The 60996-nt window shown below is 42.6% G+C and overlaps 1 protein-coding gene across 1 annotated transcript; it reads left to right on the forward strand.

The window, feature by feature from the left end:
• The first annotated feature begins 9242 nt into the window (after positions 1-9242).
• Positions 9243-59568, forward strand: EYA2 (EYA transcriptional coactivator and phosphatase 2). The gene is made up of 15 exons (XM_041419262.1): positions 9243-9358; positions 13007-13055; positions 13659-13801; positions 16815-16931; positions 29362-29429; positions 31341-31518; positions 33143-33270; positions 33739-33822; positions 46025-46114; positions 51737-51795; positions 52585-52745; positions 53742-53856; positions 54466-54587; positions 55387-55487; positions 58977-59568. The coding sequence occupies exons 1-15, from the start codon at positions 9250-9252 to the stop codon at positions 59055-59057; spliced, it is 1605 nt and encodes a 534-aa protein (XP_041275196.1). The 5' UTR covers positions 9243-9249; the 3' UTR covers positions 59058-59568.
• The last annotated feature ends 1428 nt before the right edge of the window (positions 59569-60996 follow it).

The raw sequence follows: 60996 nt of genomic DNA on the forward strand, positions 1-60996 counted from the left end.
ACTAGACGAAGTTGCTCACACTCTGAGGCTCGGGGCAGCTTCGTGAATGCTGCATCACCACCTTTTGAATGAGGAGCTTTTGTTAGGATGTGGGTGGTATAAATGTTCTAAATTTTCTGGAAAATGTTTTCCCTTGGCACTTGTTCAGGTAATAGCCAACTTTCACTGCATTAAACTGTGCAGGGATAGAATTCCTGCTGCCCTGCAGCTCCGCTGTGTGAGGTGCTTTCCCTTCCAAGCCCTCTGAAACTTGGGATGATTTGTCTTGTCCTGTTGCATTAAATAGAGTTTCAGGGCAGTTATTACTTGCCTCATTGAATAGTTAGTTTTACAAAAATGATTGCCTAAAAATAGTTTCTCTCATGCCACTGGGCAGGTGTGCCCAAGGCTTCACAGGCAAGCAAGGAAAGCTCTGTTCTCTTATTTGTGATTTTCCACTACTTTTTGAAGCAGATGTTTTTTTCTGTGATGTTCAGTGCTTTATTGTCTCTGCTTCATCCTGGTATGGTAGAGGTGAACTAGTTTCTGGATATTTATTTTTGTTTATGTAATTGCTGTATGTTACAGTATTGATGATGCAAATGTTTTACAAAATGAGGCCCTGCAAACACACACCTGTGATGAGGTTTTTCTTCGTAAGATCAGAGTTTCATGTTCCATCATAGATGCTGCTCTTTACTCACCATGATGTGAGGAGAAAGCAGAAATCTGAGAGGAATAAACTCTATAATTTCATATATATATATATACATATTTGTGTCTTTAGCCCTTATGATTCTGAGGAGGAGTAAAAAATGTAGTTCTTCAAAGTGGAAAGAGGTGCCTGAATAGTGACAATTGTCATGAGCTGGACTCTGCAGCCCTTGGTTTGGGAAGCTCTGACTCTGGAAGCAGTTATTGTGCAGTTATTTATGAAGGGCCTTAATTCTGCAGCTGGAGCTGCTGGAGTGGTTTTCTGCAGTCAGTGCAGCCCTGGCATGCCTGGGGGATCTGAATAGGAAGAGGTGTGATGAAATTAAAAAGCTTGTGAATGTCAAATAGGAATGTGGAAGCTGTAGGAGATTATTTACGTACTTTTCTATGTATGCATGTACATACAATTTTACATTTCAAATTACTGTAGGCTGTAAGCTCATAGTCTTTCTTCATCAGTGTATCCTGTTCTGTGTGGTACTTGCTTGTTCACAGTAAGAAAGCTGAGTAATTTTATGCTTTGGAAAATAATACCTTTGCAAGGGTTGCTCCACTTAGCAAATAGATCCAAGAGACCAAAAAAAAAGGCATAGTGAAAAATTCTACTTTCTCATTTTGACTTAGAATAAGCGAAATACTGTTGTGGAAATTAATTTTAAAAGACCCAGTGACTGCAGCCAATACCATGATGTGTTTCTGGTCAGGCTGCCAGGTTGGAGCTCTGTGGTGTGAATCCCACCATGAGCTCACTCGAATTTTCAGGCTGCCTCTCAGAGTGTGCATCCAGAGTGAACGGTGAAGGTGCTGTGTCCTGGGTGGTTCTATGGGCACTGAATCCCCTTTTCTGTGGGCTGCTCAGCCAGAAAATGCTGCTGCTCCCCCTGCTCTGTCTTCCTTCAGTCTCTCCCATTTTAATTGCAGGAACGGCAGGGGAATCCCAGCCCAGCTCCTGCCCCTTTTCCATCTCAATCTGCTGTGTCTGCAGGGGGCATCAGGAAAACAGCACATGGAGAAGGCAGTAGTGAAGCCCTGCTAGCAGGAGGAAGAACATTTATTTATATGAAGACACCCTAGGTTTTTTTTTCCTGGTTTATTTTTTGTGGTGGGGTTTTTTTGGTTGGTTTTTTTTGGTTGTTTTTGTTTTTGGTTTTTTTTGTTTTGTTTTGTTTTTTTTTTGTTTGGTTTGGTTTGTTTGTTAGTTTGTTTTCTTTTTTAATTAACAGGTCTGAGCCAAAAAAGAAATAGTGTATTTAAAGAAAAAAAGAAAATATATTTAAAGAAAAATCAATGAAAAGCAGACTGGAATAGCAGGTGATGAAGCCTGGTGAAGCAAGTCAATGCTTCTGGAAGTTCAGGACTTCCAGGGAAACAAGGCATGCAATTATTTGTGCCGGTTCCAAGCACTGAAAAATCTTAAGGCTGACTTTCCTTCCAAAAAAGAAAAGAAAAAAAAAAAGTTAATGTGGCTCAAAAAATTCATGAGGCAGGAATTTTCATCTGTTTTTTACTGTCTGGTCTATGGGTTAGAGCAAGACAGAAAACTACCAGTGAAAGTAAAATTTTGATAAAAAAGACTGTCTCATTTAAAGAAAAAAAAAAAAAGACAAAACACAGAAACCATGTGGGGAAAGATTTTAAAGCTGATGGAATACTTTGGTTGTTTTTAAACAATAGTGGTTTCAGAAGTGTGAAAGAATTGGTCTATTTTGTTATTTTTTCTCAGTTATTTTTCTTAAACTTGTTTAGAATTAACACTTTTTTTTTTTTTTAAGAGGAATTTGAAAATCTCAGTGTTAACCCAAGCTATTTTTTTTTCCTTACCTATTACATAACTTTTATCCGGTTTTCTTGGTTTCATCCTCAGCCGGAGGTGACGCGTGCTGGAGGCTCTGTACCCCAGAGTGAGGAGTCCTCTTTCTTTTGTGTCTGAAACAGCCTGGGCAATGATAAATCCAGACAAGTGCTGCTGCTTTTACTGTGCAGTTACATGGGCAAAAAGCAGCTCTCAGGAATACAAACAGCCCAAGGCATCTGCCCTGCAGGTCACCTTGAAAGGAAATCTTGTCACCGAGGCTGTGCTTGGACACCAGCGCTGATGCCAGCCCGGGTTTAACTCCGTGCCTGTTCAGGCTTTTCCTGCCTGCATCCATCTGATGTACTCGTGGGTGAGCTAAGACTCGTGATAAAAGAGAAAATAGGGTCGTGGCTTTCACCTGCTGAAGCATTTCTGAGTTTTGAAATGGAACAAAGAAGCTATTATAGGTGGAGAGAAGAACGGCCAAACAGTGTGGGGAGGAATGTACTGACAGAGGAAATGAAATTACTTTCCTCTGCTTTTGAAATGTGTGGATAAAAGTAGCCAAAGTCTTCAGTGTGGGAGATTCCCTATGATTATACCATGTGGAAGGTGGCTGCAAGACAATACTGTTTTCTTTGCTTATGAATGATTCCTTTATTTTTGTACAGGAGCAAAGTAAAATTGGGAGCAGAATTTTGCTACCAAAAGTCCTGGCAACGCTGCCTAAGCTACTATGCTTCCCATGGAGTTAAAACAGTAGAAGTTTTAATTCCCAATGAAAATTAATGAGGCGTAGCAGGTGCTTTTGAAAATTTTATCCATATGGGGGAAAAAATTAATCTTGTATTTCCTAGAATGAATTAAACCCAAACTTTAGGACTGGGATGGGGTTTGTTTGTTTTCTCTTAATCCGAGAGTGAGAAAGCCACCTTCAGATTTTTCTGCATGTGATTCATTCTGAAATAAAGTGGGGAATCAGACTGTCATCTTTTTAATGATGAGTACCACTGAAATAATTAAGTATTTCTCAGCAATCTGCACCATTTTTTAGGAGGGTTGAAAGATGAAAGTGGTTGATCAACTAATTAAAACCAGATAAAATCACAGAAGCAAGACAAAAATGTTACTCTTGCAATTCTGCTGCAATCTCTGTCTCTACTCCTCCCCTTCCCAGCAGAGCTAAAAGCAGAGGACTTGGCTTGTACCGCTGCTGCCTAGGGCTCTGTGCTGGCATATGCATATGTTTAGGAAGATCTAGTGGTTTAAGCTTGTATTTGGCCTCCATCCAGATACAAGTAAAAATTCTTGAGAAGATCATTGCATGGGATTGTTGCAGGGAGCATAATTTCTGAGAAACTTTGCAATTTCTCACTCCCTTGAAGTACTTGTCCTTTCCACTGTAAGCTCTGGCAGGTTTTTTTGTCTTTTTCACCTGCAGGGCTCCCACCTCTTCAGTTCCTTCACTGGTGGCAGATGCAGAGTTTATTCTCCTTTTTCCCACACCCATGCCAGCTTTCCCCCCTTAGTGTCTTTTACTCCTGACTGTCCTTTCTGTTGCTCAGATGCCCTCCTGCAGACTGCTGTTGTTTTGGGGAAAATGCCCTGCTCTTCCTTGCACATACTCCCTCTGATCCCTCAATCACTCGGCCATTGAGTTTACCCTGGTACCTCATACTACCCAGGTGTCTCGTTTGCTGAAAATGCCCTGGAAGCTCTCCTTTGAACATTTTTTTTTACCGTTTGGGTACATTTTGAAGCCAGAATTCTGTCTTCTCACCCCAGAAATGGAGTAGAGATGAGTAAAAAGTGCAGATTCCCACTGGTTCCACTGGGAGGATGGAAGTGCCCTGAGCTGCCTTTAGTGTGTTGAGGGGAGGATGTTAATAACAAGTGGGAGCAGGCTGAGAGAGGATTGAGGTTCTGCCCGAGCAGCAGAGCTCCAAGCTTTGGAAGGAGACTCCTTGATCTGCTGCTGGTGCCTTCTGGCTTGCCAGCTGTGCTGGGCAAGGTTCCATCTGCCCACAATGCCCTGGTGGTTTCCTCTTCCACCCTCCCAAAAGATGATCCATGGATTTCTCATCACCTTGCACAGCTGATGCCTTGAGAGGCTACCTAGAACAGAGGCTAGGCAGTGTTAAAGGAATAAAGTAGGGATTTATTAAAAGGCCTTCAAAGGATACTCCTTGGGCAGTACAAGAGCCTGGCCATAGCTACAGCCAAGGGGGAAAATGGGTCATGAGTTTTCACACTTTCATAAGTTTTGGTCCATTTCCTTATTGGGGTTAATTGTCCAATTACAGCTGCAGGTAAGAGCCTGGCCATGGCTACAGCCAAGGGGGAAAAATGGGTCATGAGTTTTCACACTTTCATAAGTTTTGGTCCATTTCCTTATTGGGGTTAATTGTCCAATTACAGCTGCAGGTTATGAAGTCCCATCCTCCTCAACTGCTCTCCTCAGTTTGCTGTTGTTTGCACTTTTTGGGCCTGAAGCTGTAATAGTGTCCTTAGTCCTCAGACTGAAAAAGGATTGTTTTGTGTGACTGAGCTGTGAGGAGACCTTGCTAACACTCTGAGTGAAGTTCAGAGTTATGTACTAATGCAGTACAGAATCTGGAAAATCTGAAAGCTCAAAATCAAGGCATCACACCGGTCCCTCCATGGCATTGGACACCCATTTTTGAGCACTTTGCTGGAGAGAGATTAGATCACTCAGGAGTTCTATCTTCAGCACACATTTGGCTGCCTTGACTTGGGGTCTGGAATCACTGCCTTCAAAACATCACAGTAAAAGAACAGGGGGTTTTCCAGTTGCCCCAACACCTCAGTCAAAAATCTGAAACCTTAAATTGTTTAATCTGGCATTCCTAGCTTCATAATGACTGAAAAGGAAGGAAAAAAAAAAAAAAAAAACCAAAAAAAACCAAACAAACAAACAAAAACCCCTTATATTTCTATTTTTTTCATTCCTAAACATTTGAAAAAAGAAAAAGTTTCTGGTTTTGGCAGAGATTTTGTGGGCTAACTTTCAGGGCAAAATACTGGGGTTTGAGTAGGGGATTCTAATGGAAAAGCTGAGCAACAAATTCACACAAGGTTCTTCTTAATTATAGAAGCCAAAAGCTCTTCCAGATGTCTGTCAGCCTGTCAGCCCTGCATGTTAGATGCTGCCATCACTGGTTTTAATAAAAGCTCATATTCAGCAAACTTTATTACTGATTTACTGTACACTGCTAAAGCCAGAAAATGTTTTTTCTCTAAAAAGAAAACAAAGACCTGATATTTTCATCAGTTGCACTCCAGCATGTCATTTACTGTGTTAAATACCAGCCCTGTTCCATTATTTGACTGTTTTCTGTAGCTTGCCGTCATTAAAACTGGAATTTCAGAAACTCTTGTCAAGAAGTCCATAGGCAAGAAATGCACATGAATAAATCAGTAAATGGTGCGTGCAAAACAGGCAAAGCCACTAACAGCACTCATACGTGACATGCACAGCCAGCCAGGCAGTTCTGTGAAAAGTTACCTGTTTGTACATGCAACTAATACAGACTCTAAACTAAAATGAGAGCTGAAAAAGCAGGAAAATACGATGTGACTCGGTGAATACAAAAGTGAACAGAGCAAAACCAGTAGAAAAACCATCAGGCAGAGAGTAGCTAATGAAATCTCTGAACAATGATGTAATTAAAGTGCATTAATCACTATAAAAGATCATTTCCCTTTAAACATCTGCTCCTGTTCACTTGGCAACAGCCTGGGCAGTGTCATGAATGATGGGGGTTTGGATTATGCCGAAGGGCTTGTGTTATCTGAGAAACAAGGTGGAACAGCCCCAGCCTGACAGGATCTGGGGCAGCAGTGCTTTCCCTCAGCTCAGGGATAGCGCTAAGGAAGCAGAGGGAAAAGAAACGAGATGGTGCTCAGAGTGGAAAGGAAAAGCTTGTATAAAATGGAACCCCACTTTCTCAGCCATGCAGGCAAAATTTAATTGGGTGCTAGTGGATTTGAATAAACTAATTCCTTAAATGCTCTGGGAGAGAGCCCCTGCCCACCCTGCTGTTTTCCAGAGAGCCTTAGGAGCCACAGCTCGTACCTTGTTCCGCCCCACTGAGAAGCACCACAAAATTCCCCCTGAGCCCTTTCTCTGTGGCAGCCTGGCTGTGCCAGCAGGAGAGTGCTGGAGAAGCAGCTCTGGCACAAGTTCAGTGTGCAGAAGAGGGGTTGTGACCATCCCTTAGTGCCCTGCAGGCTGTGCTTCGGTACCAGCTGGAGCAGAACTTCCCGCGGTGCTGAGTGACGCCTCTCCTGAGCTGTGCTCTGAGCTGAGTGAGGACTCGTGGATTGCTGTTTCAGCTCTGGGCTGTGTCCCTTGGTAGGGTTTTTTACACCTGCGGACTACTTTTTCGTATCTTTGCACACATCTGCCTCTTTGTTGCGTTTCCACGCCGTTGGTGGCGTGGGCACTGGCACAATTGGTGGCCCTGTGCTTCTGCATTTTCAGTGTGGCTGTATCTAAGGCAGGGAGAGGAGCCAGCTGTGCTCCTCTTACAAGGACACATCTGAAGGTGGAACCCTTTGAGACCCACTGGCAACAAAGGTGCAGCTGCAGAGCAAGGCTGATTTTTATGCTGTTCTGGTTTCCTTAGCAGATCTGTAGCAGGTGGCACTTTGGGACAAAGGGATGACACAAGTGTTGGATCCAGAGCATTTCTACCACACTGGTCATTCATAAGGTTCCCTTCATGGCACGTGCTTGGGAAGCCTTTACCAGCCTCTGGAATTGAGGCTGTGTTGGTGATGAAATACCCACAGCATTTCCAAGGGAGGCAGATCCCACCTGGAGAGAGGAGGATTGGGGTAGTGGACATGGTTATGCCTCTTCATTTCAGCCTGGTTTTGGTAGTTCTGTGAATTCACAGAGGGTTCGTGTTTTTTCTGTCTGGGCAGCTGTCAGGTGAGAAAGTGAAAATGAATTTAGCTTTGGTTTTGCTGTTTAGCTACAGATGAAATGATCTGGTTTGTGCTTGTTCTTAACAATACTTGCCCTCCCTCACAGGGACTCAAAGGCTTTATAAAAGGGATTGGGGAGGTTCAGATAAAAAGTATGTGCTTTTCTGTTTCTCGAAGCTGGTAAAGCCATAGAGGGGTATTTAAACAGAAAATGAAAACAAACCTTGGCTTTTCCCAGAAGCACATAGATTGGTATTGCAGAAGCCTGATGATTTCAGCTCCATGTGCTGCTCTCTTTAACTTTGGGATGTTTTAGATGTGGATTGTTACCAGCCAGGTGCTGCCTGCCTGGTCCAGCTCGGGGAGGTGCCAGCCTGGGAGCAGGGATGTGCCAGCTGCCTTGGCAGCCACATTCAGAGAGGAGAGAAGGGGAGCCTGAACAAGCTGCAGCCAGGATCCACTCAGCACCAGATTCCCTCTCTCCCATCAGCTCCTGCTCAGGTCCTGCTCTGTCCAAGAGCACAGTTATGCTTTCCCCTAATAGCCCTAATTCCACCCAGTGACTTCCAGGGAACTGAACTAAGGTTGTGCTCTGTGTGGCCATGGGAAGCAAAGAATGGCACAGAATCTTTGAGTTCTCTGTTCATCATCTGTTCTGGGCTTGAACCAAAAGCTGCAAGTTTAGTCTTGGAAAATCCAAATAGGTTTCCATTGTGTTGTGTGTATTTAAAAATAAATAAAGACAATTAATTGAGAAATTCAGCTCCAGCTTTCCCTTGCCCTGAAGTGGGTTCTTCAGTTCTAGATGTAGGCAATGGTTGCCCAGGGAGCAAGGGGACAACATGATGGGAGTAAAGGTGTCAAGGAAACCTGCCTTGCAGAGAAGGAATTGTGCAGGTATCAAATGCACCAGACCTTATTGTACTCACCCCATTGTCTTCACCAAAACTTGCAAACCTAGGTATGTAAATCTGTGCACTTAATGACATTTTGTACCCATCCAAAACACCCAACACTTCCAAGGGAAGCAAGCAGGTGAACAGGTGTGTAGCTGCAGGCAGGCACAGGAATTGAAAATGGTGGAACAGGAACAGACCTATTGATTTTATACGTAAGGTCTGGAATAAGGATTCAGTCCTTGTTTCTGGACTGTTTATGTAATGCAGAGGTTGTAAGCTTTCATGGTGGTGTAGGTCATGTGCACACATGAAGAATTGTGTTTTTCTTCAGAGATTAAGGCCTAGATGTCCTAAATTTGAAGTTTTTGGTTGCATCAGAGAAGGTGGCTCATGTCAAAGGGACGGTCCTTGTGTCACTGCCACCTAATGGCCAGGACACTGTAGTGGGGTGCCTGGTTTGGGTGTCCCCTGGAAAACTGATCCTGTCACCAGTACTAACTTTATTACCTTGTAAGACTCCATAATGATCTTAACTGCCCTCAGCTTCATTTTCAGCCTGTTACAGTCTGTTCTGCAGCCTCACTGGACACTGGTGGGTGTATTCTTGCTTTGATGGCATATGAGAGATCTGGAATTTTGTTTTTGTGTGGCAAAATCCTGGAAGAAAGGGAAATCATTAATCAGATGGGTGTAATCTCCAAGGAAGCAAGTACTGCATTTTAATTCAGCATTTCCCTTTGATGAAAACTTTAGTGAATGTTATTATGTGGAATTTATATGAAGCCTGGGTTTAGGTAATCAGCTTTAATATTTATACTCTTAGGGAAAAAAAAAATTGAATCATTAGTAAGCATGCATAATTAATGAATAAATTGTATTTTTCCTTTGTTTTCCTTCAGGTATAAGGAAATGCTAGATCTAGTGATATCACCCAGTCTGACTGTAAATAGAGAGTGCCCTGACAGACTGAAGCTTAACCTTTCTCACATTTATGCCACGGCTCCAGATGACATAGAAGGTAGGCTGCTCTTCTGCTTGCTGTTTGCTGCTTTAACATAAAATATGTGAATATATGTAACCAAAGGGAGCTGGCCACTGCAAGGCCTCTGCTTCTGGCAATTAGTTCTACAGTGTAGAGAGCAACTGAGATTTTTTGAGGGGTTTTTTGTTTGTATACTCGCCAGTTGTGGTTGAATCCTTTAGTTCCACAATGGCTTGAATGCAAATGGAATAGAAATATTTCATATGTAAATATATATCTCTGTATAGTTGGTGCCTGCATTTACACACACGCATGTGTAGATTTTTGCTCCACTGGAAGAACTGCAGGTGTAAACTGTATTTTGTGTAGACCTGGTAGTTTTTGTTGGAGCCCCAGTGGTGATGTGAACGTGAACCCTGGGCTTTGGTGGCTCTGCTGCTGCTGCTGAGGTGGGGCTGTGGGGGCTCCCAGGCCCAGGAATGTATTGAGCAGTCTGAAAACCTCCTGCCAAAGCAGCTCTGTGCCCCAGTTTGCATCGCTCTGAGACCACTGCTGCCATCCCCAAATGGTTAGCCCTGCCGGCCTCTGCTCTGCAGTTTCACATTTGGCAGGTACCAGGCACAAATTCCTTCAGTGGCTGAGGCTCTGATGGAAATTTATCTCCTCCTTCTCCCCCCTGCCCCATCGTACTGTTCAAGTGAAGGAAACAGAAGAATGTTAAATCTGCTAAAAAAATTATTGGCAAGTGATGCAGCTGAACTAGTTCTTGCTAGTACAATCCCAGCTATTGTTTGCTGCGGTCAGGATCTGTCAGCCTTCCTGTTAGAGGGGAGGTAGGAAAAGGCACTGGCTATTATGTTTTAGTAGTATGTTTAACCCTTCATTTATAGGCTCTTGGAAGGCCAGGAGATGTTTTGTTTGCCTGTTTGCTCAGGCATTAGGAATTGCGTGGTTAAATCACGCCCATCGTGGCTGCCTATTTACAAGAGCAGTAGAAGGAATAACAGCCTAAAGGAAACATCCTTTTAAATGGTCCTGTTTGCAGAAAAGATTAGAGCTAGAAATGATTTTTAGGTACATTATTTTGTAGAAGTCTTGGTGCAGGAACTGCTTTTTGTTGTGTGGTATAAATAAGAGCCAACACAGGAGCTACTGTTGGACACCACTTGGCCAGAGACAGCTCACGTTGATTTGTTTCTTATAGAAATATTATGGTGTTTTTTCTACAGAATGATCCCCTGTGCTACCAAGATTGTGCTATTTCCCTTGAAAATACTTGTGGTTAATTTGAAGAACAGGAAAATACTTGTGTGTTTGACAATTCTCAGACTGACAGAGCTCTTAATGTAATAAATGCACACAAATTTATGCTCTGTATTACACATAAAGTATTAAATTTAGCAAGTCTAGTCATGGTACTTACTCATTTAGATGTCCGTGTCGCTGTCTGGTCTGTTGTTTTCATGGGTGCTTGTCATGAGATGTGCAGTTATATCAATATAATTTTCAATATAATTGAAATATTATATATATAATGTATAATTTGCACATTTTGCCTGATCAACTTTGCCTTTTCTTGTCAGTGACAGTGGCATATTCCATATTCACACAGTAAATTCCTACTTGGCATTCTTGGCAAACTTACTTACTCTGTGCCAAAATAAAAATTTGATGCTGTGGTGTTTTTCAAAGAGAAGAGAAATGAAGCTTGTGCTCAAACTGTTCTGCTGGCTTTTTGATGTAAAAGCCATTAAGAATTAAAGAAATGAATTGTAAAATGTCTGTTTCTTAAGTGCAGTTCTCTTTGGTAATGAGAGACAGACAGAAATGGTGTAGTTCTTGTTTTCACAGTCTGAAAATCTGATTTTCTAAACTGTTCTCTTTCAGGTAAGTCAAAGCAAATTTTTCATAGTGAGTTTGAAGGTGACTCAGGTAAGCCCAGTTTTGGTTTTAAACTCAGTCTTTTTTCTGTGGGTGTGTAAGTCAATAGATACGTGTGTATAACATTATCCTTTGTCAATAATACGTGGATTTTTGTAACACTGTCCTTTGTCAGTATTTTAAACTAAACCTCTCTGCCTTTTGCTTGGGAAATAGGTTACTGTACCACATTTTATAGGCACAGAAAGCAAGGTAGGGTTGCAGGTGGGTTTTACTTTTCTAAGGTGTGGGAGTGTTGCAGGGGTGTGAAGAGTCTTTCTGGTTTTGTTTCTGTCAGTGATTAGGGTGATCCTGTTAATGATGATGCATGTAGAGGTTTCACCATTAATTACATAAATTAACGTTCTAAAAAAAGAATGATACCTAGTAATTAATATTTTTAGTAAGGACTCATGATGATGCAATTTTTATTGAAATTTAGTCTAAAAAGTTACCAGATGAAATGGCAGTGTTTTTAAAAATAGTTTCATGTAATCTCCGTGTTACAGCATAAAATGATCAAGCCATGTAAAATGTTGTGAAAAAGGGATGTGTGTGAAAGAACAATTTCAAGAGAGATCTAAATCAGGAAGAGCAAACATTTCAGATGTGAGCATGTTGGATCTTTGTGGTCATTCTGTCCATGTTGACAGCACAAGTTACCCAAACCCATAGAACTGTTTGCATGCATTTAGACTTTATATGCACTTGCATATTTCATTAAATGAAAAATGGTTTAAACGTTTAATTTGCCAGCTGACCAATGTCTGAACAAAGGAAGCTGTGCTGCTTTGGTCACTGGGGGTGGTGGAGAAGCCATGTGCAGGGAGTCTGCTGTGTGCACTGATGCAGCCAGGAGACACAGAGCCTGGCTCAGTTGTGGCTTGTCATTATTGATGATTGTGAGAGTGTTCTGGCATTTGTAGTGCTGAATTAATGACAGCTCCAGCCAGGAACTGAGGAGCAAAGTTTGGATGGCACTGTGGAGGCAACCTGAAAAATGTACATGGTGTTATTTTGGTATGACATTTTTCAGTACAACTTGCAGGTTTTAATTTAGCTTTTTTTGGTTGGTTGGTTTTGGTTTTTTAGTTTTTAATCTGGTAAGTATAAATTTATCTCTAAATAAAGCTGGTAGCACATTTTTCTTTGGTAGTGTTACAGCACACAGTTGTTTGGTCCACTACAAGGCATCTTGCACATATAACTTGTATGATAGGTTTTCTACTGATGTAATTTTTTAATTGCTGGTAGTTCAATAGGGTATGCTATAGTTAACTCAAAAAATTCAAATTAAGGAGATTTATGATGTTGTATTTTTAATATTTACTATTATTTGATATATTTTAATGGACATTAAAGAAAATTAGTCATGGTCTAGGAGAGCACCAAAAAAAGCAAAATATCAAAATGTGCAGTGAGCTTAAATCACTTCAGCAATCATAGTATTGGCTTTTATAGCCTTTAGCATATGAGTCATTGCTTCAAAGCCCAGCTTCATGACTGATATCAGTCCCATGAGAAGAAGAAACTGGTAGTTCAATCAACTGGTATCACTTTCAATTAAAAACTAAATCTATATTTGTTGTTAAGCAGAGAACATATTTCTTACCTACCTCAGTTTGGGAATATTAACTAAAAAATAAAAAGTCTTTTGATTCCTGTATATTTTTCTCAAACCAGCAGTGGTAAAAACAATTGTATCAGCTTGGCCACAGAACTGAACACAATAAAAATCTAAGACCCTTTAATTTTGTTTTCCAGGCAGCAGCAAAGCAGCACCGCAGTGTCCTCTCCATCTGTACACCACAAAGTGAGTGCTCGTGCCAAGTGCTGTAATTTAAAATCCCTGTTCTGCTGAACAGCCATTTTGTGCAGACTCCTGACACCTTAAAAAACATCTGCCCTAAGCCCATCCACCTGTTCCCCCACACGTCTCTGGCACAGGGAAGTAGCTGGTTCTTAATCTTCTTGGATATGGAGTGAAATAAGGTTTGAGGTACTGTGAGCTGTGTTTTTGTACCTCTGTGTATCCAAACCTTATCAGTTTGAATATTGTTGTGTTTATGAGTAACCACAGAGGGGATGTGTAGAAATGTCTGAGGTTTCCCATCTCACTCACTCGTTCGGCAAACTCAAAATGAAACATGAAAAATCAGTGTTGATTTTATTTTATTTTTTTAACTTGCATGTATTTTGCACTGTCTTAAAGTCGCCATGCATTTAGGTGGCTTAATCTGATAGTTCATAAAACAAACTTCTGCTTCAGTTCTCTCAATGCCAAGTTCCCAAAATATTCAGCATCCTGTGTTGAACGTTATTTTAGCGAGGTGTCTAGAACTGTTCTGCTTGTGCTCTCGAAGATCATGTGCAGTAACTATTGCCTTAAACCCTTCTGTTTTCTTGTTCTGAATAGACATTATCCCCATTTAGTGACGGTCCCGTCCTTCCCCACCATGGCAGCCTATGGACAGGCTCAGTACAGCACGGGAATCCAGCAGGCTGCTGCCTACACTGCCTATCCCCCCCCGGGGCAGCCCTACGGAATCCCCTCCTACAGTGAGTACCCCACAGTCCTGGTGCCTGGGAGGACATCATCCTCCTGCTGCTGGCAAAATTGATTGGGAGTCTTTTAAGTTTTACACTGAAGTGTCATTTGAGTCTCAGCAACGTTGTCTTCTTAGGCTTAGAGGAAAGTCTGACTTCAAATGTTGAGTTTCCTTTGAACTATATGAGCTTTACACCTATCAGCTCATCATATCACGGGTTATGTTTCTGCAAACTAGGTAAGTTTGGAGCCAGTCAGTAGTAGACTATGAGAAATTCAGCTTCAGTAGGATGTGCCACTTCTGAGTAATAGCTCGTGAGTGTTCCCACGATCCACTGTCAAGACAAAGTACAGTAAATATGATAATTATGAAAAGTACACTTTGCCATCCTTGATTCTTCATGAAGTCTCAATAACACAAGCTACTTTGAGAAAATTTCTGTGTATATTATTACAGAAGAACCAAAATGCAGAGCAGAATAAGGGTGAGATGTTACAGATTACCTTGGTTTTGGAAGACAGTTTGTGTTTAAATGGGCATTTATTGGCTATATGTTCAGTCAACATTTCTAACCCCAGTCAGCTTTATTCCCTGCTTTTCTGCACAACCTTACCAACAGCTGTGGGGAGACAGTGCTGGGCAGGAGCAGCTGGGGGATTCTCACAGGGAGCTAAATAAACCAGCACTCCTGACAGAGGAATGCCTGCTAAACCAAGCCTTAAGTGTCCTCAAGCTCTGCGTGGGGATACTGAGCTCTTGAGGAAGCTGAAAGTTCTTTCCACTCCTAAAGACCAAAGAGATGTTGCTCTCATTTAGGTACAGCTCTTCAACAGAAAACTTTGAGCTTCCTCCTTCTGGCTGCTCCCATGAGGGATGAGTCTTGCACCATTAAAATGGCTTCGTAGTTTTGTTTCCACTCCTGTTGTCTCTTGTGCTCCTTAACACGTTTGTTTACTTGGCAATTGCAGTATCTCTTCCCAACAAGAAGTTTTTATACAGACAAAGCTTTTACTGAAGGGAAATGTAGTGCAGCCCTCTAGAAGGCTGGGGAAGTGGCCTTGACAGAGCCAAAGCTCTACCAGGATGATGAGAGGAATGTTTTGAGACCCTTTCCTGGAGCTGTTTGTGTGTTTGCATCAGCTGGCTGACTTCCAAGGAAAACTCTGAGCAGTTGTCCTGCCAGAGCAGGTGAAAGCAGAGCCATTTGCTACTGCCTAGAGGCTTTAGGGCATACATGTGTCAGGCCCATATGCTGCTTATAAATCCTGTGGGTGACCTCTTAGCATCCTTGAGCAGTGGTTTCCCTCCCCCAGCCTGTACACCCTCTCTAAGATACTCATCACAGCATATGAAAAACTCCACCTGGCTGACAACCAAGAACAATGAAGCAGTATTGTTTTTAGGCACAAAAAATAAAACTCGGCCAGCTCCTAGACAAAACAGAACATTATGTGGAAATTAATTTGGTGCTAAAGTATTTTGCTGTCTGACAACAATTTTTAGGCTTCCAAAGAGGCCCATTTGCTGAAGATTAATTGTAACTGGGGTGGGCAGGTTGAATGCTGGCCTGTGGAGTGGTGATGGAATAGAAAAGCACAGGATGTGGAAGAGGGGCTTCTCTGCACACTCCTCTCTTCCCCAGCAGTGATGAAGCCCCACACTTGCGTCAGAATTTGTCCCCTCACTGTCCAAATCAACTTCTTGCCTTTCACAGTCATCTCGTTAGGAGCTTGTGCTCAAACTGCATCGCAGTTCTTCTCACCTAAAGCTGTAATAAGTGATTTTTATTAGAAAAACATTATCCGGGAGAGCTTACTCCAAACCTGAGCAAGCACAAACTTGCTGCTTCTAGTTAAGCTAGAAATGAGCATGTTTGGGGTAAGGCACCTGAATTCAACTTGTCTACAAGTGCTAAAAGATGAGAACAGCATGGAAAGTGTGTAAATCCAATGCCCAAACATCAGCAGGATCTTTTTTTAATCCCAGCGCCCAGGGAGTGTCCATTGGCCATCTTTTGTTGTGCAAATAGGATGCAAAGGAGGGAAGGATCACGCCCAAAGGGTTCATAATATGTTGCACCTTTGAGCTGTTTATTTTAATAATACAGCTGTACAATCTCAGCAGCATCTCAGAATAAAATATCAACTCCTTTCATTACCAGCAAGGGTTTCATCTTGCAATGTTTAATTCAACTATCGCTGTTCCTCCTGTAAATTGTCAGTTTAATTGCCTGGTTTTAGAAATGAAAAGATCTTTGTGGCTTCAGGGCTTACCTATTGTTCCTGAACTGCATGTTATATCCAACTGAGTAGATGATAACCCTCCTGTAGGACTTGCCAATAAATGTTTTGATACCAAAGCTGAAAATACAATGCAAGTAAAAAGTAACTCTTTTGAGAACAGAAATCTTGAGCTTATTTTGCTGAAGGTCCTGTTCCATTGTTAATCACTGCTTGCATCTGATAACTCTTCAGGAAGTTTATGTGTCAGTGAGTTTCTTCAATTCTACAGCAAAACTATATGTTCAGAAATTGTTTTTGAAAGCAGTATTATTCAGGTTGTTTACCCATCTTAGCAAAAGTTCATTTGGTTGTGGATACAGGATGTAGCTGACTCAAATAAACTAATAAATCACAAATAAATTTGGGATGAATTTGTTTGGCTGTTAGGAGACCTGTTTGGGTAATGCAAATAATGAAACACACACACACACATCTATATCCATGTCTATATCTGTATCTATGTCTATATCATCTGTATCTATATCTATATAATCTGTATCTATATCTATGTGTGTGTGTGTGTGTGTTTATTATATTTTTATATATATCTATATCACATATACATATTAGAGAGATAGAGAGAGAGAGCGAGAGATCTCTAATATATATGTGTGTGTGAAAGAAAGTGTAAAAAAATAGAGCTTATTAGGTTAAAATCCAGCTGAAAAATCGTTAATTCCTACACTTGCTTTTCGTCCATCTTTACATGCAAGCACTCATGTTTTCTCTTGGCTCCCAAAGGCATTAAGACAGAGGACAGCCTGAGCCACTCCCCAGGGCAGAGCGGCTTTCTCAGCTACGGCTCCGGCTTCGGCGCGCCCGCGGCGGGACAGGCACCCTACACCTACCAGATGCACGGTGAGTGGTCAGGGCTGGGCACTCACAGGGTCACCAGGGCACTCACAGGGTCACCTGGGCACTCACAGGGTCACCTGGGCACTCAGGGGGTCACCTGGGGCACTCACAGGGTCACCTGGGGCACTGCCAGCCCCACAGCCCCATTCTGGACCCATTCTCCTCCTGCAAGTGCTGTGGAAAGCTTCTAGGTGCAGGCGGTGGGAAGGAGGTAAAGTCCCTGCTTGATCTGTTTTGCTCATCAAGGCATTGATTTCTGGCTGAGGGACTGGATTTAACAGTGTTATGCCCTAGCAGAATTTCATCTATGATCAATATGAGCTTTGTCTTTCTGCAGAAACCGTGTTTTCTTTCTCGTAATTAGTTCTATGACTGCATACCTGGGATTGTTGTGTTAGTGTGAGTTCCTGCATTCTGATGGAAGCAAAACAAAGGTGGTTTTACACTTCATGCAAACAGTCCTGTCAGTATTATGCTTCTTTCTGCCTTATGCTGACCTGAACAAACTGCTCTGTGCTTAAACTGCTGCGTATTCTCCCTACTAGTATTTATTTAACAGCCTGATACTTTGATTCTAAGAAAAATGAGAGTGACTCTGCTTGAGGGGAGACAAATGCACACCAGGATAAAGGTCTGCCTTGGCTTTGTTTATCCCTCTGAGATTTTCCAAGGGTTGGAAAACCAAAGAGGAGTTGCATGGCATTCTCAAACTCTTACAGAAGCTGTGGAAGTGGAGAGAGATCATTTTGCTTTTTGATATTGTTAGGGGGTTTATGCAAAAGGCCCTTTTGTGACATTATATTTAGCTGTTCCCATTGCAAAACTATCTTTTAATTCTTTTAATTCTTCTCAAGTCTGAAAGTGAAAGGTGAGCATACACAACCACTTTTATTTTAAGTCTGAGACCAACTAAAATCCTAAACAGTTATGAAAACAGAGAAAGGTTTTATTCCAGATATTACCTAAGAAAGCTGAAGACTTAAGAGTTGACCCTTGGCTGAGACTTCTTGTTATTTTAGAGCACGTTATCTCTAACACTGAGGTGGTTTTTGGGGCTTGAATACCTCATAGTACATGCTGAAGACACATGTGTTGGATGTGGCACAAAAAAAAAAAAAAAAAAGGAAGTCTGTGGGATTGGGGTTTTTGGTCACCTGGACTCCCTAGAGGTTTCACCTGTCCTACTTCCACTTATGCTTTTTTGAGAGGGCAGACTCTTAACTTTATTAGGATTGAGGTTTTTAAGGTGTCCCCGTTGTCGAGAGGTTTAGACAAGCAAATTTTGTGCATCAGCACTTGAAAATACTACACTTGCCAGCAGCAGTGACACAGCCATGAGCTGTACCAAGACAGGCTGAGGAGAGCTGTGTGTGTGAGCATGAACGTGCCCTAGGGCCATGCTGTGCTGTTAGGTAAAATCACTTCTTTTCACATATTTATTCCAAGGAGATCCTTCCAGCCAGCTCAGTAAGCCTTTGACACAAAAGAAAACAGTTTCTGCAAGTGGCAGGTGCTTTCTCCAAGGCACAGGGAGCAGGAGTAAATGTGTCTTCCTGTAAACAAATATTTCCACCCTTCCTCTGCTGGCTTGTGAGAGGAGCAGCCTGAAGCTCCCTGACTGTATGGTTTATTTACCTTGCTGAATGCTAGTGAAAGGTTTGAGTGAGGAGCCAGGAGCCTTCCTGTGCTGAGTGCTACTGAGGAATGTGGGCTCAGGGCTTTCCCACGCCAAGGCACTTGGGGGTGGGGAGGTGATGGCTGCCTGTGCCACCCCGCTCCAGGGCCACTGGCCTTTGCTGGTGATGGGCTAAACCAGCTGAAAAGGGCAAACTTTTACCGATATGTTTTTATTAAAAAGTTCAGGGGGGCTTTAAGAGTCAAGTTTCTAACTCCCAGTTTAAGGACAAAATGTTTTTTTGCGTCATGGGGGAAGAGAGATCGTGAAGAGGGTGATGGTCAGGGGCTCAGCAAGAAAAGGTACATCCAACTGCTGCTCAGTTTTCTATTATCAAGTACAAGGAAAAGAAAAATTAAGATATTCTCTGCAAATATTGTAAAGAGTTAATAGCTGAGGTACATAAGTGAAGTAAGTTTGTATTGTTTGCCTCCACTGAGGACCAGCTCCCAGAACAACATAATGATCTCATCTGTGGGTGAGGGTGGGTGGTCAGATTGCTCAGCCCTTGTGGTCCCTCCTCACTGTCCCTTCAGATATGGGTTACAGCAGCAAATAAGTGCCCATTGTAGGTGTTACACCACTCACCAAGGAATGGACAACCTCTTGGGTGATAAATTTGTGTCTCACAGTCTCTAGGACAAGTGCTGTCCTTCAGTAAGTGCCAGCATGGCTGGTGCTGGTTTGTTCCCTCTGGTGTTTGTTTGGCAGCAGCACTGGCAGCCCGGGGTGCCTGTGAGCAGGAAATGGTACCTCTGAAGCCAGATTCTGCTCCCTGTTCAGGTCTGTTTGTTTGCAGTACAAACACAGGTGATGCAGGTGTAAAGGGGCAGCATTCAGCTTTTCATCCTGAGCTCCAGGTGTCAGTTGTATCCTGGTCCTTGAGCGAGGACAGGATCCACTAAAGAGCAAGAATGAAGATATAACATCCTTTTGGTCAGTAAATAGTAAAGAAAAAGAGCTATTTTACAACCAGCCAGAAGGGGAAATCTATTTTCATGCTTCCCTAGCATGAAACTAAATTGATTGTGGAAGAGTTTGTTAGCCAAACAGCTAATGCAATGTGTCACACATACATACAAATATAGAAAATGAGATTAGCAAGTTCCATAGCTCATAAAAATGACAAAAAAACCCCATATTGCAAAGGTGCTGTCGATTAAAATAAAGATTTTAATTGCCAAGTAACAGTGGATATCATCAGGTTTCAAGTAACATTCAGACTGAAATCGAGTATTCATATATTTGCTCTGAAGGAGTGACTTTTTTCCTCTCTTCTTTTTCTTTTTAACCTGTGCTGTGTACAGAGTTGTTCCATGTCATTACTACATTTAGAAAATTATTTGTTTTGTAATGAAGAGATCTGAAATATGGATGTGGCCAGTCTAGGGATGGCACTCACTTTTAGAGTCATTAATCTGGAGAGGAGGTAACAGCTTGCATTAGGCTTTTGCCTTTAAAGTGGTAAATTTGTCATGCTGGGAAAGAAATGTTTCTTCAAAGTCCATTTCATTTCTTAATCAATCCTCATGTAAGTGTTCAGTTACAGCACCAAATCACCAAACACCCTGGGCTTGATGTTAGAAATAAATTTTTGCTTTTTTTACACATTTTTCTAAGTTTACATTTTCTGAAAATTTAGCCATTCGATGATTTGCTCAGACTTCTAGTAAAATTATTGTTCAATTATAGAAATTGAACATGAGACACAAAGATTATGTTCTAGTTCTGCCCCCCAAAATTTACTGTCTTAACTGGCAGCTGAGGAAGCTGCTTGTTGCTGAGGGTGGGGGAGAAATCTTTGGAATATAAGGAACTTAGCATTTAGTGAGCTATGTAAAACACAAAGAGAAAATTGTGCCAGCACATTAGCTAGCCCAGAAACCCATCAGCTCTGCAGAGAGTGCAATAACAGCCAGCCTATAGAGCATTTCCTGTGGTTGCAAGAGCATGTGCTACCCCTTGATTGCACATTAGGCCATCTCTTCTCAGCTTGTCATTAATTCCTAGACAATGCCTTGCTCTTCAGCTATAATTGCTGAAATGACAGCTGGCATGAAACTATGAAGTTGCACAACAGTTAAAACTGTGGCCAAAGACCACTGTGGATGCTGTTGTTGGGCAGGAAAAGATTTGACTGCTTTTTTGGGGTTTTTTAATATCCAAATCTATCTACCCACAAAATACTTTTTACATTACAAAGGAAAAATCAGTTATGTAACTGGGATAACTTTCCTTTGCCAAGGAATTGCAGAACAGTGTTGAGCTCGGGACAGACATAAATTTGGGACCAAAGACCTATGCAGTGAAATTCTTTGCTACTGCTGAACATTTATTTCCTTTGCAGAGCCCTTCTGATGAGCTGTGAACTAGTGAATGAATAGAAATCAGCATTTCTTTTGTGCAACACTGATTTAAAATGGATTAATTATATATATATAGCTTATGTTTGTGGAATGAATTGGTTATGAATTGTTCTCCTGGCCTGTGAACAAGTAAAATCTGCATAATTAATCAATTAAAATGTTTTCTTATGCTGAAAACATTTTTATCCTTGTTGATGTCTGGATAATCTAGAATTTTTTTTTTCCAAGAGATGCTAGAACTTCTTGCAACTGTGTGCCAGTTTGTGTGTTAAAAAATTCAATAGGAGGTCATAAATACCAATTTTGTGTGAACAGTTACCTCTGCCTGCATGAATTTTGCAAAGGAAGTCCATGTGTAGTTTTAAACTTGATTCTTGAAGTACTTGGTGATGAAAATAGTGATGAAATTTCAATCTACACCTGAGAAATGTGGATCACACTTTGGCATCCAGATCGTGAACCCATGTGAAGTCCCAAAAATAAAGGAAAGTGAGAGCATGTTCTCAGCAGACTGTCACTCAGATGCCTTAGATTGATAAAATTAAAACCTCAGTAGAAAAGGAGCAGCCTCTTTCAAAAGCTTCTGCTTGGCAGCTGGTTTGCATTAATTGCAGTCTCAAAGCGTGGCAGTGAAGTTGTGCTCCACTCCGTGGTGGGTTCAGCAGGGAGAGGCCTCTCTTCAGGAGGGGTCAGACCTCACTTTTTGCAGTGTAAATACAAGGCTCCTCAGAATAACAGCACAGTCTCCCTTTCAAAGATTTTTAAACACCAGGGGCTGACTGTGCTCCATTTACTTTGTTTTAAAAGGAGCTGATTTCTAGGAGAGGGGAAGTCCGTGGGAGAGGCAGAGGTGTTGACAGTGATGCACTGTAGGCTGCAAGGACCTGTGCTACTGCTGCCATGGGGAAAGCTCTGCTCTACCTCTTGCCATTCAGTGGAAATTAAATATTAGCTGGTACAGTCAAAACAGGAATCTTCTCTGAGGCAGAGCTTTTGTTTTGGAGGTGTCTTGTGTCTCCTTGAGAGTTTTGTGTGACTTTGTCATCAAGCTTGCAGGGGTGGCACTGGGGAGATGGGAGCAGCTGTGACAGAGAGAAGCAGTAAGGTAGGGGCAGTAGTAAAGGGAAAATAAGGAAAATACAGAGAAAAGTTTGTGTGGTGAGAAAGGGGGAATCTACAGAGAAGAAAGAAGTGACATTTCCTTAACATGCTGATTGACTGTCTTGGGAGCATTGGTGGAAGTCAGATAGAAATCTCAAAATGTGGATTAATGAGCAAAATCAACACAGAAAACAGTCAGAGATGTTTGGATGTCATAGAGACTTCTCTGTGGATTTTATTTTCATTGCTTCTGTAGGATATAAAAAAATCCAAAAACATAGGATAGTAACAGCTTGGGAAATCATGAACTTGGCCTTGATTATTCAGCTTACAGTGCAATTGGCAAAGAATATGCTAAAATGTTATGGAAGCTTTGCTGAATAATTGATTCAGTTTACCTAATGATTTTGAAAATGTCTAGAAGGCAATAGAAGAACTAGTGTAAAATTACATATAAAAATCTGTATCAAGAAACATCATACCTGCATAGTCAAGCATTTGAAAGTTAGGAAACATCAGATTCATGATGCTGTGCAGTACTGGTACTGCTTTTGTTGTATCTTATCTCCAAGCACTGTGTGAGGTAATGCTGTGGTGGAAAAAACAGAATTCAGTCACTGGATGAGAGACTGGGATGATGTTTGTGGACAAGTTCAGCCTGACCCTGCTTGAGCCAGCACAGGCTGTGCAGCTCAGGAGCTTCTGAACTGCTCTGCTGGCAGTGGATAACACTCTTTCATGGACCTTTTTATATGTAGTTTGGATGCCCCTTCTGTTTATATTGGCAGGATTTAAACACTATTTCTGCACTGCAGCACTGTGACCTCTAGAACTGTGAGAATACCTGCACTGTCTGAAAAGGAGCCCACTGAGTTAGCACAAAAGAGGAGGATGAAAATTTGACTTAGAAGGTCTGTAACTGGCAGATTTATTGATGCTGAGAAGTCATTACCAGGACAAGGATCACTCTCCTGTTGTCAAGTTTCTTCCATTTTTCTCTGTTGTGGTTCTCCTGGAGCCTCTGCAGTAGTGAAGCAGTGCATGGAGGCTGGAAAAGCCTCAGGACTCAGTCGAGACTTATAGGGATCCTAAGTAATGGGTCAGAGTGGAGATGTGCTGGCCAGCTGCCTCTTCTCCACTGGTATTTGAAGATTTACTTTGCTCAAGAGGAAGAGAATTGCTAAATGACACTGTGCTGACAGGGCAAGTTTCTGTCCCCAATGGCATGACAGTAGATGTGACAAGGCTGCTTAGATTTAAATGCTGACTTGGGAACTGGAGGTTCATGGCCACTAATTAGCCTAGGAGGTGGCAAATCCAGATTTCCTTTATCATGTCTTATTATCCATCAGTGAAGGATTGTGTCCAGGATGAAACTACAGCTGGAGGAATCTTTATTCTTTGGTGTCCGTGGAGTCACCCAAATAAAGTCCATTTTGTGGGTTTTTTTCAACAAGGCATTGCATAGAAACAGTCTACATCCTTGCTGTAAGGATGTTCCCTTTTTGGCCCAAAACATTCCCTTGTGATTTGTTTTTGAAGACAGTCCAGTGTGATTTCCTTCTGTAGCTGTAGCATTGTTAGATAGAAGTGGTTAAAAACGCTTTCTCAGAGTACAATAAAATCTAACTGCTTTCCCATGGTTCAAATCCTGAGAGTAACTGTAAACCATCCCAGCACTTTCAACACCATTGTTGATCTGGATTGAGCTATACAGATGACCAAACTCAAAAGGATGGTAAAAGCCAGGCTTTTAAAGCTGCTTTGGTCATCACTTACTAAAGCTCTTTGAGGCTCTGTGGGTTGAGTGCTCCCAGGAGCAGGGGAAGAGCTTTGACTCAGAAAAGCTGAGCTGTGAAATGTGCTTTATATCATTGAGTGCCCTCAAACACCTGGTCAGGCTGACAGGACTGCATGGGATTATGATGGGAGACAAATGGACTTATTTAGAATGGGTTTTGTATCTGAGAGTATCATCTGCAGGAGGTATTCAAATGCTTTTGGGAGCAATGTCCTTTACCAGACACTGCTGATGTCAAGTGGTGTAACATTGTAGAATAATACTTTTCATCTAGGTTAATGCAGTATGCTCTTCCCTGCACTGTCTGAGCCCTTCCAGACAGAAATACAAGACTTTTTGGGGAAGGGTTCATTACACCTAATGGCAAACAGTTGAGCAATCTGCTGCAAAGTACATATGGGTTGAGTTTTTCTTCTTCTTTAACAGGTTGGATAGTCTTGAAATGCCTCCACAGCTGACAAGCATGCAAGGTTTTATGAGTCTTCTTGCCCAGTAAATGCAGGCAGATGTTGTAGGATTTGGAACCTTACAAGGCACTAGAGTATAGCTGGTGGGAGGTAATTTTGATGAGTGCTTAACCTCTCACTAAAAGTGTAGCAGCTTGGAGAAGGCAGTATTTACTGCAGGAAACATTAGCTTGTCAGACAGCTAAAGCACTGCAAAGAACCTCTCTGAATGACCATGGAAGTCTTCAGGCAGATGTTGTTCACAGCACAGAGCAAACCACACTGTGCAGGGAGGAGGACTGGGGCCTTTGCCTTCATCACCCACAGCCAGCAGTGTTTTCTGCAGGAAAACAGCCTGATGATGTCAGAGTGCACAGGCCATTGTGTGCAGGCTTGTAAAATACCATGCAATTCAGCTGACCCCTGCAGGCATTTATTTTATTAGTCCTAAATGGTCCTAAATCCTTTGAGAGAGCTCTCTGTGGAACCATTGTGCGTTTCATCTAAGAGTTAGAGGAAATGCTTAGGTCAGAGCTTCCTCATTCTGCTTTTTGGGATTTAAATCATGACCCAAACATACTCAGAAATGCCTGTGGTAGCCACGCTCAGTGCTGCATCTTTTCAGTGTTCCTGGGCTCACAGTTGGCTGCCCAGAGAGCTGTGATAAACACTGAGGCTGTCCCGCTGTGTTAGACCTGGCCATCTCCTCCTCTGACTCTTGGCTATTTCATTGAATGTTGGAAGTGCAAACCATCTGTTCTTCTAAATATAGCAGTTGATTCTCTTTTGAGCAGTACAGGAGGCTTGGAGAACACCTCCCTGTTGCCAGGGCCCCTCTGGCGTGTGAAAGACAGGGACACAAACCTGATTTTCAAAGCTTGCTGTGGTTTTGATCTGAGCTACACCACAGGCCCATCCTGTCTTCATAATCACCACTCCCTAAGACACCAGTATTCCTGTATCATTCTGTGCATTCATGAGCTGAAAAAAAGAATTTTTTTTTAGCAATGCCAGCGCTTAGTTCTGAATACACTGAAAATAACCATGAATATTCCTTTCTTTTCTTTACTTGCTCATACCTGGCAAGGAGGGGAAGAAATGCAGCCTGTACTGTAGTGACTGAAAGACAGATGTAGAGGGTGAGAAGCTGGTATGAAAGTTTTTGCAGGCCAGATCACGCACCATTGAAATGGTCATTGACCATGGCACAGGCTTTTTGGGAATGCTTGAATCAAAATGGGAATGAAGGGAAAACAGCAAATGAAATCCATCTGTTTGAGAGCAGGAATAGAACATTAATCAGCTCACAAAGAGTTTTTCTGTACATGTTGCCCTTGGACACTCACATAGAGAAGGGCCACATCTACTTATCAAGGGAAAATCGTGGCACTGGCTCTGCCTGGCATGTGGATGCCTTTCATGCAGTGTCTTTCCATGAGAGTGTGTTTGTGATAGAAATACTTCACAGGAGCACTTACAGTGCCACACATCTGAAGAGCTGTTCTGCTTCAGAGTTCAGATTGTTTTATTATGAGCTAAATGTTCTTTAAGCTACCTGTGAATGAGGGCATTGTGACATTTAGCAACTGGCTTGATTGAACACAGATGTGAGCCATATTCCATATGGAGAAGATCCAAAGGGGGAGATCCTGGGCTTGTTTCTGATTTGCAGGGAGTTTGGATGCAATTACTTGGCATTGAGCTACCAAGATAGATGGAAACAAATCGCTTGCTCCCACCTCTACAGTATTGTAAATGTAAAACCAGCCTCAGTTTGAGAGTGTGTGTTGTCTTCAGAGGTCCGTGGAAAAAAGCCAATATGTGTGAAAGCAAAAGTCCTGTAGAAACAGGCAGAAGAGAGAGGGGACCAGGCATTCATGTACATTGCTTACCAAGGGACTTCCTAGAAGTGCCCCCTTCCACACAGCACCACTTTCAAACTTCATTCCAGTCTTTCTCTGAATATTACAAGAAGTGCTATTACTTGGGAAAGTGTTTGAGGGGAAAAATGGTTACATGGGAAATAGGGCTAATTTGCAATATCTGTTGATAATTTTCCAGTTTCTTGAGTGTAAAATTTACTGATGCAAAACTGAAATTGCACCTGGCAGAATTAATTTTGTTGTGGAAGTGTTTATTTCCTACCAACAGCTTACTGAGGAAAAGCAAACATTTGGGGCTGGTTCTGGTATGTGTTCTGAACTGCTGAACTCTACAAGGCTGCTCAGAGAAATTGTGACCTGCAGGCCTCATTCTCTGTTTATGGAGAGAGAGGGTTTATCTCTGGCTCCATTGCCTGTGGCACTTGTTTGTTTTCCTGCCATTTGAGCTGAGGGTGCATCATTGAAAACGTGGTCTCTCCAGTCTGCCCTGTGAAGTGGAACAGGGTCTGAGCTGTAATAGTTCCCAAGACAAATACTGCTGAATCTGAATCTTTAAGAACTTTCTTTTCCATGCAGATAATTTTTTTTTTTCCTCCTAGCTTTTCATCCTTGTTCAGCTGGGAAGAAATTCCAAGTATTTACTGACTTGGGTCTCTCCAGTGTCCTTGTCTGTAATTATTCTGCTGTAACACTGAGCTGCCAAGACATCCTGAGCTTAGCAGCTCTCAAGGTGTGCTGTGGGGAGGGCATTCAAATCTCTGAATGCACTGCTGGAGGGCAAGGAAAAAGGTTGTGTTTGATCTCAGTTTAGACAAACAATGCTGAGATGGTAGTGCTCCTTGGTCAGGATACAATGACAGGAGCCAGAAGAAGAGAAAAACCTGAGGTGACATGTTGAACTTCAGTTTATAGGGAATAGCAGTCTTCAGCACTTCCACAAATATTTAAGTATGTGGGCAAAAAATCTGTCCTTCCTTTGGAAAATCCCCTGTGCAGAGGGAGCCAGCCTGCACTGACCTCTAGGGACACCTGAACTTGGGTAGCCATAGTGTCAAAAAAAAAATTTACAAAATCCCAGTGTAAAATTCACCCCACCGGGTCCAGTCACAGTGCACTGTGGGAAGCTGTGGAGTCATTCCCCATCCTCTCATCCCCACATTCCTGCCCTCTTCTCCCTGCTCACTTACCTGTGTGTGCATGGACACGCTCACTCCTCACAGCTGGTACAGAGTTCTGAGTAAGTTCTTTAATCCAGCTGTGTGAATCCCTCCTTTCCTCACTCTCTCTGACAGTTTGGAAACCAGGAAGCTGAAGTATCATGTGCAGGTAGCACAGCAATAAACATGTTCTCATCACAATTTACACACAAAGCGTGAGTCCCTCGAGGTAACTCATCCCCCTCTTGACAGCTTTAATAAAGGATGATGGATTGTTTCTAAATGACAGTTTAGGAAAATCAAAAATTCCCCCCTGTATTGTTTCGAGCTCTGGTGTACAAGAGCTGTTTTGTCTTCTGTGGAAGTTGTTTTTGCCTGTAAGCACTGGGGCTCTATTACTCTCCTTCAGAGTGGCGAGAAATGCTGCTGCCACAGGAATATATTGCTACTGCTGCATCCCTGGGACTTTTGGCAAGCCTGCAGAAGCCTGTCACGGGTGGGAAGTGGGGAAATGCCAGGAGCTGGATGTGTTGCTGTCTCTGGGATGCTGCTCTGGGCAGTCTCCCCATGTGGGTTGTTGGAAGCAGGAGGGATTGGACACTGATCCACCCAGAGCTGCCTCCAAGGCAGGAATGCCAGGAGAAGGCATCTCCAAGCCCACCTGCACTGGCTCAGCTCCCACAGCACATTCTGGGCCTGGGGGAGACCCAGGCCTCCAGGTACCTGGCAGTCACCTGCACTCTGTTTTCTTCCTCTCTGCTATTTTCTTTTTAAAGCCACATGTGGCAACAAATTAGTTCAGGAGGGCAGAGTCCTCTCGTTTCTTTTTGGCTTGAGGTTTATTTCTCAGTGCATGTGCTTTGTATCTGTACTTGGCAGAGTGGAGTTTGTTCAGCTGTCCATTCCCCAGCTAATCTAGTGTCCTAAAATAAAAACAAGCAAGTGGAACCTCGGAGGATGGTTGCCACATGAAGACGTGCAGAGTGTCATATGGTTAAAACAGCACTGCTCAAAGTCATTCACATGGTGAGAAGCCAAATGAGAAAGAAAGGCCAAAGGTCTGATTAGGCTAGGTCTGGTGGTACATTGAGGTGACAGAATGAAGCCAAGATGAGCCCAGTGCAGCCAGGCAGCACCAAAATCATACCTCTCTGACACACCATGTGAAATGGAAAATGCTGAAATCAAAACCAGCATAGAGTAGGTTAAATCAAGGCTAAAACTTGATAGGGGAGGAGAGCTTATGGCTCTGCTACCTCTGGCCTGATGGGAGGCAAAGATAGACCAGTCCTGTAGATCTTACCTGGACATTTACTTCTCCAAACAAAATCTTTGTGGTGGTGCTTCCTCCAGCTGAGGGAGCCTGGCTGAACATCAGCTGCTTTGCTTGGGAAAGAACCATGATATCCCAGGAGGAAGAAATATCTTCAGGAGGAAGAAATATCTTTGCTTGCTGCTTTGCTTGGGAAAGAACCATGCCCATCCTTTCTCTTCCTGATATCCCAGGAGGAAGAAATATCTTTGCTCCTTGCTGTCCCAGAAATCTCAGCAACATTGTTCTCACATTGGGAATAGCAAGATTTTTCTTCTGAAAGCTTCTGGGTACCTGATCAATTAGGACAGATGCCAGGATACCCATGCATGAAACAGCACATGTGGGAGAGTGTGTATGTAATCTGAGGGGTTTCCTACAGGAGGAGAAGATAAAAAATACTATTCCATTCCTTATTGCAAAAAAAAGTAACTGAATTTTAGATCTGGGCTGAATCCTTGTGTTCCAGCTGTGTTTCCCAGCCCAGTAATCAATGTTTTAGTGCATGTAATGAATGCCTTTCAGTCAGTAAACCCCAGTAACAGCCCAAAGTTTTTACAGCCTCAGATTTGTGCCATACTTTTTTTTGTAGTGAGCTGGTACTTTACTTCCTGTTGAAAATTACTTGAATTAACATACCCTGTTACATTGATTGCTGGTGTATTTTATGACTGTTACACTCTTTCCCTCAGGCACAACAGGGATTTACCAGGGAGCCAATGGCCTGACAAATTCTGCAGGATTCAGTGCTGTGCATCAGGTATGGTTCAGCACCTATTGCTGGCAACGTTATAACTTATTTTAAACCACTTGGAAGATTTATAGATCAGAGAGATTATTTTTGTGTTCACATATATTTAAGGAAGGTGTTGCTTTGTGTTTTGCTGAGCACCATTCTGCTCTGCTCCTGCAGCCTGTCTGCTGGACTTCAGGATATCCTGGTTAATTTTAGGATGTGTCTCAGTCCACACATACAGAGTGCAGTCCTTGCAGGAGCAGGGTGCCCTGGCAGTCTCTGACTTGCTGCTGTAGCAGTGCCAAGAATTTCCTCATTTTTCTGCCATCTTACAACTCTCAGCTATGCTGTGCATCCTCTCCAGAGGGGATGGCTTCTAGAGTCCTGTCATCTCTGTGCTGGCACTGTGCAGTAAGTGTGAACAATCTGAGAGAGGCCTTGGCAGCTCCTGGTGGATGTTGAGCCATCTGAGCTGTCTGTGCACTTCCCTCTTTGAGAGCACACCTGTCTGTGGGCTCCATGCCTCAGATACCTTGGTAAATGTGTGTGTATAAATAAAACACAAGACAGATGTTTTCCAGTAGCAAATGGCTCTTCTTGTTTGGAGCAAACAAATGAGTACACTGTCCCAGAAAATGTGTTTTGGTTGGCCAGTAATTTCAGTTCCTTGTTTGTAGGGTGATTGTTGACTTGTATTTTTAATGGCAACAGTGGGCAATTTCTTTGTTGCTGCAGTTTGGGCTTAAAACATCAGCATTACTGACAGAAGTGCATTTGATTGAAGTATGGAGGTTGCCTAAACAGGGGGGAAAGTTGGGCTTTTTTCATTATTTTGTAATCTTCAGTAGGAGAAAACAATGAAATTATCTCATTTCTTTTTCAGTCTAATTGTTCTTATGACAATTTGAGTCTTTGTTCTTGAGAGCTCCCTGGTGACTGAAAGTTAATGAAATAGCTGTCACAGACAAAGATGTAAGCTGTTAAGGAGGAAAGTGCTCTTAGTCTTTCTAAAGACTATTTATTAATTTTATTTAATACCAGAGGCTAATTATAATTTCTGAGGAAATAAAAGCCTTCTGCTCAAAGACAATGCACAGAGCATGAATGCAGTTCTCTGTCTGGAAAAGCAAATTCAGTGGACAAGGACAGGAGTTGCAATTAAAACAATAAAGAAACAAACCTTTTATGCTATGATTGTTCAGAGATGCATTTTATAATGTTTTCTAGTGTCCTGCTTTTCATAATACACCCACAAACCATCCAAGGATAATGGTATGGGGTTTCTCTGAGTGCCTTAAAATCAAGGCAAAGAGTTTTGTGATACCTCAGCTCCCCAAGGTCACTTGCACCTCATATTTTTACTTAATTTTTCTGTAGGTGGGCAAGAACACGCAGGCATTTATTCATTGCTGAGATAGTTGGGCAGACTTGTGAGCATTGCTACAAAAAATTGCTATTTTTTTAGCCTAACAGCTGATCAGAAGATGTTGCTGATTATGGGAAAATGCAACCTGTTTTGCTCCTTCCCTCACTCATTTATTCATTCTGCTCTTGCAATTTCTTAGGTATTTCATTGTTTGCAAAGGTTATGTGTTCCATCATGGCCCTTTTCTGAAAGCCACCCTACTTCACTCTTGCATTAAATTGTTGAACTCTGTAATATAAAATGTGTCAGCATTGATGACTGAAATCCTATCAAAAACCCCAGAACCTGCCAGATTTCTGACCTCTTTTTGGTTAGTCTATCATAATAAAATAGGAGCATATTTGTGAGAAGCAGAAATGTAATTTCCTAGTGAGTGCAGTTCTTCAGTGGAATATTCCCAAGCCGTGACTTGCTGCGTGCACAAGCAACACAGCTTTTGTGGTGGCTTACTTGTTTGTAAGATAAAACCAGATACATGCCAGTTAGATGTTTCTTTTTCTCCCTCCAAGGAATATTCCTCGTATCCCAGCTTCCCTCAGAGCCAGTACTCTCAGTATTACAGCTCGTCCTACAACTCCCCGTACGTGTCTGCCAACAGCATCAGCCCCTCGGCCATCCCCACCTCCACCTACTCCCTGCAGGAGTCTTCCCACAACATCACCAGCCAGAGCACAGAATCACTCTCTGGTAGGTGCCTCTCTTGTGCTCCCAGCCTGGCAGCCTCAGCCATCTGGAGACATAAACGCTATCCTCTTCTTGTTGGAGTTTTTATAAAATACGTATTGATAACTCAGATTTTCTAGCACTGAAGAGTTCTTACACGGGTTTGGGAAGAGATTGGAATGTCCAAGCTCTCTAAAACCATCCTGTGTTGGTTTTGTGAGTATATGAGGTTTGATCTCCTCTAAGGTAGTACAGGAAATGAGACAATGACAATGACATACCAGCCCCAGAGCAGCACTGAGGGCTGACATGGATGGCAGTGAATTGAAAACAAACAGCCGTGCTCTGAAAAATTCTCAGGTTCCTCAGTGTCTGATGACTTTTTAGCCCATATCTTTGTCAAGGATTATATTCACTTCTTACAACAACATGTAATATTGTGCATTCATAACAACATCAAGAGAAAGTCCCTCTTTAAAAAATCTACACAAACTGTGTGTTTAATATGAAAGTTCAAGATGAATTCCACGCCAAAAAAAAGCTTCAAAATTTGTGTCCTCTCTGAATGCCTAATATTTAAAGTTTCAAAGCTTAAGTAGTTTATGGAATTACTGGTGGATTATGATCCCCCAGTGTCCTGTTCAAGAGCAATCTTCAGATATCACTTCCCTGCTAGTTTTCATTGGCATGCAATAACATTTATATAAAACACCACACAATTTGTGGATGATCAGAGTACACACCCACTGAAGGTCTGCTGACTTAAAAAACAAATCTGAATATCTGTGGTTGCTCTAAAAGAAAAATAAACTAGTATTGTTATTTAAAAAGGAGTGATCACAGACTGCTCTAAAAGCAGTTGGAGGATTTTCAGTTCCTTAGATCTTATCTCAGCATTTTTGAGAAAGGATAATTTCTAAAAGGCTTCCTAGGCACAATCCCAGCTTCTCTGAAGAAGAGTATGGTTTTTCTAGGAAGTTGCGGAGGCCACATCTTAGCAAGGTGTAAAGAAAAATATGTTTGAAAAGGATTTGTAATGTAAGGTGAGTGAAATCCAGACAGATCTGTGAAACTCAAGCCAATCAAAACAGATACTTTATACATGGGAAGTTTGCTTTTGACTGTGTCTTCTCAGTTATTTCTAAAATATTATCCTCTGAGAAATGGGGTAAGGCTCAACAGGTTAGTTCTGTGTTTTTAAATAAAAGTTGATGTTGAAAGTATAGTTTCAATAATTCACATTCATTAAATTAAAAAAATTTTTTTTGAGAAAATATTTCAGAAGTGTAATTGGTCTTGGATTCTGTTTCTACTGCCTTTCTAATTTCTGTCTTTGAAAAGAATGGGGGGGAGTAAATTTCCAAAGGTTTTTTCTTTCTAGTGAAAATTTTGATAAGGTTTTTTGAAGTGACATGTCCTTTTTAAAACTTATATATGCGGTTTTGGTAATTCGTGAAATTGTTTTAACAAATCTTAGGAATTAAAACTTGCTTGTCTTACACTGTTAGCTATTGATGTGAAAAGAATAAGATTTTCTCATGGTGTTTTCACAGTGTTTCTGTTGCTTTTCAGTAAAAAGTTTCATGCTCTAAATACAGTGACGCAATGCAAAATTTAGGTTTGCAATGGAATTTCTTTCTCCTAATAGGGGAATATTCAACAACATCAGCAAAAGATGTGGAGACAGACAGACATCACAGAGGGTCAGATGGCAAGGTACGAGCCCGGTCAAAAAGAAGCAACGACCCTTCCCCTACTGCTGACAGTGAGATTGAGGTAATAACTTCAATTTATATTCCTTTGGTACATCCAGCAAAGATGAGCAGTTGCCTCTGTTAGCAAATCTGAGAGACAGAACAAAATTAGTAATACAACTGGAACCTGCAGGCACGAGTAGTAAAAACAGTTGCTCAATTTCTGTGTTATAACATCTCAAACTATTCTTCATATGTACCCTTTTTTTTTTCCTTTGTGTTTTTTGTAAGTCTGATGTTTTGCTCCCCTGACTTGATAGGCAACAGGAGATTTCTGTGGTTGTTAGGAGAGCAGGCTCTTGGGATGGCAGTTCCAAAATTCCTGATGTTTCATTTTGCCTGCTTTCACAAAACATCCAGTCAGTGCTCCAAATGGCTTGAGATCTTAAAAATCTCTAGTCCAACAGGACATATTTCCTGACTGAACCTGTTCTTGCAGTTGCTTAATATGTAACTATATTTCTTTTTTCCACCCCATCTGTCATCACAGCGTGTGTTTGTATGGGATTTGGATGAGACGATAATTATTTTTCACTCCTTACTCACGGGAACCTTTGCATCCAGATATGGGAAGGTAAAATTTAATTTTTTTAGCATTACTGCTTGTCCAGCCAAATTGCGTCGGGAACTGTGGGGGCAGCTAATGAGCTAGCTTTTCAAACAGATGCTGCCTGTTTTATTCAGACATATTTGTATAAACGTGTCCTGTGGTATTTCCTCCGAACATGTGAAAATTTAATTTAGCTCCCTTTCATGTTGCAAGTAGCCCCTTGTTTTTCCAAAGCTTGTGTTGTTCAGCTGCCACTTGCTGGGATGTTCTTCCAGTGTCTGTTGTCTGCAAGAGAGGGCATCCAGCAGCCAGACTCCCATTAACTCCAGCCTGAATAAGCTAACACTTTTTTTTTGTTAGACCAGTGTTTTCTTACAAATCTCAGACAATTTTTTAAGAGAGATTTTGTGTTCCTCTGTCTGGGTTGCCATGAAGAACTGGCTGTGCTTCCCACATTGCTGCCGAAGCTCACATTTCTAAGGGGGCTTCAGAAACATATTTAGCTGTGCTTTAGATACCTACCCTCTTTGAAATACAGGCAATTCCATTTTTTTAGATAACTGTGGCTCAGCAGCCTGAACTTGGCTGCTAAGGAGAAAACATTGGTTCTGATTTAGTACCATGTGCTTCAATTTCTTCCTGAGGCAGCTTTTTATGATAAACACCTAAGTCACTTTGAATTACAGAATGTCAAGCACTTTTAAATGGGTAGGAAAAAAGACAATATCATTACCTAATTAAAGGTGGATGACATAGTTGGCAGCTGTTTCCACACATGGCTTTGAGCACTCAGCTTCATCAGGAGACTGGAAAATAACCCAGCTTCTCTTCAGAAAGCAGAAATATGGTTTGACATCATTTCATGGCTTTACCAGCTGTACTTTTTTTATGATGGTTATAACAAGCTGAATGTGTAATTAGTAAGATAGATTTATTGTTCACTGTTAGATGTGCACAGTTGTAAAGGATATAAAATGGTGTTTGTGGTGTGGAAGTCTACTGCAGCACTTGGAATGCTGCTAACACTTTTAGCAGCACCCTCTGAAAACCAAGCACGTGTTTCCAAGCAGGGACTTACCCAGAGCCATGCTGTACGAGGTAATTGAAGTGGTGACTTTTCCCAGAGAACATAATGAACGAGGTGTGCGTGTGTAAGCTCAGACCTACTGCCTACAAACACCAGAATTAGGCAGGATCAGGAAACAAACTCAGGGTGTGCAGATCTGCTCTGTGGTCGAGCTCAGCCTTGGGCAGGGGCTGCTGAATTCATGTGGAGAATTCCCTTAACAGGCTGGCTTTGTCCTAGCACAGAACCTCTGAAGCAGATGCCTTCACCTGCTGCCTCCTGCCCATGTTTAGAGGGTGTAGAGTTGGAATCTGCTGTGTGGGGGCTTCTGTTGGCTGTTTCCTTTATTCTAATTCAGTGAATGATATAAACACGAATATTGTTTTGGAAGAATCAATCACCTTCTCTATTGAGTTACGATGGGTTCCTTGAGAAACTTCTCTAGAAGGACTTTTTTCTTTGCAGTTCTTCATTTGTTTCATCAGTGTTAAATTCCTCAGGACTCTCCTGTAAGGGAAATGGTTTATAATACTTATAAAACTATTATAGGCTGCTGGCTTGATCCAAAGACAACCAGAGGCTTTGGTGGGCTTTGGAACAGACCTTAAACCAAGAGGGAAATACAGCACACTCAGACAGGCTGTCCTGGGAACTGTTAAATAGTAGCACAATTCAAAACTATCAAGTACAAGTGAAGCAGCCAGAGGTTAATAGTTTCAGAATCTCTTACTTCAGTAGTGTAGGAAGTGTTAATCTCCAAGTAAATTAAGTATCAAAACCGAAATTCTCCATAAAAGAATTCACATGCCTGTAATTAGACATGCATATGCTTATAATTAAATCTCACGCATGGAGATCTTGGTTCACTCTGTCTTCCTCCAGAAAAGGTGTGAGTTTATGTGGTCCTGACCATTCCCTGGCCAACATTTATCTCCCAGTATCATCCTGTCTGTTGCACTAGTGGAGCTGCAGGTGCTCAAAGAATTATTCTGAAAAGTTGTCCAAACTGAATAATAACACTTCTTTCTGGGGTGATATTTCTTGGAAGATGGAGGAGGAACACCAAGCACAGCTTCAGAGATTTGGGTCTAAATTCCTGTGTTCTTTAGATACTTAATCTCAAATGGTTGTGCCTGTTGCCCCTTCCTTGGTGATGGCAGCAACAGGCAGCTGTCCAAAATATGAGGGAAAAAAGAAAAAAATAGGAGAAAGAACTCACAAAAAGTCATGTTATTAATGATTAATGCTTCAATGCATATTTTCTGACCTGACTTCATGGGAAAATTCTGTTTGTTTTCTTTGTGGCTCTTAACATACATATGGCCTCCTCAGAGCATTGAGAGTTACTCTCAGGTGTTTAGAAAATACTCTGCCCACAGCACCAATAGCACTTAAAACATAAAATGTACTGAAAGTTGAAGCATGAATGAGTAGCCCAGCCTAGGCTGCTCCTTTTTTGTCCTCTCTTCCCTAACCCTTTGCTGTCGCCCACGGATTGCAGAGTCATCAGAAATTTTGTCTTAATTTCTTTGCCATAGGGTGACAAGAAAAGGCAACTCCCCAAAAGTTCCAGAGGCAGGTAACCCTGGGTATTATGTTCAGCAGGGTTTATAAAACCTGTTCTGCAGGTTTCTGATCACTGAATGGGTGCAGAATATTTATCATTTGCCTACAGACCTCAGTAAATGTAGACCCTTGTGGCTTTTTGTGGTGTGCATGGAGCCTTTTTAATCCCTTAGGTGTGTGTATGGAGCTGCTGCTCCACGGGGAGATGGCTGCAGGCTTGGCCATGCCAGAAAAGGTTTGTCTCCAGATCATTGACTGAACATAGTGGGGAAAATTGGCTCAAAATCCATGACAGTGCTGCTGGGCTTTCACAGGAATTGGGTAAAAGTCAGGGGGCTTGTTTGACACAGCAAGGTGAGCACAGAAAGACTCGTTTGGTGGTAGTAATTCAGAAACAATATGAGGAGATTGCATGCAGTCCTGTGCCAAAAATAATCATGACTCTATTCCTCTTTTCCCAACTGGGATTTTTGCAAGCTTGTTCCATAACCTGTGTTGTCTAAGCTTTAAAATTTCTCAGACTGAAAGAGACGCAGAAATTTTTGTTCAAGTATTATACTGCAGTTTCATTCTCTTGCTTTTCTAAGGACTGGTATCAAGGAAAAAAGAGAGCAGTGGGTGTGTTGTTCTACCTAATTTGAGGGAGCTCTGTGAAGCCAATACCTTTTCTTAGTATTTTGTATTGTTCCAAGAATGTGTATTCTTGTTCTGTGTTGCATCCCCACTTCCTGGGATTGAAGTGTCCAAGTGACTTGTCAGTAACGTAAAAACTGGAGTTAAAACTCATCTTTACCTGCAAGATACTGCAAATTCTTGGAATCAAATGACAAGGATTTTATTTTAGTCTGGGCTTAGAGATTTGAACACACAGGACAGCCTAAATGCTTGAATTGTGTTGGATCTTTATCAGCACTTTGACAGTGCCTGCTGATACCTGTGAGTTTGGCTCCATAAAATTCCCTGCAAGAGCCATACAATTTCTGAGATTGTTCAGCAGCTGGAATTAGCTCAAACATACTGCAAAAATGTGTAAAGCACATTATGTCCTGGTTTAAAATCATGCAAAGCCATGCTCTGGGTGTTGGCTGACCTGCAGTGGAAGGGGTGTAGCTCCCCTGTGTGACTCTGGCCCTGGGAGCTGGGGCTCTGCGGTTGCTTCACGTGGAGCAGCCACTCTGCATTCACTGAGGGCTTGCAGTCTGCCTCAGAGTTGCTTGCTTGAAGCAGAGGCTGGTTTTCTGTGACTGCCACATTTTTTTAATGCTTTTGTGTTTCAGAAGTGGCAGCATGAGGTTTACTCAGGCTGTGAGCAGACAGGTGTGGGGGAGACAGGAGGTGCCCTCAGCTTTCCAGCCTGTGCAAACATGGGCTTGGCCTCCCTGATGACAGACTTGCAGTCACCCAGGAGAGGTCCACCAATCATAGCAGGACCTTTTGGAGAGAGTAGCAAAAGTTTCTGCTTGGCCCAGTTGAGGACAGGACATAAACATGATTTTCTAGCATTGGAACAAATGTTATAGCTGCTCTATGCTGGCTGTGAACTGGACTGTCTTGTTCTCACCAAAAATGATGTTGTGGATCTAAGAAACCTTATTCCTCAAAAATTTTTTCACTGGCTGTTACATGTTCTTATGAAAAGTTTTCCTTTGAATGAATTATAATTTCCAACTTTAAAAAAAAGTCATTGAAAAGTTCCTCCTTGGCTCTACTTGAGATCCTTGTAAAACCCTAGGTTTGATTTTTTAATTTCTTTTTTTTCCCCCTTCCTTGGTTTCACTGAATGCTTCAAGTAGCTTGTGCTTTTCCCTGCTTTGTTCTCTCCCAGGACCCTAAAGCCAGGACCTGATTGAAACACCATGGGGATTTAATCAAATCTGCTGGTGATTCATGCTCCTAATGGCCGAGCCTGTCCTTTACTACTTTACAAACTGAGAAGGAATAAAACCCCATTTTATTGCTCGGCTGTTAAAAACTATTTGTAGAAGTTGCTAAGGTTCAAATCAAAAGGGGCCTCCCCTGAGAACTATTAGTTAATTCTGAGTGCCAGGGCATCGCTTTTTTCCCCTTCTCTCGCTTGAGATGTGGCCTTATATCATGACTGCTGTTCAAACATCTGAGAGTTTTCCATTCCTTTGACAAACATGAGCCAAAGTGCTTAAGGACATCTGTTTATTTTATTTCTTTAATGAGAAAACCTTCCAATTTCTTACTGGCTCAGCTGTGTTTATTTACATTTTGTTAGTCATATGTGTGGGGCACCTTGGGACGTTAAAAACCTGCAGAGGCCTATGCTGAGGGCTGCTAGCAGCCATCCTGGGCAGAAAGGCAGAATGAGCCCTTCCTAAGGAAAACACAGCCCTTGGAACTCCATAAAATAGATTTTCAAAACAAATAGAGCCTAATTCACTCAGTAGATCATGGATTAAGTCAAGATGAATACAATTTGGAAAGGATTTTCTGAGGAAGTTGGAGATTTTTCTACCCACTGGAGGCTAAACCTTGTGTTTAATGCCTTTTTAAGTTAAATTAAAGAAGCATTCAATCACTGCAGGTAATAAAGAAGTCTGTTACTTTAGACATGCTGCTATATCAATTATTTAGCTCATTATTGGAGAGAAGGGAGTAAATAATTCCAGCCATTTGATTATTTCAAATGTGTATTTCGGGAGCAGACATCTGTGTTTATCATCTGGACGAGAAGCAGCAGCAGGAGCAGCAAAACCAGATCCCAGCAGGTTGGAGGTGGGCACAGAGATGCTCTGAGATCCTGTGGATGTAACCTCTTGTCCTGGAGCTTAGGGGAGCAGGAGGGGTTCTGAGCAAGCTGCACATGTGGCATTTGGGACTATTAAAGGATTATTTTTGACATAAAATAAATAGCAGAAACAATGCTGGGTTATTAAACAAGCTTGAGGAAAGGGAACCTGCTTTCCAGTATGGTTGAACTGGGACTGAAGTTTTAAGGGGAAAAGTTTGAAAAACTAAGGGGACATGACTTTTTTTAAGAAGCTGCTCGTGCAAAATATGTCATTGTGCTGAGGATTGCACTCCATGGTTTGTTTCCACCAAGCTTTCCAGTTTTGTGTTTTTCACAGGGCTATCAAGGGCTGTCATATAGAAATGCAGTGACTTTCCTGTCTTGAGGGGAAGGAAATGAAGATTAATTTGGTTTAAATTCCACTCCACTTTCTGAAAAGTGTGCCACATACAGTAAACAGAAATTATTTGTGGGTTTTTGGTCGTGAACCTTTTGTATTACTAAATAAAAGTAACTCCCATTTATCTTCAAGCATCATGGCCCAGCTTTTAACCTGTATTTAAGCACATATTCCCACAGGACTGTAATCCACTTCAGGCTTGTTGGGTTCAGACCCTGGATAAATTAGCCTGGTGGTTGCTGCCTGTCCCTAAGCATGGTTCCTTTACAGAGGGAGGAGAGACTTTTCACCCTCTGTGTGACCCTAAATGTGACGATTTAGTGGCCTTTGTGCCCACTTGGGTATTGGAATAATTTCCAACCATATGTGAAGAGACGTGACAGTAAAAGGAGTCCTTCAGTAGACATTTAGTAAGAACATTTAGAAGTGCCCCTAAAATCACAGAGAGGGTGAATATGAAAAGGTATCTGAAGAAAAGGGATTCAGTTCTATTTGCTGTCCATCATGGCCTTCCCACAAGGTCACACTGTGCTGTCTTATGACACCAATCATTTAAATTCAGTAAATTGTCTCATAAACCTGGATGTATCAATGTTTTCATAAACAGTGTCTTTATTTTGGTGGGAAAATGTTTGGACCCTGAAAAACTGAGAGGTTCTGTTTGAAAAGGGACGGTCCTTTTCAAAAAAGCCTGAAGTGTAGTCCCTTAAGTATATCACTTCTGAAAATGTATTTTGGGTCCTCAACTACTTTCATTACTTTAAACAACTTTTATCACAAATACTCTACTGGGAAAGCTCTGAGGGGCTCAGTCTGCTGTTGCTTGTGTTATTAAAGAGATAAAATTGCAAGCTAAGCTACTTAGATGTAGTTAGTAAAAGAGTGAAATGTGGGTTTTTTCCTGAAAAAGACATGAATTTACTTGAACTAGAACTCATGGACATGGTTAATTTCCCATTATTCTGGGAAAGCCTTGTTCATGTCTCAAAGTTTGATCAAGGTATAAAATGTTACAACGAAAGGATGGTTATTCTCACAGACTTTTTTTGTTCAAACATGTGGCCCTGGTATTTGTATCTTTGAATTTTTTTTATTTTTTTTTTTTTATGCTACAACCGAGCTGGTCCATTTTCCAGGCATTTCCAAGTAATTAAACCCAATTAAAACTATTAAATTCTTTCTTTTGGTGACAACTTTGTTATTAACAGATAACCACAAGGAGGAGATTTAACTTGGAAGGCCCTTGATTGTATACTAATCCGTCTCTCACCTCTGGCTGACACCTGTGGCAGATAAACCCTATAGAATAGGAGTCTGATGAATACTCTTAATTAATACTTTCTTCCTTGTAGAAAAGTAATTATTTGCTCACGGCATAAATAGGTATTTGGCAGGGATTTAAAAGGACTGATTAGTTTTAAATACTAGGGCTTTATTTTGGTGGGGTTTTAGAGGGAGGTGATGGTGTCTGAATCCAAGATCCACGCTCAGAACGACTTTGTCCTGACAATCTGAACGTCGAGTTAATTGTCAGGTTGCTGAAGAGAAGCAGAGTCAGACAAGAAGCAGATTTGTTACCTGTCTCAGAGGAGCCAGCTTTGCCCCTTTGCTAATGGCCTGCAAGTCTGAACAGGGAGCCTGCAAGGCAGAGGCTTGGAGAGGGCTTTGGATCCAGGATTGGAGTGACTTGCACTTGAGAGATTGCCAGAGATAAGTCTGCTTCCCTCTTCCTTTCAGAATTACAGAGTGCAGGAAGGGAGAGCTGGCTGTGGACATGCAGCTTGGATTAGTTGCAGGTGTTAACAAATACATGTCTTTTTAGTGCATATTCTAGGGCAAGTAGAAGCAATGCATGAAAAATCAATCTCTGTGTTCCAGGAGATCTGGGGGAAGGTGGTGTTGATGCAGAGCCCTTTGGGAGGGTGCTGGTGGTGCAGTTTGAGTGTGACTCAGTGCCCAGGGCTGCTGTGGAGGTAGAGCCAGCACCTCTGGCACTGAGAGCTTCTGTGCAGCTCAGCTCCTGGAGAGGCTCTGGGCACCAGCACAGCGCACACTGCAACATCCTGGCAGCAACTAAAGATAATTTGGGTGTGCATGCACATTCTGCAATCCTTTTGCTCTGCTAAAATACAGACTAGTGGGAGTTTCATGTGGTGTGAGCAGATCTACCTTCCCAGTGCTGTCATAAGAAAATATTTGCTTGCTTACCTCCAGTTTTTCATGGAAATTGTCTTCAATACAAACTGAAGGCTGTTCAGCAAGGTCCTTTTAGCAATCTTCTGTCGTATTATTACTTGAAACAGAGGTTAAAAATGAAAACTGAAACAGAAATTAATTTTAGGTGAAGTATTACTAGCTCGGATAACATAACTGAACTCAAATTGTAATTTTTAAAACATAATTCACTTCAAATGTAGAGAACTAGTTCAAGGGTTAGAAACAGTGCATGCAAGTGGCCAAACTATGAGCAGCACTGGCAAGAAATATGTGAGCTTGTGCCACTGGGATGTGAAGGAAAATGTGCTCCTTGCTAAATGGATGCTTTTGTCTTCCTTTACAACATGTTCCACAGGCTGCTGCTGCCCATGTTTTCCTCGAGTAGGAACAGGCAGCAAAAGTTCCCCAAAGGACGTGGATGTGGAGCTGGGGGCTGGCAGTGCCTCACTGAGAGTGGAAATCATTTCCCTCACAAGGGATGGCCATTGCCAGTAGTGGGCAATGCCCATCAGAAACAGCAGACACGTCCAAGGATGCTCTTTAGAGAAAACACAAATTTCTGAGCAAAATGTTGAAAAAGGAGTTACTCTTTGTATGTTTTGATCATTTTTTGTTTAAGAAGCAGCAGTAGGGAGTGGGAGCTTTTTTACCTCTGGGTTCTCTCTAGGTATGCCCTGAGGAGAAAGGGACAACTCTGAAACTGTGACTCCTGGTCTTTAGAAGTGGGAGTGGAGGGTGCGTGGAGAAGGAATGAATAATTCAGAATGATCCCTTCCCTGCTGATGCTTGTCTCCCCCAAGCTTCCATGGGAGGAAACTGTTCAGGCTGTGCATGGAGGATCAGAAATGCTTGGTCTGCCATGTCTGAGCACCAGGGCTTTGCACTAAAAGTAATTTGTGTGGCTGTTACATTTTGACCCTGAAGGAAACTCCACCAATGGAGCATGGCAGAGATGAGGCATGTGGGGATACTCTGTGCTGCTGTAAGTTTTATTTGCAAAAGGAGTTTATTGCCTGTTTTCCACCCCTGCCTCTCATTGTCCTTGTTTGTGAAAGCATGACTTGTAGATTAGCACAGGGAGGACCTCGCTCTTCTAAAGTTACTAAACAAGCACCGAGGCTTGAGTTTTTAGATTAATCTGTTTTCACTGCAAAAAGTGGTTCCTGGAGGAGATTTGATTTCAAGCTGTGGTCCTTGGGCTTCACATGCATCAGGAAGCATTGGCTGGATGTGTTGGTCAGGAACTCGTTCCCAGGGCTCCTGGGCACACTTTTCCTACAGAGACATTAGCAATCACTGGGATCCAATTAGGGATCACTGGGAACTTCACATTGCTCTGCTGAACTCACACTGCTCCAGCATGAGCACCACTGGCAGCACAGAGATGTCCTTTAGTGGCACAGGGTTTCTGTGCCCAGGAAGAGCACTCCATCAACATCTTCACACAAATTTCATAATTCCTTCTGATTATTTACACACTGTACAGAGGATTTGGATGTACAAATCTCATTTTGGTGCCTCTCTGTAAGCCTGATTTTCCTGTTTATTCCTGCTTGAACAGACAGCTGTAGCAACTGTGTCTTTCCTTGGGGTGGACACAATCTCTGGGACTGGTGCTTCTAGATGCTACAGCAATGCAAATAAATAACTGCTGGAGGAACCCTGGCCTCGTGCCTGTAGACACCTCTGTCACACTGGGAGTGCTGGTTGGCCTTACAACTTTATCAGCCTCTTTAAGACTTGGAATTGTGCCTTGCTGTGGAGGAAATGTCCACACTGTGGAAGCAGTGGTGCCAAATCATTTCCGCAAATGACTTCCCCTCTGGGTGGTAAAGTGCATTTTTCTGTTTTGTTTTCATTCCATCATATTCTGTATCTCAAGAGAAAGATTTTTTCATCCTCCTCCCCCGTCATTTACAGTTTGGTTTCCATATTGTTTAGTTAAAGAGGAGGTAACTTCATACACTGTGGAAATGTTTCCTACTCCCCATTAGTGATTAATACCAATAAAGCCAAAATGAAACTTAGAGGATAAATGACAGATAGCAACCAATGAGATTTCCTGAAAGAGTTTTAAAGGCTAATGATCCTTGAAATGTATAAAAATAAATTGCTTCATTAAAAACCATTTTACAAAATAATTTCTTCCTAGCAGCATATTTTCTTCAAAACAGTTCCCCCGTGTAACTACACCTGGGTAGTAAAATTTGATTCAGTGCTGTTCCTATGGGGCCACAGTCAAATGCCCTGATTAGGTCTGTGTCCCTGTGCCTCATCAGGGGAGCAGGTTTGGGGCTGAAAATGAGAGACATGTTCAAGGCAAGTCTGTTGGAGTTTTTACTTTCTGCCCAGAGCCAGTGCCCTTGTTTCTGGGACAGCAGCAAAGCATGTTTAAACATGAGTGACAGCTTCTCTGTAATGGGCACAGGGCTTGTGAGTCACACATGGCTGAAACCACAGCCATTCTGCTCTAATTAAAGAGAACTTCACTAGGAATGTGTAATAATTAGCTTGGTGTGTAGTACACCATCCATGTCAGCAGTGTCTGCCACAAAGGTTGATTGAAATGTGCTCACCCTCCCTGCATTGTGCTCTCTGTTAGAGCTCCTCAGTCAGTTCATTACTGTGCTGTCAATGACAGGATCCACAGAAATCTGCAGAAGATTAGAGCAGAGACTCGGTTTAACTGGGTGGGTTTCCTCTACTCTACTGAAGTCACACACCACGCTAAAGGCAAGGCAGATTTATACATCAGGATGAGATCCCTGACCTACTGAAGATGCATTAACAACGGAAAAGAAAATTCTGTTGTGGGAATGTGGGTTTTTCCAAGTTGTCTGCTGTTGTTCAGTTTGAACAGGCACAATGCTGTTGTGCTGTGACTGTTTATCAAATTAAATACAGATTATTTTTGCTTCTGTTTTTGAACTGTTTAATGAATAAGAAAATGCACTGCTGGTAACTTTGTTTGCATCAATGTGTTTCTGTGCTCTTGCTGTGGATTTAGGAACAAGGTGAATGTTTGGGGGCAGGAGGGGTGCTTGGCTTGCTGGCTTGGTGAGGCAGTGAAGTGACAGCCCTTTCACAGGCTCAGTGGTGTCTCAGCTGGGAAAAACATTAATTTTCTAGGATGAATTAACCAAACTCACTTGGGTAGCATCATCCTTATCCAGGGGAATTCACTAAAGGTTTTGTCACTGATGTTGGCAGGAGCAGGATCTGGGTGTGAGAAAGTTCACATGTACTTAGGAAGGTGCAGAAGATATTTTAGAGCTGCCAGCATGTGCATCTTCACATTCAGTCATTAAAAAACATGGTTTAAATATGCTACAGGCAGCCAGAGCTTCTGCACCATGTCCTTCCCTTTCAGGAGGCAGTTTGGGACCCTCCTGGGGAAGGGCTGAATCAGACCCACACGTGTTTGGGCTGGGAGCTGCTGGGACAGGAAGCAAATGGGCACAGTCAGGGGCATCGGGTGCATTGCCATTCCCAACACCAGCTGCAGTGACAGATGACCCTGTCCTGAATTTGTGCTGTGTCTTGTCTTTTTTTTTTTTTTTTTTTTTTTTTTTTTATTTTTTTGTTTTTGGGGGCTATTTGGGGTTTTGTAAGCAATGTTGTTATTTGTTGTAGCTGCCATTGGGGCTGCAGTTGGGGCTCTGCAAGGCTGCTGTCCTGAGCAGCAATAGTTGTGTTGGACAAGGATTTTATTGTGTTATAATTGGGTTTACATGACAAGATGGGGCTGTTTTAACTCTGCTGATGCTGGTAAATAAGTAGGCAGCTTCAGTGGGGAATGGAATTGCTGGTTTGAAGGACAAGTTAGGAAAGAATCAGCCTCTGCATGTCATGATGCTGGATAGCTACCCCCAAACTAGTCCCTAATGGTGCTATTGCAAATCAATTTTTGGTCTAACCTACTGAAGCAATTCTCACATAGTTTCAGGTGTTTAAAGGATGTTTATATCATCTGAAGTGTGTGGGCTGTTAGTGGTCAGGGTGAGTCATAGACGTCCTTCAAAGAACAGAATTTGTTTATCTAGGAGAGCAAAAGGATGGGAAAATCACGTTAATGTTAAAATACACTTGGGAAGTAAAATTACTTTAATAAATGTATCTTAAGAAATAGGAATGTGTAGATCCTGAGTTCAGTCTAAGCTATACCCCCCCCAAAAAAAAAATCAAAGTGAGTGGAAAAAACCTGATTTTCCCCTGACAGGACACCACAACGTCTGTGAGGATAGGTCTCATGATGGAAGAAATGATCTTCAACCTTGCAGACACACATCTGTTCTTCAATGACCTGGAGGTATGTGGCTGCTTATTTTATTTAACATCTCTCTGTGTAATCATTTGCATGTAGTCTAGAAACTTGGGGCAGTTTGGCCAAGAAACTTTTTATTTTTAACCCCAGAGAAGTGGACCTTAGTTGGCTTATTGGAAGCACTTCCATTCTGTTCAGGATTTTTTTTTCTAAATACTCAGTTAACAATGATGGCTTTTTGCAGATTTACTAAATGTAATAATGAGGATATTCCTACTGCTTCTCCTGAAATTTGCTATTTAATAATTTTATTCAGCTAAACTAGCATAGATCCTATGGGGCAGACAGCAATTAGCTATGAGCCAAAGCAGAGGTTTTGAAAATGTTGCTCTGTTCTTGAGGAAGGTTTTGCACAGACAGAGCAGGGGGTCTGCTCAAGCTCAGGAATACTGCAGGATGAAACTATGGGAGTTTCAGTGCAACAGACCAAGAGGAGGAATTTTTCCTGCTGATGACATGGTTAGACTTGATTATCTCTCATACAAAGCAAAAATCCTTTAGGGTGTGTGGTAAGGGGCAGGCAGAGTGGGGCTGGCAGAATGCTGAGGAGCAGCTTACAGCAGTGGTGGAAATGTGCTGGCATTTGCAGTCAGAGCACTCAGCCTGAAGGGATCAGGTACAGAGTGATGAGGTGGGGTTGGAGCTCTGGGCACCTTGGAATCAAAACACTGCTTGGAGGCATTTGGAGAATAAAAACCTGGCATCCCTGGGCAAACTAATATGGTCTTTTATTTTTTTTCCCTTCACTTGAAACAGGAAGAATTTGTTTCTGTGCCAGATGAAAGGAGAGAACTTTTTCTGTGCCTGAGGAGTTCAGTGGGAATTTCTGGTTCCTTCACTGCCTGACTGCACTGTGGTCCCCCCTGTCAGGGGAGGCACAGCCTTTCCTGCCACCTGGCTCTTGCAGTCTTGAGGTTTCACTTGCTGAGAATTTTTATTTCCTTTCAAAGACAAGCACCTGAACTGACAGATTTTTCCTCTTTCAACTTTTTTCATAGAGGGAGTTTGTGTTGAGGGCATGGAAAGTACAAAGTAAAATCTTTCTCTTAGGGGGAAAAAAAAAACCAAAACAAAACAGAGCTCCTCTTTGGGAACCCAGGGCACTATTTGAGTAGTGATAATATTTACCAGAAAACCATCACCATTTACCCATCAGATCTCAATATGTGGTGCAACAAAGCTCCATGTCCTGCATAGTGACCCTCCAAAACCCCTCTGCCTTTGTAGACTTTTGCAAGAATTGCCAGTTTTAAAATAAGTTTTCTCCTTTTTCACTTACTGCACTAAAATTTTAAATGAAGCAGCAAATTGTCTGGCCTTCATCAAATTGTGCACATTTGTCAGTCAGTAACAGCTCTGGGCACTGGTGGTTTGGTTTTAGCTGAGCTTTTTCAATGAAAAATTGATGGATGACAAAGAATTAAAGAAAAGCAAATGTGCCTTACAGAATTTTATTTTCCAAAAAAAGTCATGTCAGTTTGGAAGAATTTGCAGCAACAGAGTCATCCAGAGTTACCCACCCTACTCGTTCATTTAGGATGATAAATAAAAACCACCTTTATGTATTCACAGAGTGGTATTTAAGGATCATACATCACTGAGTACTGGACTTAAAAAAATGCAGTCTTAAAAAAAGACAGCCTTAAAAATGAAAAAAAAGAATTTGCAAAAACCAGCAAAGGAGTAGATTCAGTTGCAGACACACAAGCATTACCATATACATTAGCACCATCATGTGGTGCAATGCTGGCCTGTACCAGAAAAAAACAGCTGAAACTGCACAGGGCAGGAACCATTTCTGACCATCTCTTGTGCTGGGGCAGAGTGGGAGGTGCTGTAGCTGAGAGAGCAGGGCGAGAGTTTCCCATGTGAAACCACAGCAGGAGTTCTCTTAAACTCAGAAAATGTTTCTCTGGCACAAATTAAAGTTCAGCCATTCTGGGGAGTCCAGCAGACTGGACTAACCACAGCGTGGCTGGCCTCAGAACTGACGGTGGAATAAGAGGAAGGAGTGGAGAAAATGTCACCCATCCTGTCCAGAGAGGCAGGTTGGACAAGGAAGCCTTGCTTTAGCACAGGGGAATGATTTGTTCTGCTGGCTGCAGTTTGCAGTGCTGTGCAGAGGAGAAGGTGCTGCCAGGGTGCAAAGCCCTCCTGAAGCATTCCCAGGAAGTGCCTGATGAGGACAAAACATCTGTCCAGAGACACATCAAGGTTTGCACAGCCCTTGGTAGAATTTGTGTGATCCTCCTTAGTCTGGTAAGGATGTGATGTCACCTAGCAAAAAACTGGCTTCAAAATCTGAGGGTGGAGCCTGAACTGGAATGCAACCATTTTGCTGTCAAAAAAAAAAAAAAATCTGAAACTCTGATTAGCCAGGGCTTTATCTTTTCTTAGGATCTACCCAGAAGGGATTCAGGTAATTGTTTCCTGGATGCATTAGCTGAATGCATTTCGGCTGTACAGTTCCATTCAGATGGATCTATTCAGATCCATCCTGCTTCAGCCCATCCTCTCTCAGTGCTGCAGTGCAGCAGACAGGCCAGGGTCCAGCTGATTCACCCCAAACCTCAGGGTGGTTGTGTGGGAGGAGGCTGATACTGCTCCCCAGAGCAGGGGGGTGACTGCAGAAGTCTTAGACTCCTACTGAAAACTTTCAGTCTTTTTACAGAAAGGGTTTCTCTGTCAGCAAGTTAAGTCCTACAGGCAGATGAAATCCCCACGGTCTGCAAGTGTGAGCCATGCAAGGTGTTTCTCTGATCATGCTGCAGAATGTATCAGCAAATCAACCTGACAGGAGATATTCTCCCTCTCTGCTCCCCTTTCTAGGGGAATCGGGGAGAAAAGAACTTACCCAGGGTTAAAAATCACAGTGGAGTTAAAATACAAACTCTGGCCTTTCCAGGGTTGTGCTTTTTTTCCCAGATGCCTTTTGTTCACAGTACAATGCTGGCTAAAGAACAGCACCTTCCACCCCCAACCCCTCTGGAGATATTATTGTCTAGCTGTCTGGAAAACAGGTATTAAGGACAGGAGGATTGACAAGGGCATGAGGAACTAACAAACAGGGGGATTAGTGTGTTTACAAGTTGCTGCCTTTGGGAGCCATCCCTGGAGGTTTTGTGTTCTGGAAAGTGTTAACCCCTCCTAATAAGGGATACAAGCTCCACTGATCAGTGAATCCATGAGATGTTTAAAACTCTCCAGCACAGTCCTGATCCACAAATAGACTATGTGTGCCTTTGTAAGTTGTTTCTATGCCTGCACAAGACGTACTTTGGGAGTATTTGGGGGAATGTGAGGGATAACAAAAGGAGCTCTCAGGAGCCCTGTGTTTCACAAGGAGGCAGCAGAGGCTTTCTCCAGGCCAGCAGTGCCATTTAAAGCAGCTCAGGCTCCTCTAAATGTGGAGTACATTTAGTAAAGGTACAAGTACTCTTATTTAAGTAAAAGCAGATCAGTGCCCAGAGCTGCAAGGGCTGACTGAGGTCTCACACTCTTGCCTGAGGTCCAGGCTGTGTGTGCCACACACCATCCACCCCGAGATCCCAGACGGAAACCAGCAGGCCCGAAACCTGGGCCATGTCCCCATCACAGCCTTCCTGCCATTCCAGCAGCCTCCTCCTGTTCAGCAGCCGAGGTATCCGGGTTTGTTTGGTTCCCCTGTCACTGAGCTGTCAGGAAGTGCTGCAGGGGTGAGGATCAGGGTGCCAGCGGTGGTGGAAGGTGCAGGCCGTGGCTGCGGGAGCGCGAGGCGCAGCCGGCGCTATGAGGTAGCGTCTCAGCCAGTGTCAGGGTGTTTTATTAACTCAGAAATGCGATAGCTACTGTTGTCACACTGCAGTGTACAGAACAATCCATTCACAAACGAGAAAAACAGATCCCTGCACGAATGCCTTTCCCCTGACTTCATGCAGTCTTACAGCTGGAGTGGAGTGGGCTGACCCCAGCGTGGCTCCCAGCAGCTCCTGGGAGAGGGCCTGAAAAGGGCTGGGGCTGGAGGAGAGAGGTGAGAGGTGGAGCAGGCTGTTATGTACAGGAATATATACCCCAGTGATGGGTTGGTAAGAGGACTGATGAGATGAGAGCAAGGTGCAGTTGAGTGTCATTTTGAGAATTATCTAAAACACTGCAGAAAATCTCTATTACCATGGACAAGAATTTGTTGCAATAGGACGTGCAATGAATGACACACAGAGCTGAAACTTCTGAGGTGAAAAGAAGGAAGGTTATTTGTCAACTTCGATATATATAGAATTCTAAAAGTGGCTGTGAATTGGAGGATGAAATTGCTACTTCTTTAGCTACACTGGTCAAACTAACAGTCTATCAAATTTCTCTTCCTCTAGGAAAGAATGCAAAACAATCATTATTTACATGGAAAAGTGCATAAAAACTCTATTACAAAAATGTAAACATCAGAAAGCTTAGAAGAACAGAGTGACAACAACTATCTGTAATGTTTTGCTATTGACAACAAGTTTGGTTACTTGTTTGGGGATTTCTTTTTTCATTTTTTGAAAGGGACTAGTTTAAACTAATTAATCAAACTCATCATTGTGTAAGGAAAGTAAAGCAAATCCTGTGGTTTACAGAACACTGAAGTGGTGAAGAATTACTGTGCCTTGGTTAGATGCAGTTCTTCTGACTCCAGAGTCCTGTGGTACCAGGTGTCACAGCTTTTAAACTGTTGAAAAATCAACCAAAATTAAAGATAGTGTTCATCAGCTTGCAGGCTTTCTGTTCTGCTCTCACCTGTAAGGCTCATGGAGAAAGGAGAGTTACGGTGGTGGGGGAAAACTCTCAATTTTCCTCTTTCTAACCTTAATGCTGAGACTGGGAAAGAAACCAAAGGAATAACATTTCTCACATTTTTGAGGCAGGGCCTCCCCCATTCGAACAATGAAGGATTTTGGAAGATAAGATCTCGAGCACATACTTCATGCAGGCTGAGCTCCAAGTGTATATTCTGGTTAAATTTCCTGTGCACAGATCTCCTCATTATTGACACACATTATTCCTTAGCTCAGTCTGGGGCTGGGGCAGTGAAGGAGTGTTTGTTGCCTTCAGTGCTTCAGCCCAGCTTCCCTGCACATCAAAGGAAGCTCAGCCCCCTCAGAGCAAACTGGGAAAACACCAGCAGGGCAGGCAGGACAGGCGTCTCTGGAAATCTCCCTGGGACAGATCTTCTCCCCTGTAATTATGTGGGCATACACCTCCTGTCCAGAGCAGTATTCTCACAGGGGGAAAGGCTGCCAAGTCTCTGCCTTATCATGCATACAGAGTAGAAAAAAAGCTTTCCTGGCTAAATCACAAGCATCTCCATCTCTGTCTGCATGAGGAGTTCCTCTCACTCTGTTATTCAAGAGCTGTTGTGCCCTTAGATAACAGCAGATCTCACACACACTCTCTGTCTGTTCATATTTTGTGCAAGTGCTATGTGATACTTGTTGCTAACAATTAACTGGCTAGACTACAATGCTAGCAAATTGTAAGATTTTATCTCCTTGATATTACACTTAAAGTAATTTTGCATTATATTATTTCAAATTTTTTTCCCACAACATTTACTCACTATTGTATTTTTTTTTTTCATCTGCCTCCTAGGACTGTGACCAAATCCACATAGATGATGTATCATCAGATGACAATGGTCAAGATCTAAGGTATGGGGTCTCCCAAGCTGGAAACTGCAGGACAGGCAGTCCCCAGCCATTTGGAAGTAGCAGGGGGCTGGGCAGTGATTCTCAGACCTGTGCTGTCTCCCTCCTGGCTCCATTATTGAGCACACACAAGTACAGAGTCCCCTTTCTCACATTATTGTGCCTTCTCTCAGGACCTGACTATGCTGAGCTTTGAACCATTCTGGGAAATATATCTAAATTGGGTTGAGCTCCAGTCAGACCACACCAGTTTTATATATAATTTAACCAGACAATTGTCACAGCTGTTGCCAAAATGCTTCAAAACCAGACTGAAAGGTTTCCCACTGTTCAATCTGTAGTGAATGGGCTTACTAGTGAGGAGTTAGACTTTGCCATGCCAGATCCTTGTTGAAACTTGTACCCAAATTGCACCAAACGTTACCATTACCTGTGTAAGTTGGGTCATCGTGTTCATAGAAACTACTTCTGAACAATTCCATCTGCTTTTCCCAAAGTGTTGCCTGCAGAGCCATGGTAAAAGGAAAAGAATAAAATGTGCAGAACTCATATAGAGCTTTGCAATTTGTGGTTTTATGGATGATTATTGTGAGAAATTGATGCAGGAACAGAACATTTTCTTAGATCTGTGCTGGTAGTTGTGCTGAAGATGAACTTCAGTTCTGTACAGCGTGTCCTGTGTGTGTCTCTGCTGCCACTTGTCTCCACATTTCTTTTCAGCCCTTTCCCCTCCCTGCTGGCACTGTGCAGGCTGTAATTACACTGACCTCTCCCCTTCCCTCCCTTTCCCAGCACGTACAACTTCTCTGCAGATGGTTTCCACAGTTCCACTGCCAGTGCAAACCTGTGCCTGGGCTCGGGGGTCCACGGGGGAGTTGACTGGATGAGGAAATTGGCGTTCCGCTACCGCCGGGTCAAAGAGATGTACAACACCTACAAAAACAATGTGGGGGGTAAGTGCCACTGGCCAGGCCACCAGCAGGCCTTTCATCTTCCCAAAAACTGGAGAGCCTCTAGGGCCATCTCTGGAGGAGGTGTAGGGAGCCTCGTGATATGAGTGCTTCACGGTGAGCTGAGCAGGCGCCTCCGCAGTCACCCTGAAATGTGGATCTGTACAGGTTTGTGGGAGTCACACTAAAATACCTGCTTAGTGGTTTGAGAAAGACTCAATTCCCAGTGTGGGGTTTTGTTTTGTAATTTATTTGGCAGGAAAGCAACCTTCTCCAATTTTCCAGAAAGTTTAGCAAGCAGGCAAGCAGTTCAAAACTAAATATGCGGGGTTTTTTTCTACACAGCACGTCTGATTGCTGTCTGAAGGCTTTCTTGTGCTATAGCTGCTTGTTTTTAACTCCCCTAAAACAACACCACCAGAAATCAGGATTCCCCGGGTTCCTTCATCTCACCTAGTGCCAGACAGTTCTTCCAAGAGACTCTCAGCTTCCTTTTCAGTACATCAGTGCAGGTTTCCCTCTGACTAGGAAAAGAAAGAAGCAAAACTCAAAGCATCACCACAACTTGTTTATTGGTTGGAGGACAAGTCTACCCTGCATGCACTGGAAATGGAGCATGGCTTTTCAGGATAAACAAAACCATCCTGGCCTCAGGTGTCTCTCTGCCCAGGTCACTGCCCACTTCACACAGCTCTTCCATCTTCTTGGTCACTTCCCATGCAAGCTTTATGCTCACTCCAAGAAAGGTGTTCCAAGGAGGTCCTGCTGTGTGTGCTTGACTGAACCATTGCAGCAGAGGGGAAGGATGCTGAGCTGCAGCAGCAGAGGATTGTGCAGCAGCTGAGCCTCAGAGCTCAGGTGACGTGGCAGTGGCAAAGGGAGGCAGTGGCACCAGGGCCAAGAGAGGGGCAGTGGGAGAGCTCAGAGCACAGGCAGGTGCCCTTTGGCGTTGTGCATACAAAGCCATGCAATTCCCTTTCTGTATTTCCCTGCTTGCAGGTTTAATAGGAGCTCCTAAGAGGGAGACCTGGCTGCAGCTGAGAGCAGAGCTGGAGGCGCTGACTGATCTCTGGCTCACACACGCTCTGAAGGCGCTGAATTTGATACATTCCCGGTAAGAGCAGCTCCAAAAACTGCCTGTGGGTTTCATCCAGGAGCTCCTTTGCTTCCCTTGTTTTCCCCCTCTAAACAAATTGAGACACATTTACAGGACTTTGCTGGCCAAGCCTGTGGGAGGCCAGTCTGCACATGTTTGCCAGGCTGAATTATCAAGGGTTGGGGTGATCTTGGGATGGTGAACTGTGCAAAAGCAAAACAATCCTTGTCCTTGCCTTTCCTTGGCTCCCTCAGCCATGGCACCATTTTCACATGAGCAGGTTTACAAAAGAGGAGAGGAGGGAAGAGCCCTTCTGTCTCTGAACACATTCACTCACAGAACCCAGCATGGACATTACTACATTGTGTTTAAATCCCTCCCAAAGAGATCCTGGCAAGCTTGCAGTAAGGCTGCATCACTGCTGCTAGTTTGGTTGATGTTTTTTTCATTCTACTGAGCTGATCAAAAAGACATTTCTGGTACCCACATTATCTCCCTCTGGCTGCAAAATCTCCCATTGGCTCAGCAACTTCCAGTGGCAGGAAAGGTTTACTTCCTACCATCTTTCATCTTTCAGTCCAGGGTGAAGAAAAGAAACTTAGATTTCTAATAACTTCTGTTTCCTAGGCCCAACTGTGTGAATGTGTTGGTCACCACAACTCAGCTTATACCAGCTCTGGCTAAAGTGCTTCTCTATGGGCTGGGCACTGTCTTCCCCATTGAAAACATTTACAGTGCAACAAAAACAGGTAAGAGCAAACTGACTGAGGCCTCACATACAGCAGGCTGAAGTTTTGTCTCTAAGTCATGCAATGAATGAGCTTTATTTTTAGCTCCCTACTTACAGATGTCTAATTCACATCCTGACTCCCACACTTAACCTAGTACAGACTGCAGGGGAAAAAAAAGTCTAAAAAACACTTCTCAAGTGTCTCCAAGGGGAAGTGAGCCAGATATATAGAAATGTACCCACCCTGTGGAGCACTGACTGCTCGTGGGATGTCCAGCTGCACCCAGCTGGAAGGAAGGTCTGGTAGGACCTGTTACAAAAACACTCTTTGGATCCTCTTGCTCTTGCAGAGGGGTCAAGTGTGCTGAATGAGCTTTGTGAAGCTTTGTGAGTAATAAGTACTGGTAGGGTTCGCTTGGGGCTTCTTTGTGTTCCGTTCTTTCTGGTGTGTTTGAACCTCTGAGGATTGCATTTTCATGTTTTTACTGCAACCAGAATGAACAGGAGAGGTTTCTGGAAACTGAATGCCACGAGTGTCACATGAGTCTGCCTGCTGGTGGCCTAAGCAGGGCATCACAGCCACAAAGCTCAGAAAACTGGCAGCACTTGCAAGCCCTTGGCTGGCAAACAAGTGCTAGTAACTGGCATGAGATGGAGAGGATCTGCCTCAGAAGAAGATCCAGTTTGAAAAGAAAGCAAAGAATGTTGCAGCCATTCAGTTCAGTTAGGGGATAACTCCAGGTCCCATGCCTGAATATTAGCTCTGCCTGTGGTGTGTGTCCAGATAAAAAAAATGCATCTTCTCTTGTGTTGTTCAGGGAAAGAGAGCTGTTTTGAAAGAATAATGCAGAGGTTTGGAAGGAAGGCCGTGTACATTGTAATAGGAGATGGAGTTGAAGAGGAACAGGGAGCAAAAAAGGTACAGTTTGTGGATGCCATGCTGGATTCTTCCAAGTTTTGATTGCAATGACCCTTTCTTTATTTAAGAATATAATGAAGCACCCTCCATTGGAAGCAGCTTACAGTTGGTCTCATTTCTTAATATGTAAAATACTCAACAATCACCTTGTCAGAAATTCCATACTCTAAATTCCCCCCACTTTGGCAGCTGGTACAATATTTCACATAGTTGCTGTGTCACATGTTCCAGGAATCATTCTTGCTTAATAAAGATGGCTGTAAAGACATGAAAAGGGAAATTCCAGTGTGTGACTTCAGATGAGCAGGCAGAGTGAGTTTTTGATCTACACATGCTGATTTGTAAATTCCAACTTGTTGGAATTAGTTTTGAATTACTTACTAGAATATGCCTACATCCATACCTGTGTTTGTATTTATGACTCATTGAGATCATGAGTGTAACTTCATTATAGCAAATACCAAAGGGCTTGTACAGAGTTGCTGCCTTCATCAACAACTTCTGGATCAATGTGATTAATTTCACAAACAAAATGAAATTAGAAAATTGTACTGAATACAAAATCATAAACTGCAAAAGCAGTGTGATCATGAATAATGAGAATTGGAACAGCCAAAGTTTTCATTTCCTGAACTTTAGAACAGAAACATGCCTGGAACTTCCATTTATTTGGCTATACAGGGCCAGGAATACAATTTGTTAATGGCAAACAATATTTGCAAGATGTTTTTGTGCATCCTGGGTCCTGCGCTCCTGAGGTGACTGGAGAAATGTGAAGGAGCTGCCTTTGCTCCAGGAGCGTTGCACATGAGTTGAGATGCAGGAGCTGGCTGAATGAGCTCCATCTTCCAACTTTAACTTTTAACAGATACACGAATGACTGGTGTAGCTCAGGTGATATTGAAAATATTATATCACAGGGGCTCAGCTACACAGCTGAACCTTGTGCTGGGGGACCTGGTATCTCATTCTCACTGAAGATACTGCAAAGACTTTCCAAGCAAATTTGAGCTCTTTGGTTGCACAGTAACAAAGGGATCCCCAAGAATAAGGTGGGAGGCACATGTTCTATCCCCGGAACTGTATCTCAGATTATCTTCAAAGCAGCAGAAACCCAGTTTTTTATAGTGTATTTTTCCTGGCCAGTGGAAGCAACAATATCTGCACCCACCTTGGAAAACTACCTAAGCCTGCAGATGGTTTTGTAGCTCAGGAAGGGTTAAGGAGCTGTCAGGAAGAGCCCAAATGCATGACTGGGGCTGAAGTGACAATGGCCTGCTGCTCGTGGCAGCTCAGTGGCACACTTCAAAGGCAGTGGGTCAGTGAACAGAAGTGCATCAAAGGCTGCAGGGGCTCCCAGCCTGCCTGGGGAGGTGGGGAGGTTCAGCAGTCTCCTCTGCTGGGATTTCAAGGGCCTCCTGTCTCCTGGCCCAAGCAGCTCAGCCATTAGTAGAGCACATTCTTTGCTGGGCTGTTGCCTCCTTTGATTGATGACAATCGTTAATCAAACCTTCTACACACCTGAGCTTTATACAGAAAAAACAAAAAAGGGAGGGGACAGGCAGAGAGGCTTTTGCTGTTCTGCTGACAGCACTGATAACATCTCCAGTTTTGTGGGTCATTTTTCTTCACCTATCTGATGAGTGATAAATCTGTAACTGCTGAACAACAGGAGTGGCTGGGAGGCCAAGTTTTCTTCTGGTTTAAGAAAGAAAAACAGATAATTTAATGGAAGGGGTTTAATACAAACTGGGAGAGGGGGAAGGAAATAACTTTTCCCCTTAAAGTGAAATTGCAGAGCAGTGGATTTCAGTCTCTTCAGCTGTCTTGGTTTGCTTGCTGTCTCTACACACACTGATAAACAGCTCAAAGAAAACATTTATTTACTGGTAGGCAACAGGCAACATTTAATTGTCTTTAATGGTTATAGGAGTGTAAATAGACTCTCTGTAATATAAACATCTGGAACCACTGGCGTTTTTGCTACACAGGTACAGTTGGAAAAGGAACACCTCCCTTCATCAGGATCTGTCTGGGAATTGCATGTTCTCTGAAGCTTTGTTGAAGCTGTTTATGCAGGAACAGCGTGGCTACAGGAGAATTCCTGCAGTGATAAAAGACTCTTAGCAGTGTTCTGCCCATGCTGGAAGGGACTAAGTGTTGTCAGTTTAGGCTTTCTGCACATTTATTACTACGTATGTACCAGTGACTGTGCAGAAACTGACATTTTGGGAGAAGGCAAAGAAAATCAGAGTCCCAAATGTTACAAATCCCAGTGCATAAGGGAGCTGTGTCTTTGATTTTACTGCTTTAATAGCTTTGGAGAAGAAACAAATCCAGTGCAAACTCCAGGCTCAACAGAACACACCAAAAAAATTGTATTTAACATCTAAGAACATGTTCTAATTATGTTGAGGTTTTCTTCATGCAAGCAGCCACAGGGATCACAGCTTTTGCTAGGAACTCTGCTGTTAAGGGCCCTCTCAGGGCACTCTGGTGACAGGTAACATTCCAGCTCCCTGATGAAATGGAACTGCACTTGTTTCTCAGCAATTAAAAAGTTGACACTTTGTCCTCTTTCAGATGCAAGTCTTGTTTTCCTACAGTATATTCACAACTTTTAGGAGAATGATCCGGATATTATAAAGAAGATAGAGAAGGTCACAGGTAGCTGACCTTCCAGATTTTGTCCAGATGCTCAGATTTCAAGAACAGGCTGGTTAAAATTTGGATGTGTGTGTACAGGACTTCAGATTTATCACAACAAATACAAATTCAAAAACGGGGAGGCAGAGGAGTAATTTAAGATACTCTCCCATAAATGAGAGTTAGGAAAGTTTTTTGGGGACAGGCTGTTTCATAACCCTATTGCACTTTCCCCTGAGGCAACAGTGTTGTGTTAAATGAATAATTGATCTGAACAATGATACCAGTTCCTGCATTTACAGAAAGTGCAGTATGACCTACTGCTCCAGTTAATTGGGAAAGGGAATTGTTAGAAAGCATTTTGATTGTGTGGCATTTTATCCCTTTATTTACATTTTCATAAATTTTAATAACTTCCTTTTCCGATATATGGATTTAATTTACTTGTCTGTGAATCACTGACAACAGCTTCCACTGCCGATGTTCGCTTAAAACTGTTTCTAGTAATACTGCAGTTCTAGAAACATTCCTAATTAATTTGTGGGGGGAAAAAATAGGAACAAAGTTTAGTATGCAGCCCACATCCTCCATCACCTGTGAAGCAGGATACTCCTAAATTGTGGAGGATGTGTCTTCCTGTCTGCACAGGAGAGAGATCAGCAGAGACGCTTCCACTTTGTCCCTTCCTCCCTCCCTCAGCCTCCTTGCCTCTGGCACTGTGACAACCTGTGGTAGCCAAGTACAAAACTCTGTTCCTGAGGTGTACAAGCTAAGAAAGTTGTTTTGATCTCAGTATTATACAAAAACAGAAAAAAAAATTGCACTCTTTTGGTTTCACTCTAGCACAACATGCCCTTCTGGAGAATCTCATGTCACGCTGACCTGGAAGCTCTTCGGCACGCCTTGGAACTTGAATATTTGTAGCAGACCCCAACATCTTAGCACTGGGAGGGCTTCACTCAGACTCTTACATCGGTTCCAGCTATTCCTCAATGTTTTCTTAGTAAAAAAAAAATCCCACAGCAACTGCAGTTTTTCTTTTTTTTGAAGGAGAACCCTTTCAGTGGAAGCCTTTAAGAACTTGCAGCCAAAGAATATTGTCTCAAGTCCTCCTTCCTTTGGACAGAGGAAAATCCTCCTGATCAGTCGCTGGGATGCTGCAGTTGCTGGCTGAGGTGGAGGCACAGAGCTCTAATGGCCTTTTGCCATCAACAAGGCAAATGCTACAAGTCTGGGTCTCCCTGTCAGCATTCTTGGTTTTGAAAGGGGAAGAGGACACAGCAAGGAGTCTGCACATCATCCATCACACTACACAGAACCTTCTGAAAATAGGAGTGAAACTGTTGATTTTTTTTTTGTTTTGTTGCCTTTTTTTTTTTTTTTTTTTTTTTGTATTTTTTTAAAACATGAACTAATCTCATTACTCTGGTATTAAGCTCTGTACCTGTTTTTCACCTGGCTTTTGGGGGTTGGGGGAGGGGTGGGGAAAGTCTTACTGTTCTAAATTAATATTTCATTTCTCCAGAACAAACTCTGGGGAGAATCATATTGTGTACATGAGTAGAAAGGACACATGGTACTGCTGGTAAGAACTGTGGCTGTGGTTTTGAACATTACCAAGAGGGTACAAGGACTGTGCCTGTGTCTACACGGTGCCTTATGCTGCCGTCTTGGGGCTGAGGATGGGGGAAAGTACCTTGTGATGAGTGAAAGGCATTAAATAAAAACATGTTTACATTTTGGGGGACTGGAGTACCTGCCTTCTCTCCCAGCACTCTTGGATCTGAAGGTAGCAGGTGGAATGTGTGCTCCCTGTTTCAAGGCTGGCCTGGTAATCTTGCTGTCAAAATATTTGAATTCTCTGGGCCTGGATAGATCTCTTAGTTTGAAAATGGCTGATTGTTCCTTGCTGTGGCACCAGGTAAGGTTAGAAGGATCAAAGCCTCTCTGGCAGGAGGGGTTAGAGATGCAGCAAATGCTACAGCCCTCACCTCTCAAAAGGTTACACAAGTGCTACACAAACCTGAGGCATACTCCTAAGCTCTAAAAACATTTAGGGAAAACAGTGCTGGACCTGAGAGGGGAATTTCTACCAAGCTAAAGCAGAAGATCTGATCTTAAATTAATCCAAGGCAGCAACCCCACAGCAGCTGTGACACGTCAGCATGACCAAAGCCAGCCTTTCAGTACACACTGGGGGGGCATTTGCAAAGAGCTGCTCTCTGGGCTTAGCACAACTCCATGCAAAATGTCACTTTTCTAGCACAGCCATTGCAGGGCTCAGTGCTTGCTGAGCAGAACTTTTTCCTCAAGGTTTCCCTGCTGTAAGAATGGTTTCCTTCACTTGTGATGTAACTTCCTATTTGTGACAAAGTCAGTGGAGAATTGACTAATGCTTGCATAACTTTTGAAAGAGGAATAAATGCCAGGGTTTGCAGATGCCCAGAGAAGCACAACTTCAGCTTTTAAGACCCCATCCATCAGTTAATTGATCTACCTTGAAATTCCAAATTTAACACCTGACTTAATTGAGTTAATTGCCTGAGCACTGATTCTGGGTTTTTTCTTAAAGATTCTTGGAAGATTTTGCTTTCAGAATATATTTAAAGGTTTGAAGGCTCTTGGTTTTGTTGCTGACATTCTTAGCAGAGCTTTGGGTGGGACACACCAAGGGTCAGGAACACATCTGTCACACAGGTGTCACTACTTCCAGTCACCATGCCACATTCATCTCTCAGTGCAGCAAGAGTATCAGGATTTACTGTTCCAGGCAATTTATCATGGACAGAAGAGAGGATCTACAGCAGGTTTGTACTTAGGAACATCCAAAAGGCCTGGGAACATGCACAGACACATGTACAGG

This window comes from Onychostruthus taczanowskii, unplaced genomic scaffold, assembly GCF_017590055.1.
Source record: "Onychostruthus taczanowskii isolate IOZ18803 unplaced genomic scaffold, ASM1759005v1 scaffold60, whole genome shotgun sequence".
NCBI lineage: Eukaryota > Metazoa > Chordata > Aves > Passeriformes > Passeridae > Onychostruthus > Onychostruthus taczanowskii.

What these genes read in the sequence shown, in the direction of transcription:
- EYA2 (XM_041419262.1), top strand. Translation starts at nt 9,250, where the DNA reads ATGCTAGATCTAGTGATATCACCCAGTCTGACTGTAAATAGAGAGTGC. An exon ending in CTACGGAATCCCCTCCTACA is followed by an intron (nt 13,802 to 16,814) that starts GTGAGTACCCCA and finishes TGGCTCCCAAAG; the next exon opens with GCATTAAGACAGAGGACAGC. An exon ending in TTGCATCCAGATATGGGAAG is followed by an intron (nt 33,823 to 46,024) that starts GTAAAATTTAAT and finishes TTCCCCTGACAG; the next exon opens with GACACCACAACGTCTGTGAG.